The following is a 70,726-nucleotide window of genomic DNA, read 5'->3' on the forward strand; positions in this document are numbered from 1 at the left end:
ATCCCCAAATACCAGAATACTAAAAATACATCAAGGCACATCATAACCAAATTTTTTTTTTTAAAGACAAGAAAATCTTAGACGCATCCAGAGAAAAAAGACATCTCATATATAGACAAAAATAAGGATGACATCAGATCTCTCATTGGGAATAATGCAAGCAATGCTCAATATTATGTGGCAGTCTGGATGGGAGGGGAGTTTGGGGAAGAATGTATAGATGTATATGTATGACTGAGTCCCTTCAATGTCTACCTGAAACTATCAAAACATTGTTAATAAGCTATGTGAGTGCTGCTTGCTTATCATGTCCAATTCTTTGTGACTCCATGGACTGTAGCCTGCCAGGCTCCTCTGTCCATGGGATTCTCCAAGCAAGAATATTGGGGTGGGTTGCCATTTCCTTCTCCAGGGGATCTTCCCAACCCAGGGATCAAACCCACATCTCCTGCAATGGCAGGCAGATTCTTTATCCAATACAAAATAAAAAGGTTTTTTTAAAAAAGAAATAATGCAAGTGAGAATATAGTAGAGCAGTACCTTAAAAATACTGGGGGGAAAAAACTGTCAATGCAGAATTCTATACTCAGCAAAAATTTTTCAAAAGTAACAGCAAAATAAAGACATATTCAAACACATGAAAGCTGAAAGAATTCATTACCCAAGTACCCACTAGAAGACCCCCACACTACACACATAGATACATGGTACAAGAATATAAAGGAAGTACCCAAGCAGAAGCAAATGATACCAGACGGAAATCTGGATCTTCACAAATGAATGAAGAACCCTGGAAATGACATGGGTAAATGAATAAGATTTTTTTCTTACTATTTAAATTCTTTGAAAGACAAATGACTGCCTAAACAAAATAGTAGCAATGTAACGTGAGGGGTTTTAATACTTAAAAAGGTAAAAAGCATGGTAAAAAGAGCATAAATGTCATGAGAGAAGAAACAACACTATTGTAAGGCTCTTACAGTAGGAATGGTCCTGCATCTATCAAAGAAACTGAATGTGTAGTTGAAAACCTCCCACAAAGTAAACTCCATGCCCAGGAGGCTTCACTAGTGAATCATACCCAACATTTTTGAAAAAAAAATGCCAATTCTACACAAGCTCTTCCAGAAAATTGGAAAGGGTAATACTTCCCAACTCATTCATTCTAATATCACATCTAGAAAAAGATACTACAAGAAAACAAGGTTAGTTTTACATTCAAAAATCAATCAGGGTAGACTTCCCTGGTGGTCCAGTAGCTAAGAATCCCCCTGCCAATGCAGAGACACAGGTTCCATCCCTGGATCCCTAGTCTGGGAAGATCTCACATGCTGTGGGGCAACTAAGCCCCCTTGCCACAACTACTGAGGCCTGTGCACTCTAAGGCCTCCACGCTGCAACTGCTGAAGCCCAAGTGCCGAGAGCCTGTGTTCTGCAACAAGAGAAGCCACTGAGATGAGAAACTCGCACATACTACAACAAAGACCCAACGCAGACAAAAATTGATTAATTCACAATAATAAACAAATTTAAAAAGAAAAAACACATGGTCATCTTAATAGATGCAGAAAAAGCATTTGATTAAATCCAACACCCATTCCTAATAAAAACTCAGCACACGAGGAACTTTAGGTAGGATTTCTCCTTATGTTAACAAGCATCTACAACAAACACATAGTTAACATCATCTTTAATGGTTAAAGACTGAATACTTTCCCCCTAAGATCAGCAACAAGACAAGCATATCTGCTTTCATCACTACTATTCAACATTGTAGTGGAAGTCCTAGACAGTGCAATAAAGCCAAAAAAAAAAAGAGAGAGAGAGAGAGAGCTGTCCAGGTAGTAAAAGATGAAGTGAAACTCATATAACATGATCATCTTTGTAAAAAATCTAAGGAATCTATTAAAAACTTACTAGAACTAGTAAGTGAATTTAAAGTTTACAGATATAAAATCAATGTATTAAAAAGTAATTGTATTTCTATATACAAGCAATGAACAATCAGGGATTGAAACTTCAAATGTTCTTAATAGCATCAATATATATAAACTTCCTAAAGATAAATATGACAAAAAATGTATAAAACCTGCACTACAAATTGCAGCTGAGGGAAATTACAGAAGATTTAAATAAATGAAGAAAAATAATTTGTTCATAAGAAAAGTTGTTTAAAGATATAATTTGTTCATAAGAAGACTCAATTTGCTAAGATATCAATTCAAAACCCCAGCAGGTTTTTTGTAGATATTGACAAAATGATTCTAAAATTTATACGGAAATGCAAAATATCTAGAATAGCCAAAACAACACTGACAAAGAACAAAGTTGAAAATAATTTCAAGATTAGTCACAACACTTCAGGAATCAAGATGGTATGATGTTAGTATTAAGAAAGGTAACTAGATCAAAGGTACAGAATAGAGAATCTAGACCAATACACAAAAGTGGATAACCAAAGAATTCCCTGGCAGTCCACTGGTTAGGATTCCATGCGTTTACTGTAGAGGGCAAGGGTACAATCCCTGGTCAGGGAACTAAGATTCCATAAGTCTTCTGGTGTGGCAAAAAAAAAAAAAAGGATAATCAATTTTTGATCCAGGAGCAAGGACAACTGAATTGAGAAAAGAATGCCTTTATTCATATAAAGACTTGTGCTTAGAGCAGTTTTATTTGTAATAGAGAAACACTGGAAACTACCTAAATGGTCATTGACAAGTGAATGGGAAAATTGTGGTACATCCAGACAATGAAATACTAATCAATAAAAAGGAACGAATTATTGATACAAGCAACAACATGGATGAATCTCAAAAAAAAGAGTATATACTATATGATTCTATTTAAAACTTGAGAAAATGCAAACTAAAGTGACAGCAGATCGGTGTTCACTTAGAGGGTAGGAGGAAGAGTTTACAAAGGACATGAGGAGGAAACGTGGGTGCAAGACAGGCTCATTATCTTGATTGTGATGGTTCCATAGGTGTATGTGTTCATACATGTTAAGTCTCTTCAGTCATGTCAGACTCTTGTGTGACCCTATGGACCATAGCCTGCCAGGCTCCTCTGTCCATGGGATTCCCTAGGCAAGAATACTGAAGTGGGTTGCCATACTCTCCTCCAAGGGATCTTCCCAACCAGGGATTGAACCCATGTCTCTTATGTCTCCTGCATCAGCAGGTGGGTTCTTTACCACTAGGGCCACCTGGGAAGCCCTCATAGGTGTGTATATGTATCAAAATTTACCAACCTGTATACTTTAAATACATGGGCTTTATTATATGTCCCCATTTAACCTCAATAAAGCTGTTTACAATATTAAAGGAGAATGGTGAAAATACTATTAAGTTTCATACAGTTGGCTTATTTTGTTATAGTTCTATCAAAAACAAGGAAGAAAATTTATTCTTTATATAAGCCACACAAACACCAAAGAAAAACTTTTCCATATCCACAGGCTACCAATTCTATTGCTAGATTGTCACCTTCCCCATCTCCCTCCAAACTTGGCCAGACATTTTGTATGTGTTGTCAACATGAATACCTCGGGAAAATGGTGGAGGCTCTAGGTCAGAGTGTGGGTGACTGGGCCAAATACACTGCTGCTATCTGATATATGTGGAAGTTATATTGAGTATAACTGACCTAGGAGAGCTGTTGGTACCTTTACAATCTCAGCAGAGCTAGAGTCTATTTAGGGGTTTTGATGGATTCTAGCTACATGTAATTTATATATATATATATATATATACACACACACACTTTTAAGTTATCTGTATAAACTATCTTCTTATTTATTAAGAGAAGTCATCTTGTGCCGGGGACCAGCCCTGGCTGATCCAGGGTATTCGAAGGAGAGACGGCTAGGCGAGGGTCAGGGAATAACTGCTTAATTACACTTTAATTAAGGATACAAAGAGTAATAGAATAAGGGTAGCTCAGTGAGGAAATTCAGTGGAGAAAAGCGGCTGAAATAAGGATAGCTCAGTAGGAAAATTCAGTGGAGAAAAGAAGCTGAGTGGCTTGGTTTACGCGGAAAATCAATATAACCCGTGACACCAGGTTAGCTCTGACCACGGAGGCCGCAGGCGCCCTCTCGAATAGCGGAAGGTGCCCCACCTTAGACACCTTCTCGAGTGGGTCTTAGAAGCCCAGGCAAATAAATGGTCGCAGAGGACATCCGCGCTCCAGATGGACACTCAGCTGGAATTTGGGAGAGAGAGTGACATGGGGAGACCAAGTTTCAGTGAACAAGGCCCGCACTTTATTTTCCAAAGTAGTTTTTATACCTTAAGGTATGCATAGAGGATAATGGGGGAAGGGGTGGAGTCATGCAAGGACAGCAGTTCCTGGTTCTAATCTAAGCCAGGCTTTCAAACTTATCATATGCAAAAGTTCAGGTGATTGACATCATCTTCTGGCCCGGAGGCCTGTTAACATTTTAAGAAACTTATTTTTCTCTAAAGGTGATTATTCCAAAGTCAGGCACCAGCCTCCAAAAAAGCATTGGACAAAGCTGCATTTTACATTTCTATACACCCATTATATCAATCAATACACTGCCAAAGACACAGTAGGTAAGGAGTATGGAGACTTAGCAGCAAACATTGGCCCAACAAGTGAAAAACCCTTCACCAATACATTTTCTAATCAATCTTTTAACTACTCAAAGGAATCTGTGTTTAGGCAGTTTAGAACATCTCCTGCCTCTCACAGTTGGGAGGCTCTGAACAATCACATGTGGCCGGAAAAACCCATTCAGGCAGGCTAGAGGATTTCCAAAGGAGTTTGTAGGTTGAAACACTGTCACATCCAGGAATTATTAACTGGAGCTGTAAGCTAACTCTCTTTTCAGAGAGAGGTAGTGGGGGACAGCCCCCCGTAAAGTCAGAGGTGTAGGTGAAAGCACAAAGCAGAAAGTAGGCAGACTCTGGTTTTGGGGGTAGATGCTCGAGAATTTCCAGGGGGACTCCTGAGGCTCGATCCCGCCTTTGCGTATGCCGAGCCTCCTTCCTCATGACCTTTGTCATGGGCGGAGTGCCTCACGCTGGCTCCGAGCAGTGATAGAATTCCAGTTGAGCTATTCCAGATCCTCACTCAATATGCAATATGCCGGCTCCCAGCAATCTTGATTTATGGATTTGATTTATAATGTGCCACTATCTGCACACACAATGTGGAAAGACAACAGGATACTTTGGGCTCTTGCTGCCAAACAAGTATCAAAGCAATTTGTGTGAGTTAGTAAAAGAAGTACTACAATTAACAGGACAATTTGGCACCATCCATGCCCTCAGGAAACTGGAGTACTGTATTGGAAAGGAGACAACTTAGGCAGTCTGCTAAAATTACAGAACATCAACAGCCACCCCTTATGCCGAATCATCTTCAGTTTGAGTCATTCTTGCATGCTTTATTTCTCAAATTCCGTCTGTCTCAGAATGGTATACCTTACCCCCAGTTAATATTGGGGGTTTAAAATACTGGGCATTCTTTCCTACTGACAAACTGATGGAGAAGTTCACATAATCATGGAAAACTGTTGTTGTTGTTAAGTCACTCCGTCATGTCCGACTCTTTTGTGACCCCATGGACGTAGCTCACCTGGCTCCTCTGACCATGGAATTTCCCAGGCAAGAATACTGGAGTGGGTTGCCATTTCCTTCAGGGGATCTTCACAACCCAGGGGTTGTCTCCTGCATTGACAGGTGGATTCTTTATCACTGAGCCACCTGAGAAGCCCCAGTCAAGCAAAATATCTGATTTTTATATAAAGACATTTTAAATAAAAATACTAATTGCTCACCAAAAAAATAGACTGAGGATCTCTGAACTTAGACCCAAACCCAAAGCCAAGTTTGTTTATCTCTAATAAATCTCTCCTGATGATTCCTCCAGTCCCACCTTTACTGTGTGAGTAGTTACAGAGCTGTGTTGGCAGAAAAACTTTGTGTATGAATGTTCTGGGGGTAAGCAATTCTAGTAACCCTTAAGACTTGAAACTAAGACTATGGTATATTGGTGAATATTTAATAAGGTAAGAAAGGAAAGCCCTCAGTTGCAGTATCTGAATGAATACTCCCAGTCAGTCAGTTTTAAGCTACCACTGTGATGTGACCAAATGCAATGTTTGGAAGGGGTGCCTAGTATTCCCACCATACAAATGTGACAGAGATAAATAACCTCAAGAGCACATACAACAGCAAAATGTAGTAAAAATAATTAAGCAGGATTTTTACATTCTAAAAGAACTAATAATTTATTACAGAGCATAAATCAAACTATTGTTGGTATTTCATTATATTCCTAAAGAAATTTTTTTTTAAAGTTTCGTACACCAGAATTAGAATAGCACTTATAATTGTTTGTGGCTATGAAAAGGCAGTCAACTTCCACTTAAAACTGTAATCAGTGATGAAATATACTTCAAGAACATGAACAGTTTTTAGTATCTAATACTGTCACCATCAGCGAAGCCCACGAACAATTCCCAGAAAATAAAATCTGGGTAGTAAAATAAAATCTAACCTTTTTCTTTTCCTTTGTGCTTAGTCTAGTTTCAGTTGCTCACAGAGTGCCCGTGTGCAGAGATTTTACACCAGGCCCTTCAGACCAGAGTTCCTAGTGCAAAAAGGCTGTGTCCCCACACCTCAGCTCCAAGAACCATATTCAGAAGCACTGCAAGCAATATTGCAATTCAAGATAGCTATCAGGCCCAGGGCAGGTATGCTGCCCCTCCCCACATTGCCTTCTGAAAGCTTGAGCTGCAAAAGTGGGGGGAGGTGCTTACCAAGAAGCCGCCCCCTCCCGCTGACAAGAACCCTATGAAGCAGCCAGGCCAAAGGCCTATGAGGAAGACCCAAGTACTCCAGAGCTGAGCTCACATCTCTTCATTTTTTGATTTCCTTTGATTCAACCAGACTTGATCTCCTACTGGCTCCAAGATACCAGGCAGAAGGACCTTTATTGGGGACTGACTCAGGGGTGTTGTAACAATACCTTCATTTTTAAAATACAACTTTCAGGAGAGGGAGGTGGGAAGGGGGTTCAGGATTGGGAACACGTGTACACCCATGGCAGATTCATATTGATGTATGGAAAAACCAATACAATATTGTAAAGTAAAAAAATAAATAAATAAAATAAAATACAACTTATTAACTGTAAGTTTATATAACTTACATTTTATATAATAGAAGTGTTTAAGAATTGGCTAGCCAAATTCTTACCATTTTAACGAGTCTGTACAAGCCTGTTTCAACGCATTACTAGCCTGGGGTCATTTTCTTTGTGAGCAGGATACAAGGTAACCTCAAATAACTTCTAACTTAAGTGACTCCTACTGAAAGAGAAGGTCCTGGTGACAAGTAAAACTTGATTTTTTTTTTAAGCTTCTCTATTTTTTATTCTTTCTGGTTTCAATTTTTCTTTTTTAAAATTTATATTTATTTATTTTAATTAGAGGCTAATTACTTTACAATATTGTATTGGTTTTGCCATACATCCACATGAATCCGCCACGGGTTTTTTAATACAACAATGAAGAAATAAGAGGACAGGTACAGTTTAAAAGTATACAGTGTTACAGGGCTTCCCCCTTGGCTTAGCAGGTAAAGAATCCACCTGTAATACAGGGGACACAGGAGACCCAGCTGGATCCCTTGGTCAAGAAGATCCCCTGGCGGAGGAAATGGCAACCCACTCTAGTATTCTTGCCTGGAAAATTTCATGGACAGAGGATCCTGGCAGGCTACAGTCTTCAGGGGTCACAAAGAGTCAGATAAGACTGAGTCACTAAGCACAAACCCACCCACATTGTTAGGTGGTGCACTGGACTTTGAGCTCAGTTATGTCTCCAGAGCTAAGAGATGACTGCATCCTTCAGGTGTTGCTACAATTTCTATTTTTGAAAAAGTCAGACTTAAAGACTTTTATAGCTCTACTCCCTTAAAGATGTGTGTGCAGGGGTGTGTGTGTGTGGGCGGGGTGGGGGGGTGGTCTCCAAGAAAAATATTCTATTCCTACAACCTTCTGTGTGCGCTCCTACCCGCCTGAGGGCTTAAGTCAGCTGCCGGCAGTGCAGTGCTAAGTCTCTTCAGTCGTGTCCAACTCTTTTGCGCCCCCATGGACTGTCGCCCACCAGGCTCCTCTGTCAATGGGATTCTTTCTCCAGGCAAGAATACTGGAGTGGGTTGCCCTGCCCTCCTTCAGGGGATCTTCCCAACCCAGGGATGGAACCTGCGTCTCTTACGTTTCCTGCATTGGCAGGCGGGTTCTTTACTACTAGCGCTACCAGCGGCGGGAGGGAGAGCTATTAGGAAACAGCACAGAATTTTCCCTGGTGGCTCAGATGGTAAAGCGTCTGCCTACAATGCGGGCGAGACCTGCGTTCGATTCCTGGGTCAGGAAGATCCTCTGGAGAAGGAAATGGCACCCCACTCCAGTACTCTTGCCTGGAAAATCCCATGGACGGAGGAGCCTGGTTGGCTGCCGTCTATGGGGTCGCACCGAGTCGGACACGACTGAGCGACTTCACTTCACTTCACTTCACTTCCGCAAGAGATGACCCACTCCAGTGCTCTTGCCTGGAGAATCCCAGGGACGGAGGAGCCTGGTTGGCTGCCGTCTATGAGGTCGCACAGAGTCGGACACGACTGAAGCGACTTAGCAGCAGCAGCAGCAAGAGATGGGGAAAAGACCAGCGAATCCTCACCAGCAGCGCTTAGGTGCCGGGGCTGGGGGGCTGAGCCATAGTCGCGGACCCGCACTTCTGGCCTCCTCGCCCTCCACAGGCCGCGCGGCCGCTGTTGCCGCTCTCCCCTCGGTCCAGTGGCCTTCACAAGTCTTAACAGTTTCCCCAGAAAAGGCTCAGGCGCTGGAGGACAGCTAAAGGCTTTACCCGACGCCGCGCCCGCCTTCACGCCCCTCCCTCCCACTGCCCCTCCGAGACACGTGTCCCCTCCCACCGGCACGCCAGGCCCCGCCCTCACTGCGCCTCAGTTAAAGAGGAAGAGCAGGCCTGTGGGTAACTGCGTGTGAGTCAGCTTTTACCTCAGCTGGCGCGAGCCAGCTCCCTTACTTCTGGGAGCCATGCTGAGGAGCTGCACCGCGGGACTTCGCTCGCTCTGGGCCCTGCGCGGCCGGCCTGAAGGCGCGCCCCGGCTATCGACGGATCTGCAACCCGCGCGGGTGAGTCCAGGTAGCCGGGCAGCGAAAATGGGCAGAAGGGCAGGACTTTCTCGTCAGGAACTAGCCTGCGATAAAGGGGTATGCTGCTGCTACTGGTGCTAAGTCGCTTCAGTCGTGTCCGACTCTGTGTGACCCCATAGACGGCAGCCCACTAGGCTCCTCTATCCCTGGGATTCTCCAGGCAAGAGTACTGGAGTGGGTTGCCATTGCCTTCTCCGGATAAGGGGTAATGTTCAGCTGTTTATCCCTTTCCTCAGCCAACTGACCTCAGAATGAAAGCTAACATTAGCTCCAAAAGGTATCAGTATTAACAAGGTCACCGGATCTTTCAGTCTTGAGAGTCAAGCCATAAGAAACTGGACAGGAGGGTGACACGCTTTTGAGGCAGTGTGCAGGATGCTTGAATCGTGTCAGCAAGTCAGAGTATACCACTACTACTAATAAAGAAGGGTTATGACTTAAGCAAGGTCACGTGCTTAAGAAAACACGTGGTAGAGTTGGAATCTGAACCTAAGCGGTCTGGCAAATAACCATTACCTTATACCCTCAGGAGGATCAGTTTGCTCACGTTTAATACTTGTTACAAGATTTACATGAGATAAGGCAAGTATGTAACAGCTGTGTCTCCCGTTAGTATTAAATAAATGTTGTTGTTGTTAAGTCGCTAAGTCCTGTCTGACTCTTGTGACCCCATGGACTGTAGCCCGCCAGGCTTCTCTGGCCATGGGATTTCCCAGGCAAGAATACTGGAGTGAGTTGCCATTTCCTTCTCCAGATCTTCCTGATCCAGGGATGTCGCCTGCATCTCCTGCATTGACTTCTTAACCCCTGGGCCACCAGGGATGCCCTAAATAACTATGGCCTGTTGGAGAACTGTTTCCTCCTTTATGTACCCTTAGTACTCTTCCCATTGTTTTTGTTGTTCAGTCACTGTCGTATCTGACTCTTTGGGACCCCATGGACTGTAGCACACCAGGCTTCCTTGTCCTTCACAATCTCCCTCAGTTTGCTCAGACTCATGTCCATTGAGTTGATGATGCCATCCAACCATCTTATACTCTGTTGCCCCCTCCTCCTCCTGAATCTTTCCCAGGATCAGGGTCTTTTCTAATGACTTGACTCTTGCATCAGGTGGCCAAAGTATTCGAGCTTCAGCTTCAGCATCAGTCCTTCCAATGACTATTCAGGGTTAATTTCCTTTAGTATTGACTGGTTTAATCTCCTTGCTGACCAAGAGACTCTCAATAAATAAATATTGCCTGTTCTTATATCCCTATGTTTTGATTCATTGATATATTCAATTAATATTAATCAAGCACTAACAATATGCCAGACATCAGTTTCTAATACTATAAAGATGAATAAGAAACAACCCTTTCAGAGAGCTCAAGTCTAATTTGGGAGAAAGGAATGAAAGTGCAAAATTTTAAAATAAATGTACTAAGGGAAGTACTAAGGGTCCATAGAGGAGGGAACAACTCTGTTTTGAGCACGAACTAAAAGCTGTTGTACCTTGTTTTTATTTATTTTTTTTTTCCAACTTAGGCATTTAGGCATTAATATCATAAGTCATTCCCATGTTACAATTTAAAAACACCAATACTAAGAGAACAGAGCACTGGATTCAGATAAATTATCTTTTAGTTATCTTTAAGTTATCTTTAAGCACTTGAAAACTTTAAAAACAGGTGCAGGTGGCGGAGAGGAGACTCAGCAGGCTTCCTGAAAGGACAAAGACAAGAACAATATCATTTCACTTTAGTATAGCAATCCAAGATTTCTTTATCTACTAGAAAAAATAAGATTTTCTTTCTTATCATTTTCTACTCTGCAATTAATACAAATATTTGCCACCTCTCGCCAGCTATATCTAAGGAATATCTAAAAATAATAGTTTATAAGGATACTGACTTAATTCTAGATAATTAAATTAAATTGTACTGCTTAAATTGCCCTCTCTGAAGGAGATCAGTTAGGTGAAAATAATCATTTTAGGCCCTTATAGGACACGCACAAATGGATTCCATTCGTGATAGTTAAAACCATTTTAACATCTCTGAAAATGTTAAGTTTAAGAATTTTGAAACAATTGCTATACAGTACTTAGTATTAAGCAGTCTACTTGAATTGAATAATGAAATAATGTTCACCTTGGAAGATTCAAGGTAACTAATAATAATTTACAATAAAATTAGCTTCCCCAATTATTTTAATATTAAAAATAATAAAGACAATTAACTTAATATTAGTTATTGCAGAGCACATGCTTCTCATTGCAGTGGCTTCTTTTGTTGTGAAGCACAGGCTGTAGTGTGTGGAGGCTTCAGTCATCGCAGCACACAGGCTCAGTAGTTGTGGCTCCCAGGCTCTAGCATGGGCTTAGTAGTTGTGATGCACTGGCTTAGTTACGTCGCAGCGTGTGGGATCTTTCTGGACCAGGGATCAAACCCATGTCCCCTGCATTGACAGGCAGATTCCTATCCACTGTACCACCAGGGAAGTCCAAGGCTGATACTTTTAATAGAAATATTAATTAGTATTGTAATGGGATTCTAATGGTATTAGCTGTAGGGAATAAGTAATAATTGATGAAATGAGGATATTTTATTGATATTTATTTCCTTGATTACTTAAATATTTCACTAGAAGTCTAAAAATTTGGGGTTGAGTATACAGAAGAGCATTAAGTATGGGCCATTTATAAGAGCAAAGACATCAAAAGAGTATTTTGAAGTTATAGGCTCATTCCCAGGCTTATGCAGAACATGCTTCTCTTTTCAACGTTGGGTTAAAAAATATCTACAAGACTGTGGTTGGGAGCCTCCAAATAGGGCTATTCAATAGTCATGTTTCCTTCTTCTGGGCCTTTTGCCTTCTGCCAGTTCTTCTCAATTTTCTAGAGACAGGAAATGATACTTCATTCCACTTATCACCATCTTAAGGCATTCAAGATTATCTTGAATAAGTGGTTCAGTTTGTACTGTTTTACTTAAATTCTTTGTTATAAGTGGAAACCTGACTTTGACAAGAAAAAGTGAAAGTCACTCAGTTGTGTCTGACTCTTTGCAACCCCATGGACTGTACAGTCCATGGAAATCTCCAGATCAGAATACTCGAATGGGTAGCCTATCCCTTCTCCAGCAGATCTTCCTGACCCAGGAATCGAACTGGGGTCTCCTGCATTGCAGGCGGATCTTTACCAGCTGAGCTACCAGGGAAGCCCATAACAAGGATGTCAGCCATAAATGGCTAGCGATTAGGTTCACCATATTTTAACCACCAGACTGTGTGCTGTGTGCTTAGTCACTCAGTTGTGTCCGACTATTTGTGACCCCATGGACTGTAACCCGCCAGGCTCCTCTGTCCCTGGAATTCTCTAGGCAAGAATACTGGAGTGGGTTGCCATGCCCTTCCCCAGGGAATCTTCCCAACCCAGGGATCCAACCCAGGCCTCCAGCATTGCAGGTGGATTCTTTACTGTTTGAGCCACCAGGGAAGCCTGATCCTCTGCTCTCACAGTCAGAGTGTCCTGGTTGAGGAGATGTGTAACTTGCTTGGCATCAAGTTGCAGACATTCATCAGTTTTATACAGTTCAATAAAATGCTGATGAATAAAGTCATCTGCTGTTGCTCTCAATTCAGGACAGTCTAGACACTCTGCTAGCACACTTAAACTGAGACAGTTTGAAGCATCAGCTTGTTCTTTCAAAAAATCAACACACAAACTTCCCTGGGGTCCAATGGTTAAGAATCTGCCTGCTAATGCAGGGGACATGGGTTTGATCCCTGCTCAGGGATGATTCCACATGCCGTGGGTGGAATCATGGTAAAATGGTAAAATGCCCATGCTCTGGAGTCTGCAAGCTACAAGTTCTGAACCCACATGCCACAACTATTGAAGCCCAAGCACCCTGGAGCCCATGCTGTGCAACAAGAGAAGCCATCGCAATGAGAAGCCCTGCTTACCTCAACTAAAGAGTATCCCCCACTAGCTGCAACTAGAGAAAGCTCACATGTAGCAACAAAGACCCAGCACAGCCAAGAAAAGAAATCAAATTTTCTTTACAGGTTCAGTCTGGTACTAGTTCGCTGCATCTAACAAAGACTGAACATTGTTGCTATTCACAGAAATTCTCATGATATAAGCAAATTCCACAAGTTATTTGATAATGTCAGGTGCAGCAGCTTTGAGTTCTATTTCAAAGGTCTTTGATTCAAGCATGTGAGTTGTGAGCATAAAGTTTAAAAAAATGACTGGCTGCACCAGGGACAACATGTTGAGGTACCTTTCATTCCTGGACCATAAGAATCACATCACACAATGTTTTCTTTGTATTTATGTAGCTTGTCAACAAGGTTCTGCAGTCAGTTTCTCTCAGCATGATTGCAAGTTGACCGTGGGTATAAATCCCTGGGTAGACTGTAGATTCAACTATAGTTGAGTAGTGAATTTAAATCACTATTTCTGAATGTTATTCATGATACTGATGAAGCCAGCCAATTTGGCAAATTTCTTCTCACTGGGGCCTCTGTTTACCAAATACTGAGGCTGAGAGAGTGCTGCTGCAGTGCCCTGCTCCCCATGGGCAAGCAGGCCAATGTGGTAGGACATGGCCCAACCACCCCCTCAAGCTCTCCAGAGACAACAACACGAGCTTTACGGCATTTCCCTTGGAACCAGAGCCCAGCCAACTTACTTTTAAAGAATAAAGAGTGCAGATCCGTTATTAATCCTGTGTCATCACTAACTCAGTGGACATGAACTTGAGCAAACTCTGGGAGATGGTGGAGGACAGAGGAGCCTGGCATGCTGCAGTCCATGAGGTCATACAGTCAGACATGACTTAGGGACTGAACCATACCACCATCTTACACACTGGAAAAGAAAAATGTCCTGTGCTAATCTCACAACGAAGATAGATTCATTTCTTTATATGTTGGTGTCTGGTAGTCTATGTTGAGAATATTTAACAATATTTATGGGCTTCGTAACAGTAGTATTTACAGGCTTTACAAATCATGCCTCTTTTGGTTCAGTAACTTAATCTTAAAAGGAGATACATCAAAAAGTTGTAACTTAAGCCCCGCTTGAAACACACATAATCAAACATCTAGCAAGACCTTTCCCCTATTCAGGGCAACAAAAAGTAGTGATTATCCCTAACATTTATCCCTCATGCACAGAGTCTGTGCTGTGAATTTATAGGTGCCTTTGCTTCTAAGTATCACTTAGTTCTCATCTCCTTGAACTGAAACTTTCATTATTTTTATTTCTCACAATATCATAGTGCTCATCTGTGGTCCCAAACTCAACATTCCCCAAACTAAAATTAATGGTTCCATTCCTACTTTCCACCTCCTGACATTCACACAAACATTAACAAAAACCTCCTCTTTCTTTTCCTTCTGTCCACTCCAGTCTTCAAACCACAAGTCAGGAATTATCCAATTCTGACCAACCTAGATAGCATATTCAAAAGCAGAGACATTACTTTGCCAACAAAGTTTCGTCTAGTCAAGGCTGTGGTTTTTCCTGTGGTCATGTATGGATGCGAGAGTTGGACTGTGAAGAAGGCTGAGCGCCGAAGAATTGATGCTTTTGAACTGTGGTGTTGGAGAAGACTCTTGAGAGTCCCTTGGACTGCAAGGAGATCCAACCAGTCCATTCTGAAGGAGATCAGCCCTGGGATTTCTTTGGAAGGAATGATGCTAAAGCTGAAACTCCAGTACTTTGGCTACCTGATGCAAAGAGTTGACTCATTGGCAAAGACTCTGATGCTGGGAGGGATTGGGGGCAGGAGGAGAAGGGGACGACAGAGGATGAGATGGCTGGATGGCATCACTGACTCGATGGACCTAAGTTTGAGTGAACTCCGGGAGTTGGTGATGGACAGGGAGGCCTGGCGTGCTGTGATTCATGGGGTCGCAAAGAGTCAGACACGACTGAGCGACTGATCTGACTGACTGATTTCTACTTTCTCTTCTCCCATGATCAGTCAGTCTCTACAACCCTTGGTCCCGATATCCCAGATATCTCTTAAATCTTTTTCATTCCTTTCTACCTAGTTCAGCTTCTGACCATATTTCTTCTGAATCTCTGCAACAGTCTTTTAACTGGTTTCCTTACCATTGCTTCTCACCTTACAATTTATCCTTTACATCAGAGGGAGCTTTCTAAAACCTCAGTTCATGCTACTGCTTTGCTTAAAACTCCCTAAGGCACTCCATAATGGAAAAAAAGTACTTTGCTACTCAATTGGCTTGTATTCTTCATGATTCTTTACAGACTTCTTTTCTTTAAATAGCTTCATCCTAGGCAATAACACTTACGAAATCAGTGTGATGCACTATTTATGTCCTTTTATAATATTCATTTTAAAATACACACGTTATTGTTGTATTGTTGTACCTAAAATCGTCTTTCCTATTGACCTTTTGAAACATTAACCTAGAAGATGAAATCTAAGCTTTCATTAAAGCCAAAGAGCCACTATAGTGTCACCCCTCTTCTGTTTTGCTATCCCCATCTTGCTGCTGTTCTCTTTGTACCTTTCAGCCATAAAGACTGAAATCCTAGCATTTCCCCATATTTCTCTGCCTTTGCTTGGAGCAGCCTGCCTGTTGTTTCTTTAGTGAACTTTTCATCCTTTAGAAACCACCTATATCAGTTCTCATCTTTTTGAAGTTTTACCTAAAAGTCACTTCTTCTGCATCTGTATCTACTTCTGTTGTAGCATTTTTCACACTCAAGGCTACAAGCACTTGAGGACCGGGTCTAAGTCTTCTTTCTTTATGTTACCTGTACCTGGCCCAGAACCAGAACATATAGTAGGACTCAAAAAATTTGTTGCAGGACTTCCCTGGCAGTCCAGTGGCTAAGATTCCACACTTCCACTGCAGGGGACGTAGGTTCCATCCCTGGTTGGGGAACTAAGATCCCACATGCCATACAGTGTGGCCCTAAAAGAGGGGGGAGAAAAGTTTGTTACATTCATCTGAATCCCCTCAGACTTCAAAGTTAAAATCAGACAGGAGAAACTCCTAAACTCATTCTATGAGGCCACTATCACCCTGATACCAAAATCAGACAAAGATGCTACAAAAAAAGAAAATTACAGGCTAATATCACTGATGAACTTTGATACAAAAATTCTAAACAGAATTGAACAACACATTTAAAAGATCATACATCATGGTCAAGTGGGCTTTATTCCAGGGATGCAAGGATTCTTCAGTATATACAAATCAATGTGATATACCATATTAATGAAAGATAAAAACCATATGATCATCTCAACAGATGCAGAGAAAGCTTTTGATAAAATTGAACACCCATTTATCATAAAAAACTATTCTCCAGAAAGTAGGCATGGAAGGAAAATATTTAACATAATAAAAGCCATATACAACAAACCCAGAGCAAACACTTTTCTCAACAGTGAAACCTGAAAACGTTTCCTCTAAAATCAGGAACAAGACAAGGGTGCCCACTCTTGCCACTATTATTCAGTGTAGTTTGGGAAGTTCTGGCTGCTTCTCAATCAGAGAAGAAAAAGAAATAAAAGAAATAAAACTCTTACTGTTTGCCGATGAAATGAGACTATACATAGAAAGCCATAAGGATGCCACCAGAAAATTACTAGAGCTAATCAATGAATATAGTAATATCGCAGGATATAAAATTAACACACAGAACTCCCTTGCATTCCTATACACTAACAATGAAAAATCAGAAAGATAAATTAAGGAAACAATCCTATTCACCATTGCAACTAAAAGAATAAAATACCTAGGAAAGTCTACCTAAAGAGACAAAAGACCAGTATGCAGAAAACTATCAAACAGTGATGAAAAAAAATCAAAGGTGACACAAACAGATGGAGAGATATATCATGTTCTTGGATTGGAAGAGTCAACATTGTGAAAATGACTATGCTACCTGAAGCAATCTATAAATTCAATGCAATTCTATCAAACTACCAATGATATTTTTCACAGAACTAGAACAAATAATTTCACAATTTGTATGGAAACACAAAAGACCCTGAATAGCCAAAGTAATCCTGAGACTGAAGGATGAAACTGGAGGAGTCAACCCTCCTGACTTCAAACTATACAACAAAGCTACAGTCATCAGGACAGTATGGCATTGGAACAAAAACAAATATAGACCAATGGAACAAGATAGAAAGCCCAGAGATGAATCCACTCACCTATAGGTACCTTATCTTTGACAAAGGAGGCAAGAATATACAATTGATATTATACATATTTCAATGCCATTCTCCCAAATCATCCCACCCTCTCCCTCTCCCACAGAGTCCAAAAGACTGTTCTATACATCAGTGTCTCTTTTGCTGTCTTGTATACAAGGTTATTGTTACCATCTTTCTAAATTCATATATATGCGTTAGTATACTGTATTGGTGTTTTTCTTTCTGGCTTACTCCACTCTGTATAATAGGCTCTAGTTTCATCCACCTCATTAGAACTGATTCAAATGTATTCTTTTTAATGGCTGAGTAATACTTAATTGTGTATATGTACCACAGCTTTCTTATCCATTCATCTGCTGATGGACATCTAGGTTGCTTCCATGTCCTGGCTATTATAAACAGTGCTGCGATGAACATTGGGGTACATGTGTCTCTTTCCCTTCTGGTTTCCTCAGTGTGTATGCCCCAGTTCAGTTTCGATGCACGATACTGGATGCTTGGGGCTGATGCACTGGGACGATCCAGAGGGATGGTATGGGGAGGGAGGAGGGAGGAGGGTTCAGGATGGGGAACACATATATACCTGTGACAGATTCATTTTGATATATGGCAAAACCAATACAATATTGTAAAGTTAAATAAAATAAAATTTAAAAAAAAGTCAATAAACAGAATCAAGTCCAAAAAAAAAGAATATACAATTAAGAAAAGACAATATCTTCAATAAGTGGTGCTGGGAAAACTGGACAGCTACATGTAAAACACTGAAATTAAAATACTTCCTAACACCATACACAAAAATAAATTCAAAAGGAATTAAAGACCTATACATAAGACTAAAAACTATAAAACTCTTAGAGGAAAACATAGGCAGAACACTCTCTGACACAAATCACAGTAAGATCCTCTATGACCCACCTCCTAGAGTAATGGAAATAAAAACAAAAATAAATAAATAGGACCTACTTAAAAGCTTTTGCACAGTGAGGGAAACTATTAACAAGGTGAAAAGACAGCCCTCAGAATGGAAGAAAACAATGGCAAATGAAACAACTGACAAAGGATTAATCTCTAAAATATATCAACAGCTTTTGCAGCTCCATACCAGAAAAACAAACAATCCAATCAAAAAGTGGGCAGAAGACGTGAAGAGATATTTTTCCAAAGAAGACATACAGATGGCTAATAAACACGTGAAAAGATGCTCAACATTGCTCATCATTAGAGAAAGGCAAATCAAAATTACAATGAGGTATCACCTTTCACCGGTCAGAATGGCCATCAAAAAAATCTACAAACAGTAAATGCTAGAGGGGGTGTAGAGAAAAGGAACCCTCTTGCACTGTTGATGGAATGTGAATTGATACAGACACTATGGAGAACAGTATGGAGGTTCCCTAAAAACCTAGGAATAAAACTACCATATGACCCAGCAATCAGGCATATACCCTGAAGGAAACCATAACTGAAAAAGACACATGTACCCTAATGTTCACTGCAGCACCATTTACAATATCAGGACATGGAAGCAACCTTGGTGTCCATCAACAGATGAATGGATAAAGAAGCTGTGGTACATGTAACAATGGAATATTACTTAGCTATAAAAAGGAATGTATTTGAGTCAGTTCTAATGAGGTAGATGAACCTAGAGCCTATTTTACAGAGTGAAGTAAGTCAGAAAGAGAAAAACAAATATGTAATAACATATATAGATGGAATCTAGAAAGATGGTACTGATGAACCTACTTGCAGGGCACCCAAGGAGACACAGACATAAAGAACAAACTTGTGAACACAGTAGAGAAAGGAGAGGATGAGACGAATTGAGAATAACATTGCAACATATACATTATCATATGTAAAATAGATAGTGAGACTTTGCTATAAGATTCATGGAGCTCAAATCCATGCTCTGTGACAACCTAGAGGAATGGGATGGGGTGGGAGGTGGAAGGGAGGTTCAAGAGAGAGGGAACATATGTATACCTATGGCTGATTCATGTTGATCTGTGGCAGAAACCAACACAATATTATAAAGTAATTACCCTCCAATTAAAAATAAATATTTTTAAAAGTCAGGTGGGAGAGCCCAGGATCAAGGAAGTCATTCTAATTCCTAGAAGTCTTCTATTATCTCTATCGCATTGGTCCATAAAAGGATGCTAGAACTGATCAAACCTAGAGTTTCTTATTTTTATTTCTTATTTCTTATAAACCCAAATTCACAACTCCAAAGCTTACACATCCTATACTATCTCTCAATTGACAAGTATTGGTCAATATACACTAATTATGATTAATTGTGTCTGTTATGTTAGTTCCAGAATTTACGTACTTTAAAAACTACACAATTGGAACTAAATTCTAAGGAAATAATCCAAAGTAGAGAAAATACCATATTCATAATGTTCCAATGGTCCTTTTCATTTAAAGCAGCAAAAGATTGGAAACAATTTACATGTTCAATTTAAATGGTTGAGTAAAGTATAGTATATCATTTTAAAGGACTATTTTTCTGCTCTTGAAAATGGTGATAACAGATTAAGGACATGAGAAAGTCAACACTAAAGAATTTTAAGTGATGAGGTAAAAGGAAAAATTATATTTCTTACTGAGATTACAAGTATACTAAGAAAAGTTACAAAAATTTGGAGGAAATATATCAAAATTTTACCATTAGTTATATTAATATGAAGAGATAATACATGGGTTAAGGTTTTTTTTGTTTTTCTTTTCTTTCCTTACCAAAATTTTTGAGCTGAAAATCTGAAGAGACAAGCCAATCCAAACCATAGAAAAAAAAAAAACAAAGGTACAAGTATTGGGCTAGGGAGTGGAGTAGTCTCAGTCTTACTCATATTTCCCCTCATGAAGTCAAGACTTTTTTATAGCTAGAAAGTTTTTAGTTCCATAGAGTTCCTAAGACAGGCTCCCTAAATTCTTCCCATTTGATCAGGACCCGACCCTGAGGTCAGCAGAAGCCTATTTGGCTGGTTATTCCATCACAGTAAGTGTACCTCCCTGTATGCTGGGTGTAGTCCGAGTGTTGTAGGTACTTTGAATCTGAATGACTTGATAAGGGTGACTGGAAGTAGAATACTACAGAGGTGATAGCTTCTGCAGTCTTAATGTTCTAGGACTTCTGCACAAGTCACAATAGCTGATTTTCCTTTGTGGTGCCTGTGGACATTTGCTTTGTTCAGCTCCTTTGTAGGCGACACTTTGTCCCTCATCCTGCAGGGCCCCTGCACCTTTCCACCTGCTGCGTGGGCACTGGTGTGGTAGCAGTGCTGAATGCTACAGGGAAATGGCACTGGTGGAAGCTGTGGTTATTGTGACGCCAAGAACTTTTCTCCTCCAGCCTCCTCCTCCTCTTTCTTTGTGTTGTCTTTCTGTTCTCTTTCTGAAAGAACATTTAGCTCTTTCACCGACTTTGTTGCATAGTTCAGAAACCTGGATTAGCTCTGATATTTTTCCTCTTCACTCACCCTCCTTTATCCAAACAGTCACCAGTTCTGCTTCATGCAAACATAATTTTTCAGCTGAGTTACTCCAGTAGCTTCCGGACAAGGCCCTCTAATTCCAATCTTGAAATCACTCTCCCTATCTTTCATATTATGACCAAATCTGATCTTGTCACTCCCTCGTTTAAAATCCCACCAAGAGCACTGCAGATGCAATTCAAACCAGTTAACTTAATGTGGAAGCGTCCCACAGTCAGGCCCTTGCTCCTCCCCTTGTACTGAAACAATGCCAGACTTCCTTGAGGCCTTGTTTCTTTTATTTGTTTATTTACTTATTTGTTGACTGCACTGGTCTTCATTGCAGCACATAGTGCTTCTCTTAGTTCTAGCGCACTATTGCAGGGCTTCTCATTGCAGTCCACTATCATAGTTGCCCCTCAGCATGTGGGTTCTTAGTTCCTCAACCAGGTATCAAACCCAAGTCCCCTGCATTAGAAGGCAGACTCTTAACCACTGGACACCAGGTAAGTCCTGAGCTCTTAGTTTCATCATCTGTAAAATGGGGATATAATTAGTACATACTTCATATGGTTGTTGTAAGGCCCCTCAAAACTGTTTCATGTCTCCTTGCCTTTGCACACAATATTCCTTTGCCTACAATAATCTTTCTGTCTGGCTGATTTCTGCTTGTCTAATTGAATCTAATGAAGATTCAAGTCAAAGGACCCCCTCCCTGATTACGCAATCTGAGATGAATACCTCTCCCCTGTGCTCTGGCTTCCTGTGTGTTTCCCACTGGTAGCACCTTTTATGTATAGAAAAGTTGTCTGACCTTCATCTTTCTTTATCACCAGTTTCTGGCTCACCTGTGCTTCATTAAGATTTGAGAAAAAGAAGGGGCTCTGCAGACCTGGGCTTAATACCAACTCTGCCACTAGCTAGTTGGGTGACTTTGAGCAAATCATTTGTCCTCTCAATCTCCCATTTCTCCTAAGGAGGGAGGACCAGGTGATGCTAGAAATTTGTTTCCACTTCAAAATGACAGGCTTTAGGGAAGAGGAAAAGCATAAGATAGTCTTAGAAAATAGAATATGTTATGAAATAGGACGTACCTTCCCTTACTCTCCTTTTTCTCCTTTTAGAGGTTGTTTTCTGAGAAAGTCATTCATAAGGACTGGGCTCTCCCCAACCCCAGCTGGAGCAAGGACTTCAAACTCCTTTTTGACCAGTTTATGAAGAAATGTGAAGACGGCTCCTGGGAACGTTTGCCTTCATATAAACATACATCTACTCAAGAGAGTGAAGACTCCAAGACCCATTTCTTTGGTAGGAACAGCTACTCTCCCATAATATCAAATATCAAATATAAAACTTAAATATCAAATATAAAATTAAGAACAGATTGAAGCACTAGTTATCACTTGAAAAAGGAAGGAGGAAAGTGCAGGGGGGTTGCTATATTCTCCAGGTTTATAGGCCAGAAATCTCAATAAATTTTGCAGATTGTGGGAGAGCATAAAGTCTATTGCCATTAATAAGACTGCCCCCACCATGGCATCATCATCAGCATTAGCAGGAAGGGCCCCAGAAAGCCTCCAGCCTCCCACATTCTCATCACCTTTCTGTCTTGAGGCTGTCATCACTAACCTTAATTTACTATTTATCCCAATATGTGGCTCTGTCCCCCTAGGAAGCTCAGAACACTCAAGTCACCCCCTCATCTCACAGACTCTAAACTCCAATGGCAGACCACCCCACCTCCAACATACACACATTGCACTTCTTGTCCTCTGTGTGTGTGTGTTTTAATTAATAGATTTTTTTTTTTAGTAGTAGTTTCAGGTCTATAGTGAAAAGAGTGGAAAGTGCAGAGTTCTCAAATATCCCTTACTTCCCTCTGCCAGGTTCCCATTTGTTAATATCTTATGATAGTAAAGTATATTTGTTATGATGATGAGACTGTATTGGTAACATGAACTTAAGTCCATAGTTTACATCAGGGCTCATTCTTTGTGTATACTTTATGAAGTTGGACAAATGTATAATGACATGTATCCTACTGAATAGTTCCACTGCCTTAATAATTCACTGTGTTCCTTCTGTTCATCTCTCCCTCCTCCCTCCAAACCCTTGGTGACCACTGATCTTTTCACTCTCTCCATGATTTTGCTTCTTCCAAAATACATACAGTATGTAGTCTTTTCAGATTGTTTTCTTTCACTTAATAATATGCATTTTTAAGGTATATTTATTTATTTTTTCCATAGTACTTACCTCCATAAGACAATGCTTTGTGTTTTTTTAACGGTTTATCTCTCACCACTAGAGTGTTTGCTTCATAAGGGCAGAGATTTTTGTATGTTTTATTCCCCACTATATCTCCAGTGCTTAGAATAGTACCTGGTACATAGTAAGTGCCTTATACATACTTGTAGGAAGAAGAGAAATAAGAAGGGAGGGAGGAAACACACACCAGGGAACCTGCTTAAGATGCTATACTTGGTTTTTTGTTTCTATTTTTTACCTAAAATCTCTGCCATTCTGGAGTAATGAGAGACAAACCACTAAGTAATGAAAACAAAGTAAGTCAGATGGCAATATATGCTGTGAAAAAAATGGATGCACTGTAATAACAACAAAAGAGAGTCCTCATATAGGAATTGGGAGCAACAATGTACAGCCACCTTTTCTACCCATTGCTTTTTTGTTTTTTTTTTTAAAAGGAGATTTATTAGCACATATAGCTCATGTATACCTGGGAGATACCCAATGGAAAGTAGTGAGTAACTCCCCTAGATGGTCTAAGCCACTGGGTTAAATACCATTTCAACTAAAGACAAAAGAAAAGGGTTGGGGATAGGAGGCAGTATGGGGAGATTACCAGGAAAAGATGTAAGTTGTTGCTTTCTCCCTTGAAAAGATTCTCTTGTGATAGAGTTTTTCGTCTCTTACTGATACAGAGATGGAGATTTCCTTTATATGTAAATTTCTGAGGTTATTGATATTTCTCCCTTGCAAAAAGTTAACATCAGTTTTATAATAGAAAACAGGTTGAGAGCTTCCCTGGTGGCTCAGTTGGTAAAGAATCTGCCTCCAATGCGGGATACCTGGGTTTGATCCCTGGGTTGGAAAGATCCCTTGGAGAAGGGAACATCTACACACTCCAGTACTCTGGCCTGGAGAATATCATGGATTGTATAGTCCAGTTCAGTTCAGTTCAGTTGCTCAGTCATGTCCGACTCTTTGCGACCTCATGGGCTGCAGCATGCCAGGCCTCCCTGTCCACAACCAACTCCCGGAGTTTACCCAAACTCATATCCATTGAGTCGGTGATGCCACCCAACCATCTCATCCTCTGTCGTCTCCTTCTCTTTCTGCCTTCAATCTTTCCCAGCATCAGGGTCATTTCAATGAGTTAGCTCTTTTCATCAGGTGGCCAAAGTACTGGAGTTTCAGCTTCAACATCAGTCCTTCCACTTCAGGACTGATTTCCTTTAGGATGGACTGGTTGGATCTCCTTGCAGTCCAAGGGACACTCAAGAGTCTTCTCCAACACCACAATTCAAAAACATCAATTCTTCAGCGCTCAGCTTTCTTTACAGTCCATCTCTCATATGCATACATGACTAATGGAAAAACCATAAGCTTGACTAGACGGACCTTTGTTGGCAAAGTAATGTCTCTGCTTTTTAATAACGCTGTCTAGGTTGGTCATAACTTTTCTTCCAAGGAGTAAGTGTCTTTTAATTTCATGGCTGCAGTCACCATCTGCAGTGATTTTGGAGCCCCCAAAAATTAAGTCTGCCACTGTTTCCACTGTTTCTCCATCTATTTGCTATGAAGTGATGGGACCAGATGCCATGATCTTAGTTTTCTGAATGTTGAGCTTTAAGCCAACTGTTTTCACTCTCCTCTTTCACTTTCATTAAGAGACTCTTTAGTTCTTCTTCGCTTTCTGCCATAAGTGTGATGTCATCTGCATATCTGAGGTTACTGATATTTCTCCCGGCAGTCTTGATTCCAGCTTGTGCTTCATCCAGCCCAGTCTTCTTCATGATGTACTCTGCATATAAGTTAAATAAGCAGCGTGACAATATACAGCCTTGATATACTCCTTTTCCTATTTGGAACTAGTTTGTTGTTCCATGTCCAGTTCTAACTGTTGCTTCTGGACCTGCATACAGATTTCTCAGGAGGCAGGTCAGGTCTGGTATTCCCATCTCTTTCAGAATTTTCCACAGTTTATTGTGATCCACACAGTCAAAGGCTTTGGCATAGTCAATAAAGCAGAAATAGATGTTTTTCTGTAACTCTCTTGCTTTCTCAATGATCCAACAGATGTTGGCAATTTGATTTCTGGTTCCTCTGCCTTTTCTAAATCCAGCTTGAACATCTGGAAGTTCAGGGTTCACATACTGTTGAAGCCTGGCTTGGAGAATTTTGAGCATTACTTTGCTAGAATGTGAGATAAGTGCAATTGTGTAGTAGTTTGAGCATTCTTTGGCATTGCCTTTCTTTGGGATTGGAATGAAAACTGACCTTTTCCAGTCCTGTGGCCACTGCCGAGTTGTCCAAATTTGCTGGCATATTGAGTGCAGCACTTTCACAGCATCATCTTTTAGGATTTCAAAAAGCTCAGCTGGAATTCCATCACCTCCACTAGCTTTTTTCGTAGTGATACTTCCTAAGGCCCACTTCACTTTCATTCCAGGATGTCTGGCCCTAATTGAGTGATCACACCATCGTGATTATCTGGGTTGTGAAGATCTTTTTTGTATAGTTCTGTGTATTCTTGCCACCTCTTCTTAATATCTTCTGCTTCTGTTAGGTCCATACCATTTATTTCCTTTATTGTGCTCGTTTTTGCATGCAAAGTTCCATTGGTATCTCTAATTTTCTTGAAGAGATCTCTACTCTTTCCCATTCTATTGTTTTCCTCTATTTCTTTGCATTGACCACAGAGGAAGGCTTTCTTATCTCTCCTTGCTATTCTTTGGAACTCTGCATTCAAATGGGTATACCCTTTTCAAAAGGGTATACCTTTTCTCCTTTGCCTTTCACTTCCCTTCTTTTCATAGCTATTTGTAAGGCCTCCTCAGACAACCATTTTGCCTTTTTGCATTTCTTTTCCTTGGGGATGGTCTTGATCACTGCCTCATGTACAATGTCACGAACCTCCGTCCATAGTTCTTCAGGCACTCTATCAGATCTAATCCCTTGAATCTATTTGTCACTTCCAATGACACTTATAATCATAAGGGATTTGATTTAGGTCATACCTGAATGATCTAGTGGTTTTCCCTACTTTCTTCTATTTAAGTCCAAATTTGGCAATAAGGAGCTCATAATCTGAGCCACAGTCAGCTCCTGGTCTTGTTTTTGCTGACCATATAGAGCTTCTTCATCTTTGGCTGCAAAGAATATAATCAGTCTGATTTCAGTATTGACCATCTGGTGATGTCCATGTGTAGAGTCTTCTCTTGTGTTACTGGAAGTACTGGAAGAGGGTGTTTGCTATGACCGGTGTATTCTCTTGGCAAAACTCTATTAGCGTTTGTCCGTATTCCAAGGCCAAATTTGCCTGTTACTCCAAGTGTTTCTTTTCTTTCTACTTTTGCATTCCAGTCCCCTATAATGAAAAGGACATCTTTTTGGGGTGTTAGTTCTAGAAGGTCTTGTAGCTCTTCATAGAACTGTTCAGCTTCAGCTTCTTCAACATTACTGGTCAGGGCATAGACTTGGATTACTGTGATATCGAATGGTTTGCCTTGGAAATGAACAGAGATCATTCTGTTGTTTTTGAGATTGCATCCAAGTACTGCATGTTGGACTCTTTTGTTGACCATGATGGCTACTCCATTTCTTCTAAGGGATTCTTGCCCACAGTAATAGATGTAATGGTCATCTGAGTTAAATTCACCCATTCCAGTCCATTTTAGTTTGCTGATTCCTAAAATGTTGATGTTCACTCTTAGCATCTCCTGTTTGACCACTTCCAATTTGCCTTGATTCATGGACCTAACATTCCAGGTTCCTATGCATTATTGCTGTTTACAGCATCGGACTCTACTTCCATCACAAGTCACATCCACAACTGGGTGTGGTTTTTTTCTTTGGCTCCATCTGTTCTTTCTTTCTGGAGTTATTTCTCCACTGATCTCCAGTAGCATATTGGGTATATATGTATGTGTGTGTGTGTGTGTGTGTGTGTGTGTGTGTGTGTGTGTATACCTAAAATGTATACATTCTTTATTTTTAGAGTTAGCCTTTTTGGTTTCTTATTTGCAACACCCTTTGTATGTTCATTCAGCAACTATCTGTTGAGGATCGGTGCTCTACAAAGCATATTCCTGAAATAAGCCTGAGTACACAGATAGGGTTCCTGACTTCATCAAGTTTTTACAGATATTTCTCATTTTACTCATTACCTTTTAATCATGTAAACATATCTTTAGGGAGGCATTTGGGGATTGTGATGTTTTGGGGTTGTTTTCTTTTTTCTTTTGGCCATGCCGTGCAACTTCCTGTATCTTAGTTTCCCAACCAGGATTAGAACCCATGCCACCTGTGGTGGCCAGGGACTTCCCATGATGCTTGTTTGTTTGTTTAAGGACCCCAAGTAGGCCCTTAATGTTGCCTGGCCATCATATTTCATTTTTCCCTTGTCTCCTCACTCTCCTGCTCTCCTGGATGACCGTTTCCTACCTTCTTTTTCTCAAGCCTTACTCTTAGCTGCTCTTGTCTCCTGTTTCATAGAAAATCAAAGCAATCAGAAGAGAATTTCCAAACAACCCCTGCTTCCTCCCTGTATCTGTGCCTGATGTTCTGCTTTGTCCTGTGGTGAGTGAAGTAACCATACTCTAATGAGAGGTCAAGCTGTCGATGTGTGCACTATACCCCTTTGGCCTACTTAAGGACATCCCTTCTCTGCTACATCTTTCTCATCAGCGTACAGACATGCCACATCTCAGTTTCTTTCTTCCTAGTCTCTCTTAAACCCTCTCCAGGCAGACTGTCACTCACACCACTCCATCAGAACTACTGTCACCGATGGCCTTCATGTTGCTAACCAGTGACCTCACTTAGCTTTTGGCACAGCTGACCACTCCTTTCTCCTTGAACGTGGCTTCCAAGACACCACATTCTTCTACTTCACTGCCTCTTGCCTTTTGGTTTCTTTTGCCAGTTCCTCCTTGTCCTCAAGCTTGGTGTTAGGATGCCCCATGTCTCCAACCTTAGTACTCCTTGCTTCACTATACTCTGTTGGTAATCTCATTCAGTCACAAGGCTTTAGAGGCCATCCAAAAGATAACTTCCTCATCTAATGGTTGAAATTTAGTGAGTGGGTTCAAATTTTGCTTCCACAATTTAAAGCTGTGTTGCCTTGGGCAAGTAACTTTACCTTTCCTTGCCTCAGTTTCTTCATGGCATTTGCTGAGTACTTCAGTATTTGCTGAAGGAATGAAACAAAAATAAAACCACCTTTACCAAAAAAAAAAAATGGTTATTTGTAAGTTTCTTTATAGAACTACCAGTATAGAGAGAAATGAGAATTAACCATTTTACAAATAAGGGGGAAATTTAGCAGTTTGTAGTACTAATTCCATTCTAACTATTGAACACCTCACACAATTAATTAAATATACTTAACCAGTGCAGTTTGGCTTCTATGCTAACAGCTCTACTGAAATTTCTTCACTTAAGCCACTAGCAACCTAATTGTCAAATTTGATGGACATTTTTCAGTCCTTACTGTGCTCGAACTAGCTATTAATTTCATTCTCCTTGAAATGTTTTGTCTGTTGCCTTTCACAAACTTCTCTGAGCAATTTTCCCTTTCTCCTTCTATCCACTCCATAAATATCAGTGGTTTCCAGGGTTCAGTTCCCACCCACATGTTTCTGCTCATCCTTTCATCCAACCTAACTACCCTCTCTTGCCTGAAACTTGACCCTCTCAGACTAGGGAGGAGTTTGAGGTCCTCTCTTCTACCCACACTTGCTTTCAAATCATTACTTCCCCTGCTTCTTAGAAAACCCCATTCCTTTTGAGGTTTATACCTTCTGACTTTATCACCCTCAACTTCCTCTTCTTGTAGCTGTCATCTACCAACCTCTCCCTCATATGTTGAGCATTTCAGCACCTGGTTAACTGTCTTCCTCTCTACCCAGTTCCCTACACTATTCTCGGCAACCCAGCATCCAGATCATGGCTACTGGGTTTATTTACCTCCTCATAAACTTTCTTTTGCACAGCCCCAGCAACATGCTCCTGTAGACATCTTGAGCCTTTTCGTCTTCAGAAAATGCACAACCTCCAAATTCACACATTTAGACATCCTTTCTTTTTTTTTTTTAATAAATTTATTGCATCCGCCATGGGTGTACACGTGTTCCCCATCCTGAACCCCCCTCCCGCCTTCCTCCCCATACCATCCCTCTGGACCATCCCAGTGCACCATCCCCAAGCTTCCTGTATCCTGCATCGAACCTGGACTGGTGATTCAACCTGGACTAGACATCCTTTTTTTGACTATAACCTTTTTCCTACCAGCTTACTTGTGCAAAGACCCCACAGAAAAAATTATTTGGCCTCATTAAGACTCATTGAGTCATCTCATTGAGTCCTCTACTTTCTATCTCCATAGCCCTCTTTTATCTGAACTTCTTTAGCGTACTTGTGCAGGATAACCCCAGCCTTGGATGAATCCAGCCATCTGCCACAACTTATTTGCACAGGCCCTCACATAGCTGGAGAAAATCACCCCTCGACTCCGAAAAGTTTGGTGGTTGTGATTTGATAGTGTTTCAGTGATCTTCTCACTCATCTTTTTTTTTTTAATAGGCTCTCTTTTTTAAAATTTTTATTTATTTATTCAGTTTTGGTTATGCTGGGTCTTCGTTGCTGTGTGTGCTTTTCTGTAGTTGAGGTGTGGGTTTTTCTCTAGTTGCAGCAAGCAGGGGCTACTCTGTTGCAGTATGCAGGCTTCTCTTGTTGCAGAGCACGGGCTCTATGGCCCACAGGGTTCACTAGTTGCAGAGTGTGGGCTCGGTAGTTGTGGTTCCTGGGCTCTAGATCACAGGCTCAATAATTGTGGCACACGGGCTTAGTTGCTCCTTGGCCTGTAGGATCTTCCCCAGCAGGGATCAAACCTGTGTGCCCTGCATTGGCAGGTGGATTCTTTTGCCAGTGAGCCACCAGGAAAACCCCTCACTCATCTTTCTTATCGGCCTCCTTTCATCCGGCTGGCAGAGATTCTGAATGCAAATTTGATCGTGTTACTCCTCTGCTACCTTCAGTGTTATCTCATGTATTAAAAGACCAGTTCTTCTCAGATTTTAACATGAATATGAAGCAGCTGGGAATCTTGTTAAACTGTAGGTTCAGCTTCAGTAGGTCAGGAGTAGAGCCCAAGAGCCTGCATTTCTAACAGACTTTCCCACCATCTTTTTTCCCCCATTTTTATAAGGTAACCTCAATGTTTAGTAATCTAGACCAGAAGTTCTGAAATCCTAAGTAAAAAATTAGAAAGACTTGATGCTTATCTTATCCTGAAGTCCCAGAATGTCAGAGTTGGGACAAACGTTAGGGGTCATTTGGATTTATCTACTCACTGTATGGGTAAAATATGGAGAAAGGAGCAAATTCTAGGCCAAAGCTAAGTCACAAAAAATTTTCCGACTCTCAGGACAAGACTCTTTCTACTGTGCTGGGAGACTGATTCTCAATTTTAAGTTTCTTTGGCTCTTCAAATCCTTCAATTTCTCAACAACTGCTAGAATGAACATAGTGTGTGCCTATGTGCCAGTTGTTGAGCACATGGAGTCCAAAAGACAGGGTGTCTGCCACCAAATGCTCAAGGCATAAAAAACAGGCATCCTTTCTTGTCCTCCCCACTTCTCCCAGATCGTCTCATCTCATATCCTTTTCCAAGTTTGTAAATGTAAATCTTATAGCAATAAAGGAAACAACATTATACATAGCAAATCATGATGAGCTGTAAAAGAAAGCTGAGAGTTTTGGGAATTAAATCTTAAAATGGATATGAAAGAAAAAATATGCCCTTCCCTCAGAGCAGTAGTTTTTAGTCTTTATTTTGTAGTTACCTACATTTTGACTCACAACCCAGAACACACAACTTGTGCACAGTTGTATAACTGAGAAAACACATCTAAATGAGTACACTAGTACTTATCCAGGATATATGTGAAGCGTGAGGATGTTTTTTTTTAAGTTTCTTTTTAAAGTCTTACAACCCACTAACTTGATTTCATGAACCATAATGGTTCTGACCGAGTTTCAGACTCAAGCATCATAATCACATTGAATATTGGGTTGAACTGGCTCAGTTTCTGATTCAGTATGATATCTATCTTCTGCTCAGGTTAAACTCATGCCTGCAAGGAAAATTTCTCTACTATTACATTCCTCACTTTCTTTAAATCCCATTTTAACTGCACTTATTTGAAGAAGGATTTCTGTCTATACTTTATTATATTATTCCATATTCCCTTCACGTTTATGTACTGTATTTCCTGATTGCCATGTGTTAGTACTTTGGTTTGATTTCATTTATTTTTTACTGTGTCCCCACTTAGACCAATTCCACAGGAACAAATATCCTATGTTCTGTTTCTTTGGAACTCTCCCATCCCCTTTGATTTTGCACCTGGCTGGCATTTTAATCAATCATCCATTGACCTGTGATTCTCACAGGGAACAGATATTTGTCTCTGACATGGTGTTTTTCTCATACCTGTTTCTCATGTGCGCATCCATCTGATTGCCCTGCAGACCCAAAGCTTGTGGAAGAAGAACGATTATCACAGGCGCAGCTCTTCACCAGAAGCTTTGAGGATGGCCTGGGCTTTGAATATGTGATATTCAAGAATAATGATGAGAAAAGGACAGTTTGCTTGTTTCAAGGAGGTCCTTATCTTCAAGGAGTACCTGGGTAAGAATGATAGCCTAGAAATGTGGATCTAAGAAGAGTATTGCCTTGTATCAATGGACTACAATAAAGGCATTCAAGTGGTAATATAGATATGTATTTATTGACATGGATATATATATATATAGAGAGAGAGAGAGATGCAAATTATTGAATGACAAAAGCATAGGATGTAGTGCAAGCATATAATTTTAGAGAGTATCATTAACATGTTAATAATGGTTTGTCACTAGATGGCCCTATAGCCTTCCCTGAAGGTGGCTCAGCGGTAATGAATCCACCTGCAATGCAGGAGATGTGGGCTTGATCCCTGGGTCAGGAAGATCCCCTGGAGGAGGGCATGGCAACCCACTCTAGTATTCTTGTCTGGAGAATCCCATGGATAGAGGAGCCTGGTGGGCTACAGTCCATGGAGTCACAAAGAGTCAGACATGACTGAGCGACTTAGCACACTTTCATCTAGATATATGCCCAGAAGTGGGATTGCTGGATCATATGGTAACTCTATTTTTAGTTTTCTGAAGATCCTCCATACTGTTCTCCTTAGTGGCTGTACCAACTTGCATTCCCCCCAACAGTATAGGTGAGTTCCCTTCTCTGACCTAACAACAGCAGCAGATGGCCTTATAATCTTTAGTTTCTTTTTCTTCTGTTTGTCTGCATTTCCTAAATTTTTAAACAATTATTTATATAGTTAGTTTGATAAAAACATAAATTTCCTAAATTGTATTTCAGCTTTTTGCTTACTTGTGACCTGATTATTATTAGGTTCTAGCTTTGTTACAAATACTACAGTATTATGCTATGAACAAAACAAAGGCGAGAAGAACATGAATATAATTTGATATTTACTACCTTGAACATGAACTATTAAATAAGTGGAACTTTCAGAAATAAATAAATTATATGGGATGCTTGGATAATTTTTGTCTCTGAAGGGGCTGTTCTCAGAACTTCTGAATACCTTTCTCATTTCCTCCTGTTGTACCTAGATTGCTTCATGGAGGTGCCATGGCAACAATGATAGATATTGCTCTTGGTTCGTGTACTGGCGAAGCTATCATGACTGCAAATCTCAACATCAATTTTAAAAGGTAAATTCATGGGTATTCTTTACTTCTTAGGTGTCATAAGTTGGATTCCCCAGCAGTAGACCCTGAGAAAAGGATTTCTGTGCAAGAAAGAACGTACTCCGAGAGGAAACTAGCTAGGGCATGGGAGAAGGACAGGGAAGGAAGTCACCCAAGGTTAGGCTCTCAGTCCTGCAAAGGGTAGCTTCATCCTGAACATGCAAAGAATTCCAGAGTGAAATGTGTACCCCAGGATTGTCCCTACCTCAGGCAAGGGAGCTGGAGTCTTCATATTCTCTCACACATTCGTCATAAGAAAAGAACTACCCTGGGACCATAAGTACTTCTCGTACTTATGTACGAGAAGTACTTCCCAAGTACTTCTCGCTCACAGTCTTTGAGCAGAGCAGGCTCTAAGAAAAGTATCCAAAAAGCAAAGGGAAAAAAGGATTGAAAGGAATCTGAGTGAAGCACTAAATACCACTACATAACAAAACATAAGTTTTATATAACATTACACAAAGAAATAAAAGGGCAGCAAGAAAATTTTGGTATCCATTAAAAACAAAGCTCAGCATGATCTTATCTAATTCTTCAATTATGCAGCTATACCTCTACAGTTAATCAAATATTATGGATATTGGCATAAGCATAGAAAAGGAGACCAATAGGGCAGAACAGAGTTTAAAAACAGAGGTTAGTAGAGAAGAGCTCCAAACAAGGTTCTGAGGGTTATTATTTCACACAGTAGGAAGCATGTAGGTAACAAAACATCTCCATATTATATTCCAGAGGGTTGGATGGCTTCTGTTGGATGGCTTCTGTGTCAGTCATCAGGGAGCCATGCTTCATAGATTATGGGTTTATTCACTTTAAGTAATACTTATCCAGGTATGTCCTACTCAGGGCATTCTATAGAAAAAGACTCTTCCCCCCTAGCATGAATCATTAGTTTATTTCAGGGGTCAGCATAACTTTTTCTACAAATCTTTTATGCTTTATGGGCCATACAGTCTCTGCAACTACTCAACTCTGCAGCATAGCACAAAAGCAACCACAGACAATACATAAATAAGTGGATATAGCTGTGTTCCAATAAAATTTTATTTTTAAAACAGGTACCTGGCCAATGAGACATACTTTGCCAACTCCTGGTCTAATTACCTGCAGGCCCAGTGAGAAAAAATTAGTCAGAGTCACTTGCCCCCTGGGAACGTTTCTCTTTGCTCCCCACAAGACACACACACACACCTGCAGGGCCATTTGCCTCCTAGGAGTGTTTCTCTTTGCTTCCCACAACACACACACACACACACACACACCAAAAAGTTGGAGGCCAGCTGCTTTAACTTCCTCCTCCCCAACTGCCAATAATAGTAACTTCAAAATAAAAATAACTTAAACAAGATAGAAACTTATGTGAAAGAAATCTAGTATGGCAGCTCCAGAGATGCAGGCTCTTTCCAGCTCATCTTTTCACAGTTCAGAGTGGCAATAAAACCTGTCATCACATGTCCTGCACAGCAAGATTGAGGAATAAGGATAGATGTCTTCTCTCTTTCAAAAAGACTTCTTGTAAGTACTGCACAACACACCCATTTAATCTCATTAGCATTAAAAGAGATTGGGAAAGTGGTTCCTTAACTGCTATTACTGTCACCCCAATTAAATTCAGTGTCATCAACTAACACAACTACAGACATTTTTTAAAATGTTATTTATTTTTTGTCTTGGTTGCTGCACGAGGGCTTTCTCTTGTTGCGGCAAGCAGCGGGCTACTCTTCAGTTGCCATATGCAGGCCTGTCACTGCAATGGCTTCTCTCGTTGCAGAGCACGGGCTCTGGGACACACAGGCTTCAGTAAGTTGTGGCTTATGAGCTTAGCTGCCCTGGGGGCATGTGGAATCTCCCCAGACCAGTTATCAAACCCATGTCCTTTGCAATGGCAGGTAGATTCTTAACCACTGGACCACCTGAAAGTCTACAACTATAGACATATTAATAAATCCACACATAAATAATACAATATAAATTATTTTAAATACTAAAGCACTCATTAAAAACATAATTGGATTTAACTAAACATCAAATTAGTTTCTTCTAATGATCAAATTATCTCAGTGATTACAAATCTTATTATTTCATCTGCACTTCACCTTGTATTTCCCAGGGGGCACTAGTGGTAAAGAACCTGTCTACCAATGCAGGCGACATAAAAGACATGGGTTTGATCCCTGGATTGGGAAGAACCCCTGGAGGAGGGCATGGCAACTCACTCCAGAATTCACACCTAGAGAATCCCATGGACAGAGGAGCCTGGCAGGCTGCAGTCCATAGGCTTGCAAAGAGTTGGACACAACTGAAGTGACTTAGCACACATGCACATTCCCATTTGCACAGAATTTTTTAAGTTTGATGTATTCCCCTTTTTTTTAATTTTGTTGTCTCTGTCTTTGGTGTCATATCCAAGAAATCATTGGTGAACCAACATCATGAAGCTTTTCCCCAATGTTTTCTTCTAGGAGTTTTATAGTTTTAGGTCTTTCATATAGGTCTTCAGTCCTTTTCACATTATTTTTCTTATATGTGGTTTAAGGCAAGAGTCCAACTTCATTCTTCTACTTGTGGATATCCAGTTTTCCCAGCACCATTTTTTTAAGAGACTGTTGTTTCCACATTGAGTTGTTTTGGTCACTTGTAGAAAATCATTTGACCATATATGTGAGGGTTTATTTCTAGGCTTTCTATTCTATTCCATTGATCTATATAGTCTGTCTTTAGCCAGTACCACACTATCTTGATTATTGTAGTTTTGTAATGTTTTGAAATCAAGAAGTGTGAGATTTCCAACTTTTTCCTTCTTTTTCAAGATTGTTTTGGCTCTTTGGAGTCCCTTGAGATTCACGTAAACTTTAGGTGGATTTTTCTTTTTCTACAAAAAAATGTCATTGAGGAGACAACAAGATGGCAGAGAAGCAGGTGGACATGGAGAACATCTCTCTCACAGATACATCAGGAATACACCTTCAGACACAGAAGTGCATGCAGAACACCAGCTGAGAGTAGATGGAAGTACTTGACCAGCAGAAAAGAATATATAGAACCATGCAAAACTTGGTAGGATAAAGGAACTAGGGGGAAAAACAGGAATGTTAGTGGGACTGGACCTGCCCTCGGCGGGTGGCGGAACTGAGGCAGGGGTCCGATCCCCACATTGGGGCAATTGTCTGAGTCAGAGGAGAAACATTTAAGGCTGAGAGTAAGACAGCTGCTTTGTGGCAGCCTAAATGGAATGAGAATCAGACAGTCTTTGCCACAGCCATACATGCCCCAGACAGGGATGCAGGTCCCCTGGAAGGCGCAGAGGCTGGGAGCTGGAGTTTAGGGGTTGTGGAGCAATCCCAGGGCGAGGGCTGCTGTTGACTGTGGAGAGATGGATCAAGGGGAGGTGAGGAAGGAGACTGTGGTGGGAAATACCTGTGGAGGAAAGCCGGGCAGCCATGGAAGCCAGGCGATACTGCTGAGTCACACGTAGCAGGTGGAGCCTTCCTCATAGCCTCTCTCTCCCCATATGCCAGTGTTGGCAGCTGAACAATAGAGAGGCTGGCCCATCAAACACTTGACGCACTGAACTACAGAGTAGGACCCCACCCAGGGTGCTCCTTTAAGTGACTGGTGTGCCAAACTATAGAGTAGGACCCCAGCCAAGGGGGCCCCTCTGTGTGCCTGACGCTCCGAACAACAGAGAAGGGCCCCAGGCAAGGGAGCAAGCACTCTAAGTGCCTGAATGGGTGGAGCTACAGAGAAAGACTGGCCAAAGAGGCCTTCTGATCACCAGCTCCAAGAGACTTGAAAAAAGACTCTGAGAGTGCCATAACTCCTATGGTGGAGGCAGTTCATGTCCCTGCACACTTGGCGCTGCCAGGGTCCCCACAAGCCAAGCAGCTGCGCCACCTTCATGCTCAACTCTCACTGGGGCAGAGCTGCCACAGACAAAAAAAAAAGTCTTGCCTCTATGCGCACAGGGTTGCTTCGGTCCTGTCCAACTCTGCGCTCCTGTGGACTATGGCCTGCCAGGCTTCTCTGTCAGGGGGGTTCTCCAACCAAGAATACTGGAGTGCATTGGCCAATACTGGTTGCCTTACCCTTCTAGAGCACTATATTTCCTGCTGCCCTAGCCACCAACTCCCCTGAGTACCTGGTGCTGCCAGAACCCCTGTGACCCAAGCAGCTGCACCATCTCCACACCTGGCCCTCACGTGGGCACACCCAAGTCCTCCAGGGCAGCCTCAGGAGCAAACCCCAGTGGACGACCCACATGTAGAGGTGGAAATAAAACCACAGTTGAAACCCAGAGGCAGTGTGGCTACAGAAGAAGACCCAAAACCTTCCCACCAGATGTACAAGCTGCAGATTAAATCTACAGAATCAACTAGGCAGACTCTGTGTCTATGAAATATATAAAAGGCCACTGAGAGCTCCCACAAAAGAAAACGCACTAGCTCTGATAGCTGTGGACATTGGAGGCAAGAATGCACAGGCGTGGGACCAGATTAGAATCTGAGCTGCCCCCACAGCAGGTCCAGAGATCAGCACAGTGTTGGAGGGCATCCTAGGGAGGTGAGGCGCACTGTGACTCCTAGAGGGGGAAAGGACTCTGACACCAGTGACTCAAGAAAAACATTTATTATTCTTATGTTTTGACTTGTTCTGTAGATACTTTTGCATTTTTTTTTCTCCTTCTTGTAGTTGTCAATTTTATTGGCATTATGAAATCTAATTAAGCTTCTGAGCTTTTTTTTTTTTCCTCAGTCACATTTTTTATTGTTGTTTTAAACCTCTGCTTCTATGTTGGGCTTTTGCAGTTCTGGGGAATTTTCCTTTTTTTTTTTTTTTTTTTCTTTTCTCTTTTTTTAATTTCAATTTTTCATTTTTTAAACCGATTACTATCTTTCTACATATATTTCTTTGTTTCCTTTTCCTACTGTTCTTTTCCCCTTGCAGTTCAGTTTAGTTCAGTCACTCAGTCTTGTCCAGCTCTTTGTGACCCCATGGACTGCAGCATGCCAGGCCTCACTGTCCATCACCAACTCCCAGAGTTTACTCAAACTCATGTCCATTGAGTCTTTGATGCCATCCAACCATATCATTCTCTGTCATCCTCTTCGCCTCCTGCCTTCAATCTTTCCAGTATCAGGGTCTTTTCAAATGAGTCAGCTCTTCGCATCACATAGCCAAAGTATTGGAGTTTCAGCTTCAACATCAGTCCTTCCAATGAATATTCAGGACTGATTTCCTTTAGGATGGACTGGTTGGATCTCCTTGCAGTCCAAGGGACTCTCAATAGTCTTTTCCAATACCACAGTTGAAAAGTATCAGTTCTTCGGTGCTCAGCTTTCTTTATAGTCCAACTCTCACATCCATACATGACTACTGGAAAAACCATAGGATTGACTAGATGGACCTTTGTTGTCAAAGTAATGTCTCTGCTTTTTAATATGCTGTCTAGGTTGGTCATAACTTTTCTTCCAAGGAGTAAGCATCTTTTAATTTCATGGCTGCAGTTACCATCTGCAGTGATTTTGAAACCCAAAAATTAAGTCTCACTGTTTCCATTATTTCCCCATCTGTTTGCCATGAGGTGAATGGACCAGATGCCATGATCTTAGTTTTCTGAACATTGAGCTTTGAGCCAACTTCTTCACTCTCCTCTTTCATTTTCATCAATTAGTCTCTTTTGTTCTTCTTCACTTTATGTCATAAGGGTGATGTCATCTGCATATCTGAGGTTGTTGATATTTCTCCCAACATTCTGGATTCCAGCTTGTGCTTCATCCAGCTCAGCGTGTCTCATAATGTACTCTGCATATAAGTTAAATAAGCAGGGTGACAATATATAGCCTTGACGTACTCCTTTCCCGATTTGGAACCAGTCTGTTAGTTCCATGTCCAGTTCTAACTGTTGCTTCTTGACCTGCATACAGATTTCTCAAGAGGCAGGTGAGGTGGTCTGGTATTCCCATCTCTTTCAGAATTTTCCATAGTTTGTGGTGATCCACATAGTCAAAGGCTTTGGCATAGTCAATAAAGCACAAGTAAATGTTTTTCTGGAACTCTCTTGCTTTTTTGATAATCCAACAGATGTTGGCAATTTGATCTCTGGTTCCTCTGCCTTTTTGAAATCTAGCTTGAACATCTGGAAGTTCAGGGTCACATACTGTTGAAGCCTGGCTTGGAGAGTTTTGAGCATTACTTTACTAGCGTGTGAGATGAGTGCAATTGTGCGGTAGTTTGAGCATTCTTTGGCATTGCCTTTCTTTGGGATTGGAATGAAAACTGACCTTTTCCAGTCCTGTGGCCACTGCCGAGTTGTCCAAATTTGCTGGCATATTGAGTGCAGCACTTTCACAGCATCATCTTTTAGGATTTCAAAAAGCTCAACTGGAATTCCATCACCTCCACTAGCTTTGTTCGTAGTGATGCTTCCTAAGACCTACTTGACATCTCATTCCAGGATGTCTGGCCCTAGTTGAGTGATCACACCATTGTGATTATCTGGGTCATAAAGATCTTTTTTGTATAATTCTTCTGTGTATTCTTACCGCCTCTTCTTGATGTCTTCTGCTTCTGTTAGATCCATACCATTTCTGTCCTTTATTGAGCCCATCTTTGCATGAAATGTTCCTTTGGTATCTCTAATTTTCTTGAAGAGACCTCTAGTCTTTCCCATTCTATTGTTTCCCTCTATTTCTTTGCACTGATCACTGAGGAAGACTTTCTTGGCTCTCCTTGCTATTCTTTGGAACTCTGCACTCAAATGGGTATATCTTTCCTTTTCTCCTTTCCTTTTTGCTTCTCTTCTTTTCACAGCTATTTGTAAGGCCTCCTCAGGCAGCCATTTTGCTTTTTTGCATTTCTTTTTCTTGGGAATGGTCTTGATCCCTGTCTTCTGTACAATGTCACAAACCTCCGTCCATAGTTCATCAGGCACTCGATCAGATCTAATCCCTTGAATCTGTCACTTCCACTGTATAATCGTTAAGGGATTTGATTTAGATCATACCTGAATGGTCTAGTGGTCTTCCCTACTTTCTTCAATTTAAGTCTGAATTTGGCAATAAGGAGTTCATAATCTGAGCCACAGTCAGTTCCCAGTCTTGTTTTTGCTGGCTGTATAGAGCTTCTCCATCTTTGGCTGTAAATAATATAATCAATCTGATTTCAGTATTGACCATCTGGTGAAAACAAAACTAACAAATTGACCCAGTGAATAAAGGAAACCAAAAATTATATCTACCAATTAAGAACAAAACTAACTAAAGCACAAACTGGAAAACAAAACTAAAGCAAGGTGCCACATGGGAAATAAAGCAATGAAAATAAAACTAACAAATATGTTGAGAGGAAAGGAAAGAGAGGAAAGAAAGAATAGATATGCAATAGTTTTGTTCTTAACTGGTAGATATAATTTTTGGTTTTCTTTGTTCACTGGGTCAATCTACTGACTTTATTTTTATTGGACTGTTTTTATTTTGCTTATGGGTGTATAAATGTTGGGCTGGAAGAAGCACAAGCTGGAATCAAGATTGCCAGAAAAAATATCAATAACCTCAGATATGCAGATGACACCACCCTTATGACAGAAAGTGAAGAGGAACTAAAAAGCCTCTGATGAAAGTGAAAGAGGAGAGTGAAAAAGTTGGCTTAAAACTCAACATTCAGAAAACTAAGATCATGGCATCTGGTCCCATCACTTCATGGGAAATAGATGGGGAAACAGTGGAAACAGTGTCAGACTTTATTTTTTTGGGCTCCAAAATCACTGCAGATGGTGATTGCAGCCATGAAATTAAAAGACGCTTACTCCTTGGAAGGAAAGTTATGACTAACCTAGATAGCATATTCAAAAGCAGAGACATTACTTTGCCAACAAAGGTCCATCTAGTTAAGGCTATGGTTTTTCCAGTGGTCATGTATGGATGTGAGAGTTGGACTGTGAAGAAAGCTGAGCACCGAAGAATTGATGCTTTTGAACTATGGTGTTGGAGAAGACTCTTGAGAAAGTCCCTTGGACTGCAAGGAGGTCCAACCAGTCCATCCTAAAGGAGATTGGGACTGGATGTTCATTGGAAGGACTGATGCTAAAGCTGAAACTCCAATACTTTGGCCACCTCATGAGAAGAGTTGACTCATTGGAAAAGACCCTGATGCTGGGAGGGATTAGGGGCAGGAGGAGAAGGAGACAAAAGAGGATGAGATGGCTGGATGGCATCACCGACTCGATGGACATGAGTCTGAGTAAACTCCGGGAGTTGGTGATGGACAGGGAGGCCTGGCGTGCTGTGATTCATGGGGTCGCAGAGAGTCGGACACAACTGAGTGACTGAACTGAACCGATGGGTATATATGTATATGTGTATATTCAGTCACACTTTTTATTGTTGTTATAAACCTCTGTGTCTATGTTGGGCTTTTGCAGTTCTGTGGAGTTTTCCTTTTTTTTCTCTCTCTCTTTTATAATTTTAATTTTTTTAGACCTATTATATTTTTTCTATGTTTATTCCTTTGTTTGCCTTTCCTACTATTCTTTTCCCCTTGCAGTTAATCTTTAATGTATATAAATCTTCTTCATCTACCTCTGTTTAACTTTGCATGTCTATTCTTTCTTATTTTTTCTTTCTTTCCTTTCCTCTCAACATATTTGTTAGTTTTGTTTTCATTGCTTTATTCCCTACTTGGCACCTTGCTTTAGTTTTATTTTCCAGTTTGTGCTTTAGTTAGTTTTGTTCTTAACAGGTAAATACAATTTTTTATTTCATTTGTTCTCCAGGTCAGTCTACTGTACTGTATTTTTATGGACTATTTTGACTTTGCTTTTGGGTATATATGTATACTCCATTATTTTAATTATTATTTGCCTGATTTTGTAACTGCCATTTGTCTGGGGTTCATCTTTGCTTCGGAGAAAGCGATGGCACCCCACTCCAGTACTCTTGCCTGGAAAATCCCATGGACGAAGGAGCCTGGTAGGCTGCCGTCCATGGGGTCATGAACAGTCGGACACGACTGAGCAACTTCACTTTCACTTTTCACTTTCATGCATTGGAGAAGGAAATGACAGCCCACTCCAGTGTCCTTGCCTGGAGAATCCCAGGGACGGGGGAGCCTGGTGGGCTGCCGTCTATGAGGTCACACAGAATCGGACACGACTGAAGCGACTTAGCAGCATCTTTGCTTTCTTGTTTTGGGGTATTTGTTTTAATCTTACTTAATGCCATAACAAACCACTTGTGGAATCTTCATTCCTGACCAGAGATCAAACCCTGAGCCTTTGGAGTGGGAGCATTGACTCCAATACCCTAGACTCCCAGAGAACTAACCCTAGGGAGTATCAAATAGTGAAAGCTCACACAAAGGAAACCACTTGAATACAAGACCCAGCATCACCCAACCACCAGTAGCACCCTGTGCAGGATGCCTCATTTAAACAACAAACAAAACAAAAATATAAGCCCAATCATAAGCAGACAGGATTACCACCTCACTCAGCCTTGGCCATCAGAGGAAAAATAAACAAACAAACAAAAAACTCAGCACAAATCTCACCCTGTACAAAGCTTACACAAACCACTGGGCCAACCTTAGAAAGGCAGAAACCAAAAGGAAGGAAGAATTCAGCCCTGAAGCCTGGGAAAAGGAGACCTCAAACACACACACATAAAAATAGTGAAAAGGCAGAGAAATACTATAGAAATGAAGGAAAAAGTAGAAACACAGAAGTCCAAATAAATGAAGAAGAAATAGGCAAACTACCTGAAAAAGAATTCAGAATAATGATAGTAAAGATGTTCAAAAACCTTGAAAACACAATGGAGAAAAATGCCATTGACATTTTAATAGGGATTGCCCTGAATCTGAAAATTGCTTTGGGTAGTAATGACATCTTAAAAATATTGAGTCTTCATTATCAGAGAAATGCAAATCAAAACCACAATGAGGTACCATCTCACACCAGTCAAAATGGCTGCTATCAAAAAGTCTAGAAACAATAAATGCTGGAGAGGGTGTGGGGAAAAAGGAACCCTCTTACACTGATGGTAGGAATGAAAACTAGTACAGCCACTATGGAGAACAGTGTGGAGATTCCTTAGAAAACTGGAAACAGAACTGCCATACAACCCAGCCATCCCACTGCTGGGCATACACACTGAGGAAACCAGAATTGAAAGAGACATGTGTACCCCAATGTTCATCGCAGCACTATTTACAATAGCCAGGACATGGAAGCAACCTAGATGTTCATTGGCAGACAAATGGATAAGAAAGCTGTGATACATATATAAAATGGAATATTACTCAGCTATTAAAAAGAATGCATCTGAATCAGTTCTAATGAGGTGAATGAGACTGAAGCCTATTATACAGAGCAAAGTAAGTCAGAAAGAAAAACACCAATACAGTATATTAATGCATATATATGGAATTTAGAAAGATGGTAATGATGACCCTATATGCGAGACAGCAAAAGAGACACAGATGTAAAGAACAGACTTTTGGACTCTGTGGAAGGAGGCGAGGGTGGGATGATTTGAGAGAATAGCATTGAAATATGTATATTATCATATGTGAAATAGATCGCCAGTCCAGGTTCCATGCATGAGACAGGGTGCTCAGGGCTGGTGCACTGGGTTGACCCTGAAGGATGGGATGGGGAGGGAGGTGGGAGGGAGGGTCAGGATGGGGAACACATGTACACCCATGGCTGATTCATTGAATGTATGTCAAAAACCACTGCAATATTGTAAAGTAATTAGCCTCCAATTAAATAATATATATATATATATATATATAGAGAGAGAGAGAGAGAGAGGGAGTCTTCTAACTAATGAACACAAGATGTCTTTCCATTTATTTGTGTCTTTAATTTCTTAGTCTTTTGTCTCCTTGATTAAGGTTATTCTTAAATATTTTATTCTTATTGATGTTGTTTTTAATGAAAGTGTTTTCTCAGTTTCCTTTTTAGATTGTTCATGGTTCGTGTATAAAAATGCAGTTGATTTTTTATGTTGATTTTATATCCTGCAACTTTGCTGAATTTGTTCATTAGTTCTAACAGTTTTTCTGTGGAATCTTTGGGAGTTTCTGTAGATAAGACCGTTTCACCTGTGAACAGAGATTATGTACTTCTTCCTTTCTGATTTGTCTGCCTTTCCTTTCTTTTTCTTGCCTAACTACTCGGGCTACACTTCTAGTGCTTTGTTGAATAGGAATGGCAAAAGTAGGCATCTTTGCCTTCTTCCAAATCTTAGAGGAAAAGTATCAAGTCTTTAAACCATTGTGTATGGGATTAGCTATAGGCTTTTCATATGTGGCCTTTATGATGTTGAGATAGTTTCTTCTTATTCCTAGTTGTACCTTAGATTTTTAGCCCCTCACCCAGATTGTCACTGTACCTCATTCTCCTGTTTAACCCTGTGTCTCATCAACCAACTCTCTGTCTCACTTGAGTGAGCCAAATTAAAGTTAGAATAAATTTGTCGACTTCTACCCAAAAGCAAATGTGATTTCGATAGCAGTTATGTTGACTTTAAAGATTAATTTGGGAGAAATTGTCACCCTTACATGTAGTCAATATTTTATATCATTTATGACTAAAAATTAGATCCTAGAAATGGCTTTCCTAACATGATAAATAGTATATTTTAAATTAAATTTTTAGTATTTTTCCTTGTTTCACAGTTTTTAAAATATTTTTCTCTGTTTACATAAAGGTGAAGAATACACTACAACCTCAATTGTCAAAAAAGGTGGGGGGTTTCATCTGGAAACAAGTTCAGCAGAGTATTTATCTGGATTACAGTTTAGTGCAACAAGTGTTTGTGTGTTGAGCACACGCAACCTGCCAGGTCTTATATTTAGTCCTTGTCTCATCCAACAAACTATTCACATAAATCAGTTACTTTGTTATTTATTTGTTATCCACAATTGGAAAATGTACTGAAAATAAGTTTTACCTGAAACCACATGGATAGAGAGAATACAGCCAGGGTTAGAACTCAAGTCCTCTAGGTCTGGTACTTGACACTACAATGTACAACCTCCATTCTCTTCTGAGGATTAAAGATCAGAATAATGCATTAGATTATATAAGTAGTCTAGAAGTTAATATTTATCAGACCCTGTATTTTTGTATGAAGTTGTTAGATTCATAATAATAATAGTAACAATAAGAAAGCATGCTTAATCAACTGATGGCCCTCTGGGATGCTAGAGACAACCACCTGGGATTAAAATTTAATTGAAGATAATTTATAGCATCAGTTTCGGGTGTCTTAATCTACCCTTCTGCTTCTAACAAGCAAAACTACTTTCTTTTTATACTGGTTCTGGTCTTCACTGATGTGTGGGCTTTTCTCTAGTTGTGGTGAGCTGGAGCTGCTCTCTAGTTGCAGTGTGCAGTGGCTTCTCTTGTTCTGAGCACAGGTTCTAGGGCACATGGGCTCAGTAGTTGCGGTTTCCAGGCCCTAAAGCACTGGCTGAATAGTTGCGGCACGCAGGCTGAGCTGCTCCACGGCATGGGCATCTTCCCCATATCCAGAATTGAGCCCATGTCTCCTATGTTGGCAGGTGGATTCTTTACCACTGAGACACCAGGGAAACTTGCAAAACTGCTTCTTAATCATCCCAAATACTTTTCAGCCCCCTGATCCAAATGTCACACTTGATTTATTTCCTTGTGCTTAGTACATTAAGATAATTAGACAAAGAAGCTAAGTTGAGTTGTGGTGACTAGGCAGCCAAAAGGATTAAGATCTCAACATTTCTGTAACCCATTCATGGTATATTGGTTGGGAACTTCTAGATTAGGCTTATTCATGCAACATAGCAGACCAGAAATTCTGAAGGACATTGCTCATTGAGAACAACTAGATCCTGTGCCAAAATGTAAAGAAATAAACCACCGTAAGTGAGAATCAGCAGAAACAATAAGCAATGGACTTGGACCCTCAGGGGCTTAAGATAGCATGATAATTAGATATATAGTATAAAATAATTATGTATGAGATGTTTAAAGAAATAAAAGATGAAATCACAAAAAGAGAAAGCAACACAAAGCTATAAAAATTAACAGGATTGCCACAGAACCTAAAACTTATAGAAATGAAAATATCACTGTATAAAAACAGAAGCATCTCAGCATATAGATTAAGATCAGATCAGATCAGTTGCTCAGTCGTGTCGGACTCTTTGCAACCCCATGAATCGCAGCACGCCAGGCCTCCCTGTCCAGCACCAACTCCCGGAGTTCACCCAGACTCATGTCCATCGAGTCAGTGATGCCATCCAGCCATCTCATCCTCTGTCGTCCCCTTCTCCTCTTGCCCCCAATCCCTCCCAGCATCAGAGTCTTTGCCAATGAGTAAACTCTTAAGCATGAGGTGGCCAAAGTACTGGAGTTTCAGCTTTAGCATCATTCCTTCCAAAGAAATCCCAGGGCTGATCTCCTTCAGAATGGACTGGTTGGATCTCCTTGCAGTCCAAGGGACTCTCAAGAGTCTTCTCCAACACCACAGTTCAAAAGCATCAATTCTTCGGCGCTCAGCTTTCTTCACAGTCCAACTCTCACATCCATACATGATCACAGGAAAAACCATAGCCTTGACTAGACGAACCTTTGTTGGCAAAGTAATGTCTCTGCTTTTGAATATGCTATCTAGGTTGGTCATAACTTTCCTTCCAAGGAGTAAGCGTCTTTTAATTTCATGGCTGCAGTCACCATCTGTAGTGATTTTGGAGCCCAGAAAAATTAAGTCTGACACTGTTTCCACTGTTCCCCCATCTATTTCCCATGAAGTGATGGGACCAGATGCCATGATCTTCATTTTCTGAATGTTGAGCTTTAAGCCAACTTTTTCACTCTCCACTTTCACTTTCATCAAGAGGCTTTTTAGTTCCTCTTCACTTTCTGCCATAAGAGTGGTGTTCTGCATATCTGAGGTTATTGATATTTCTCCCGGCAATCTTGATTCCAGCTTGTGTTTCTTCCAGTCCAACGTTTCTCATGATGTACTTTGCATATAAGTTAAATAAACAGGGTGACAATATACAGCCTTGACAAACTCCTTTTCCTATTTGGAACCAGTCTGTTGTTCCATGTCCAGTTCTAACTGTTGCTTCCTAACCTGCATACAGATTTCTCAAGAGGCAGATCAGGTGGTCTGGTATTCCCATCTCTTTCAGAATTTTCCATAGTTCATTGTGATCCACACAGTCAAAGGCTTTGGCATAGTCAAGAAAGCAGAAATAGATGTTTTTCTGGAACTCTCTTGCTTTTTCCATGATACAGCGGACGTTGGCAATTTGATCTCTGGTTCCTCTGCCTTTTCTAAAACCAGCTTGAACATCAGGAAGTTCATGGTTCACATATTGCTGAAGCCTGGCTTGGAGAATTTTGTGCATTACTTTACTAGTGTGTGAGATGAGTGCAATTGTGCAGTAGTTCGAGCATTCTTTGGCATTGCCTTTCTTTGGGATTGGAATGAAAACGGACCTTTTCCAGTCCTGTGGCCACTGCTGAGTTTTCCAAATTTGCTGGCATATTGAGTGCAGCACTTTCACAGCATCATCTTTCAGGATTTGAAATAGCTCAACTGGAATTCCATCACCTCCTCTAGCTTTGTTCATAGTGATGCTTTCTAAGGCCCACTTGACTTCACATTCCAGGATGTCTGGCTCTAGGTCAGTGATCACACCATCATGATTATCTGGGTCGTGAAGATCTTTTTTGTACAGTTCTTCTGTGTATTCTTGCCATCTCTTCTTAATATCTTCTGCTTCTGTTAGGTCCATACCATTTCTGTCCTTTATCGAGCCCATCTTTGCATGAAATGTTCCTTTGGTATCTCTGATTTTCTTGAAGAGATCCCTAGTCTTTCCCATTCTGTTGTTTTCCTCTATTTCTTTGCATTGATCGTTGAAGAAGGCTTTCTTATCTCTTCTTGCTATTCTTTGGAACTCTGCATTCAGATGTTTATATCTTTCCTTCTCTCCTTTGCTTTTTGCTTCTCTTCTTTTCACAGCTATTTGTAAGGCCTCCCCAGACAGCCATTTTGCTTTTTTGCATTTCTTTTCCATGGGGATGGTCTTGATCCGTGTCTCCTGTACGATGTCACGAACCTCATTCCATAGTTCATCAGGCACTCTGTCTATCAGATCTAGGCCCTTAAATCTATTTCTCACTTCCACTGTATAATCATAAGGGATTTGATTTAGGTCATACCTGAATGGTCTAATGGTTTTCCCTACTTTCTTCAATTTCAGTCTGAATTTGGCAATAAGGAGTTCATGATCTGAGCCACAGTCAGCTCCTGGTCTTGTTTTTGCTGGCTGTATAGAGCTTCTCCATCTTTGGCTGCAAAGAATATAATCAGTCTGATTTCAGTGTTGACCATCTGGTGATGTCCATGTGTAGAGTCTTCTCTTGTGTTGTTGGAAGTGCGTTCTCTTGGCAAAACTCTATTAGCCTTTGCCCTGCTTCATTCCGTATTCCAAGGCCAAATTTGCCTGTTACTCCAGGTGTTTCTTGACTTCCTACTTTTGCATTCCAGTCCCCTATAATGAAAAGGACATCTTTTTTGGGTGTTAGTTCTAAAAGGTCTTGTAGGTCTTCATAGAACCATTCAACTTCAGCTTCTTCAGCGTTCCTGGTTGGGGCATAGACTTGGATTACTTAAACACAGCTGAAAGTGAACAGAAATAAAGAGCTGAAAAAATCAAAAAGAAAAAGAATTCAATAGAAAAAGAAGTGAAAAACAAGAGAGGTTACGCTAAGAGGACAAGTGAAAAGTCTTAATGTGCTGTGGTTGGAGTTCCAGAAGACAGCAGAGTGAATGGAAAAGATCTAATATTTGAAGAGATAACGAGTGAGTATATTCTAGAACTAAAGAAAATCATGAGCCATAGATACAGAAAGTACAACTTATATCAAGAAATAAAAATAAATCTGTATCTTCAGAAATTACAGAATACTAAAGGCAAAGTGATCTAAAAGCAGTCAGAGGTAAAAGACAGGATTCTCATAACAGAGTAGTCTTGCCTCTTAGAAGCAGTGTATGTCTTTTCAGCAATAGTGCATGTGAGAAGATAATAAAATATCTTCAGAGTGCTAAAAGAAACATGTAACTTAGAATCATGCTCTTGGCAAAACTAAACTTCAAAAATGAAGTTTTTTATTTTTACTTAAACAAAAATGGGAAACATTTACAAACAGGACAGTCCTAGGGAACTTCTAAGGAATATACTTAAGAAAGAAGAAAAGTAATACCACCAGACAGGAGGATGAAAGAAAGAATAATGAGCAAATATATCAGTAAATATGTTGATAATGTACATCTCCACAAAATCTATATGTAAGTAGTAATAATGGCTATATTCTGGGGATTTCAAAAAAGGACAGCTAAAATACTGAACAAAAATAGTATGGGGACTTCCTTGATGGTCCAGTGGTTAAGACTTTGAGCTCCCAGTGGAGGGGAACTAAGATCCCACATGCTGTGTCCAATAAATAAATAAAATTTAAAAAGCATTTTAAAAAATAATATGTAGTTTGGGGAGGAGGTAAACATAGGTGAACATAATTAATTTTTGTATTTTTCTGTGGCAAAAGTGATTAAAATAATAATGAAAAAATGAGTATATATAGTTAAAGCCTAACCAGTAGAAGAGTCAAAACCAAATAACTATATAAATAAATAGAAATTTTTAATTTTTTGAAATGCAAGAAAGGGAGGGGAAGCATCATTAGAGTCAAATAGAATACCAAAATAAGATGGTAGAAATAGCTCTTAATGAAACACTAAGTACACTAACTATAAATGGACCAAACCATCAGTTCAAACAAAGAAATTATAAAATTGACTTTTACAATACAAAAAGCTATAAACTGTTTATATGAGACATATCTAAAACATGACATAGAAAATGCAAGGGAAAATATGCTAGGCAAAAGAAAGTGGAGTAGCCACGGAAAAAAATAAATTATCAAAATTTAATATTGGGGATAGAGGAGACTACTTCATAATAATGAGATTCAATTCAGTAGTGGATATAAACAATTCTAATCCAGTATGTATATAATAAAATAATTTTAAAGTTAGTAGATTCTAAGGAATAAATTAATCTATTTTCATAGTGGGAGATTCCAGCAAGCTGTTCTCAATTATTAATCAAGCAGACAAAAAAAAAAAAAAATTTGAACACCTCAAGATAAGAAGTATGATTTATTAGACATATGTTGAACCCTATATTCAGTAATTAGAGAAAAATATACTTTCTGCTTAGACATTCTTGGAAAATTTACAAAAACCAATCAGGATTAGTCCATAGATCAAACCTCAATATATTGTAAAGAATCAAGATATTATAGGCCAAGTTCTCTGTACCTTAAACTAGAAGTCAAAAATACGGACTTTTTTTTTTAATGTAGTAAATTAGTTGGGATAGCACTAGGTACATTTATAACGCTTAACGTTTTACCTGATTAAATCAATAGACTTTTTGTTTGCATTGTCTTATGTGTGAAAGTTAGTAAAGGACCCACCCCTGAAATGATTCAAAGACCTGGATCCTTCCTGGGTGTGGCTGCTCTATCCTCTTAGGGCCTCAGTGACTTCTTTATTCAATTATTCAGGATTTCTAACCCTTTTCTTTTTTTTGTCAACTTCAAAAACTTTTTTTTTTTTTGCAACTTTTTCCATTTCATCTGAGTTTTTAAATTTATTAACATGAAGTTATTAATAGTGTTCTCAATTTTTCTTACCTCAGTTAAGTACTTAGTTATGTCCTTTTTGGTCCCAATTCAGTCAGTTGAGTCCAGTCACTCAGTCATGTCTGACTCTTTGCTACCCCATGTACTGCAGCACGCCAGGCCTCCCTGTCCATCACCAACTCCCGGAGCTTGCTCAAACTCATATCCATCGAGTTGGTGATGCCATCCAACCATCTCATCCTCTGTCATCCCCTTCTCCTCGTGCCTTCAATCTTTCCCAGCATCAGGATCTTTTCCCATGAATTGATTCTTCCCATCAGGTGGCTAAAGTATTGGACCTTCAGCTTGAACATCAGTCGTTCCAATGAATATTCAGGACTGATTTCCTTTAGGATGGACTGGTTGAATCTCCTTGCAGTCCAAGGGACTCTCAAGAGTCTTCTCCAACACCACAGTTCAGAAGCATTAGTTCTTCAGCACTCAGCTTTCTTTATAGTCACATCCATATATGACTCCTGGAAAAACCATAGCTTTGACTAGATGGACCTTTGTTCAAAGTAATGTCTCTGCTTTTTAATATGCTGTCTAGGTTGGTCATATCTTTTGTTCCAAGGAGCAAGCGTCTTTTAATTTCATGGCTGCAGTCACCATCTGTAGTGATTTTGGAGCCCAAAAACATAAAGTCTGTCACTGTTTCCATTGTTTCCCCATCTATTTCCCATGAAGTGATGGGACCAGATGCCACGATCTTAGTTCTCTGAATGTTGAGCTGTAAGCCAACTTTTTCACTCTCCTCTTTCACTTTCATCAAGAGGCACTTTACTTCTTTTTTGCTTTCTGCCATAAGGGTGGTGTCATCTGCATATCTGAGGTTTTTGATATTTCTCACAGCTATCTTGATTTCAGCTTGTGCTTCATCCAGCCCAACGTTTCTGATGATGTACTCGGCATATAAGTTAAATAAGAAGGGTGATAATATACAGCCTTGATGTACTCCTTTCCCAATTTGGAACCAGTCTGTTGTTCCATGTCCAGTTCTAACTGTTGCTTCTTGACCTGCATACAGATTTCTCAGGAGGCATCAGGTGGTCTGTCATTCCCATCTCTTTAAGAATTTTCCACAGTTTGTTGTGATCCACACAGTCAAAGGCTTTGGCATAGTCAGTAAAGCAGTAGATGTTTTTCTGCTTTATTTATTTATTTCTCTGTTTTCTTGATCTGTTTGTCAGATTCACCATTTAACTTTTTAAGCCTCTTTGTTGTATATGTATGTTTTGTCTTTTATTTTTAAAATTTGCTTGTGTCTCTATTATCTTTCTTTTTGCTTCTAACACACATCTAAGTAAGTTGTCTAATAAAACTGGATAAATAAAATTATATGAAGCCTGTTTTTTATGCCAATCAAGCTTATCTGTGCCTAAATATTTGTTGCACTAAGAAAATTATAGTCTATAAACAGTTATATTATTTTGTATTTCTCCTTTCTTTACTCTCTCTTATTAAACAAGGAACTTTTCATTCTAAGGGACAGACCTCTTAATTCACAATAGTGCAAGGAAAAAAGGAACGTATTGGTTTGCATGGTGGAGAAGACAGATATGTCTGGGTGCAGACATTCATTGATGCCACTAGGAATCTGTGCCTGTGTCTCAACCACACTTTCCTTTAGACCTTCTCCATCCTTGGGTAGCCTTTCCCAATTTAGTGCCACAGCTAATAGGCAGGCTTGTGTCTTGCAAGCCTAGCAACTCAAGCAGAAAGAAAACCCAGCCCCAAGGGCTCCAGCACAAGTTCCAGGATTGAGAGTCTCAGCTCATGCTCCTATGCACAACCAGTCGGGGGAGGGGGGGGGGGAGGCGGCGGTCAGGGGGTGTGGGGGATAAAAGTCAGTTGTCAACCCTAGTCAACATACATGGGTTAAAAATGGTGCTGATTCCCCAAAGAAAAGGGCGTGTTGGTGTGTGGATGAGTGGTGAGAGGTAGAACAGATGGATAAATGAAAGGAGTGATGTTAGTAGGAAAGGAAGATGCTGAGCAGGCAAGAACACCTAATGTCCCCTAGGTCTTAGTAAATACAGGATTGGCAAAGCTCAGTTTTTTCATCAAGAAGTTCAGGAAAAGCTAATGGGAGCAAAAACTGGACAGAAGGGTAATCAGAATGTTCATTTCCTTTCCTCGTGGAGTAGTTCCTTAATCCACATTATGGTACTACAGGAACACAAAACACATCTCCCTGCCCTACTTTGTGTTTCTACCAACTAAAATTTTACCTTTAAAGGGATAACATTTTTCACTACAGCACTTTCTCTAAGATTCCAAGAGTTGACTATAGACACATATAGCCATATATCCAGTAGACATATATAGCTATATAAATTTAAATATAAATTAATTGAAACTAAAAGATGCTTACTCCTTGGAAGGAAAGTTATGACCAACCTAGAGAGCATATTGAAAAGCAGAGACATTACTTTGTCAACAAAGGTCTATCTAGTCAAGGCTATGTTTTTCCAGTGGTCATGTATGGATGTGAGAGTTGGACTATAAATAAAGCTGAGCACTGAATTACTGATGCTTTTGAACTGTGGTGTAGGAGAAGACTCTTGAGAGTCCCTTGGACTGCAAGGAGATCCTACCAGTCCATCCTAAAGGAAGTCGGTCCTGAATATTCATTGGAAGGACTGGTGCTGAAGCTGAAACTCCAGTACTTTGGCCACCTGATGTGAAGAGTTGACTCATTTGAAAAGACCCTGATGCTGGGAAAGATTGAGGGCAGGAGGAGAAGGGGACGACAGAGGATGAGATGGTTGGATCGCATCACCGACTCAATGGACATGGGTTTGGGTGGATTCCGGGAGTTGGTGATGGACAGGGAGGCCTGGCGTGCTGCAGTTCACAGGGTCACAAAGAGTCGGACACAACTGAGTGACTGAACTGAACCGAACTGAATTGAAACTAAACTAAAGATTTAGTTTCTCATTCACAATAGCCATATTTTGAATGCTCAGTAGACATCTCTGGCAACCATGTTGGACAGCTCAGCTGTGGCCCATCGTTTCTGTCATCACTTACAGTTCTGTTGGACAGCTCTGACTTAGCACATTAAGCTAATACCAGCAATTTGTTATTCAGTGTCTTTCTAGCGACAGTTACTCTAAAGCGGATTGGGTGAGAAATTTTGATTATGACAGAGAAAACGAGAGACGCTGACTAGGATTTCAGCTCCCTTCAGATGGGACAGTCCCTGCCATCACAGAGCTGGAATCCCTGGTGATCTCTTTGCACGTAACCCACAACAGCAGGCTGGGACTGGATTCCCAGAAGCCACCTGAGCGCAGTGTGCTTGGGAGCAAGGGAGTGTGAGCGGCTGGTGATGTCAGCCCCACTTTAGGAGCAGTTTATCTAAGTCAGTCAGTACCCACTGATACCCACGTGTCATAAATTTCCACCCCTGTCATGCACTTGATCATCTCTCAGTGTTACATAAATCTGATAAAAACAGATGATTTTTCCTTTTTTGTTCTGCAGACCTGTCCCTCTTTGTTCTGTTGTTGTGATAAATAGCCAACTTGATAAACTTGAGGGGAGGAAATTGTTTCTTTCCTGTAATGTTCGAAGTGTTGATGAGAAGACACTATACTCAGAGGCAACAGGTAAGAAGCTGCCACTTGCTATTTTAAGTTTGGTTTCAGCTGTTTGGGTTTTTTTTTGTTTGGGGAGGGGTGGGGTTGGTTTGGTTTGGTTTGGTTTTTTAACCCATGCATGCCCAGAAATTCTTAATTCCCTGTCATGCAGAGAACAAGCTATTCTTATTCATTGTTTTCCAGTATCTCTCAAAATTATAGTCATGTGCCTCTTGACCCATTTTCAGGATTTTATTCCAAAGGTGTACTAACATGTGTTCAACATTACAATGTGTGTAGGTTGCTCTGTTGTTTAGTTGCTGAGTCTTATCTGACTCAATTGGGACCCCATGAACCCCCCTGCCAGGCTTCTCTGTCCATGGGATTCTCCAGGCAAGAATACTGGAAAAGGTTGCCGTTTCCTTCTCCAGGGGGTCTTCCTGACCCAGGGATTGAACTCACATCTCCTTCTTGGCAGGCATATCCTTTACCACTGAGCCACCTGGGAAGCCCCTAAGTTTGCTCTAGAGTTCTAGTATTGGTGCCACTCGTGCAGTGTTATTTGACCTAGCCAAAGATTAGCCAAACATAGATATCTATCAATAGGAGACTAGGTGAAGAGACTACAGCTCATCCATATACTATATTGTGTGTGCCATAAAAATTATTGTGGAAGAAAATGGCAACCAACTCCAGCATTCTTGCCTGGGAAATCCCATGGACAGAGAAACCTGGCAGGCTGCAGTCCATGGGGTCACAAAGAGTCGGACACAACTGAGCAATTCAACAACAAATAAGAATAAGGGAACTCTTTGGGTGTGATATGGAGCTATATGTCATTACTATATACTGAACGAAAAATACAAGATACAGGACAGCGACTGTATTTGTGCTATCGTTAGTGCAGAAAAAATAGGTTCTTCCCATTCTCTTCCCTTTTTCTTCTTCCTTCCATTTCACCCCTTCCTGTCTTCTTAAATATTTCTAAAGTTGTTAGGGAGAGTCAGGGTGGGGCGTGGTAGGCTCAGGGGTGAGGGCAGGGCCAGGGGGAGGGATGGCTACATTAGCCTGTCGATGTCTAGGAACCTGAGTGGAGTAAAGGATGTCGGCACAGGGCAGTGGCCCAGCATAGGATGTCAGAGTCCAGGTAGGGAAAGGGACGAGTTCACATGGGGAGCAGCATGGGTGTCGGAGCCCACGGGGAAGGGTGGCATCTGCACAGGCTGGGAACCAGAGTTCCAGATATGGAAAAAGTGCAAATGAGAATGAACCCTATGGTCCTGGATTGGAGTTGGAGATATTGGACATGGATATTTTCTGTCTTTTGCTCTTGCAAATACTGTTGTAATCAGTAACTTTGTATATTGTCAGCTCTCACAGGGCCTTTGCAAGTGATGGGTCCTGGAAGCCTCATCTTCAATAGCTTCAGACTTAGGAAAGTTAATTTAGATATCCAATACTTTTTGTTTGTTTTTTTCTTCTTATTTTAATGGAGCTCAGATTCACATGTTTGGGTTAGTCAGAATCCTTGATGTAGGATATATACAGTCATTATTAGTATTTACATGAAAAGTAATCTTTTACTTACTCGTTCACTAATGTGTTTATTTTTTCTAATTTAATAACAAACATCTTGAAATTTTCAATCAAACAAGAACAGAATCTTAATAATATTATATCCCTACCTAATTACTTTTCTCCATCTCATCCTTCTATTTTTCCTTCGGAAGTAACTCACTGCCTTCAGAAGTGATCTCAAATTTTGTGGTTTTCATTCCTTTATACCTTATTTTTTTAAGTTTTATTAAGAATATATGTGTGCCTAAGTAATATATTGTTTAGGTGTTTGTTTTTGAACTTTGTAGAAAAGAGATTGTACTGTATGTGCTTTTCTGGGATTTGATTTTTTTTTTCCCCACTCAGCTTCATACAACTGAAGTTCACACATGTTGTTGGTTCTGTAGCTTGTTCGTTTACTACAGTATAATATTGCATTGTGTGACTATATCGCAATGAATTTATCTCCTCTTCTAATGGTGGAAGTCTGACTATTATGAATGGGGCTACTATGAACATTCTTATTCATGTCTTCTGCTGGTATATATGGGCAAGAGCTTGGCCTATGCTTAGGAGTGAAATTTCTGGGTTGTGGGGTGTAAGAGTGTTCAGCCTTACAGAGGAATGCCAGATTATTTTCTCAAGCTATAACAAATTACATTCCCCCCAGCAATAGATGAGATTCTCTTGATTCCCTATTTTTTCCAGCAATTGATAAAATCAAACTTCTTGATTTTTGCCAATCAAATGGTTGTAAAATGATATATCAGTATGATCTTAAGTTGCATTTTCCTGATATATTTATTAATCATATTTGTCTCCCATTCTGCAAAATTCCCATTTGTTCAGCCTCTTTTATTGTTTTTTTCTCACTTTTTAAATTGGTTTATAGGAATTCTTTATCTATATTTTTATTAAACTAATCTTTTTGTTGACTATATAAGCTGCATATATCTTCTAGAATATGTAAGTTGCCTTTTATTTGCTATGTTATCTTTTTATGAACAGAAGTTTTTGATGTAAATGTATTCACATTTATTAAATTTTTTCCTTTACAGTTAATGCTTTTGTGTCTTGTTTAAGAAATTCATTTTTCCCTTAAGTGTCAGCTTTTGCAGGAATGATGGATAAAAGAAGCAGGAGGAAGATCATGAATTTGAATCCACAGTTAATTTAAACCCCATCCCAGGCTGTGGTTTGTGCTTCCTGTCTCATTAAACCTTTCAGTATCATAAAGGTACCAGATGGCTCAGTTGTAATTTTACTTCCTTTCACCTTCTTGACTATCTCTAATGGAAGTGGTAAAGAACCATGAAATGACCAAGAGGTAGACGACTTGGTCACCCAGGAGTTGCTAATACAGTATTGTGATAGTCAAAAATTGATTCTTAATTTAACTGAAAAATGAGAGTAGGCAAATATGCTGAGAGTACGAATATGAATCAAAGTGCTTTTCTTTGTGTGTATTTATATATTTCTACTTAGAGAAGTTTCATCAGGTCAAAGTCAGTTGACTTATAACCATCTCCTTCTATTTTGTTTAGGTTTATTTATAAAGCTGAATCCTGAAAAAAGGTCAACATAAAAGAGCTTCTGGTGAATTCCATAGCAGTCTGCATAAGGCTGCCCCTCCTCCAGAAGAAGCAGTGGTCTCCAGTCCTGCTCTTGTCATCCACTGTTAAATCCCCATCAGGCAAAACCCGCTAACACGGACCTTCCTAAATAAGTCTTTTGAATTCAATTCCAGGAGCTCCATTTCCACCTTCCAAACTTTTTTAACACAGAGACACTCCCTGTGACAGTATCAGCAATTCTTTCTGTCTCCTTAGGATGAGTGTCTGGTTCTCCTAAAATCTGAATGGGCTCCTTAAGGTTGCTCAGGTGTGATGTCTGATCCATTGCAGACTAGAGGAAAAACTCATACTGAAACTTTTACCACAAACTTGGAAATGCCAGAAAACTGAAGAAAGGAATGAATATGTGGGTACATGAGTGTGTGTGTGTGTGTGTGTGTGTGTGGTGTGTATGCATTATAAATTACAAAACTAGCTTTGTTGTATCTAAACAAATCTTCTAGGCTACAGTAGGAAACAACCATTTTCTATAGAATCAGACCCTTCACCTCTGTTGTCTTGGAGTCTAGGGATTAAACTACTTTACCATTTTAACATAGACTGTTATTATCTCTTACCAGTAGCATGGTTTATCATCACTGGAAGCAGCCTGTATTCATTTCCTAAGTGTCTTAATCCATTTGGACTTCTATAACAAAATACCACAGGCCAGGTAGCTTGTAAAAAACGATAATTTATTGCTCACAGTTAAAATGAGTTAAAATGGAAAGTCCAAAGATCAGGATGCCAGTGTGTTCACCTTCTGATGTGGGCCCACTTACTAGTTCATATCTGGTACCTTCTCATTGTGTCCTTACATGGTGGAAGGAACTAGAGATCTCTCTGGATCTTTTTATAAGGACACTATTCACATTCTTGAAGGCTTCACCTTAAGCACATCCCAAAAGCCCTGCCTACTGATACCATCATATTGGGCATTAGGACTTCAACATATGAATTGGGCCAGCCCAGGGTGGGGCGACCCAAACATTCAGACCATAACATTAAGGCTGCCATCATGAAGTACCACATACTAGGTGGCTTAGAACAACAGAAATTCATTGTCTCATGGTCTGAAGACTTTAAATCCAAAATCAAGGTATCAGCAAGGCTGTGCTCCCTCTGAAGGTCTAGGGAAGGGACTATTCCATGCTCTCTCCTAGCTTCTGGTTGCCTAATGTGTTCTTTGGCTTGTAGATGCATCACCCCACCTTCAAATGGCATTCTCATGTGTGTCTTTGTATCATTTTCCCTCTGTCCATGTTTCCCCATTTTATAAGGATACCAGTCATATTGGTAGGGTCCACCTTAACAACCTAGTTTTAATTTGATTACCTCTATAATTGATTACCCAAGATGGGAGGGTCATGGTGGAGAGGTCTGACAGAATATGGTCCACTGGAGAAAGGAATGGCAAACCACTTCAGTATTCTTGCCTTGAGAACCCCATGAACAGTATGAAAAGGCAAAATGATAGGATACTGAAAGAGGAACTCCCCAGGTTGGTAGGTGCCCAATATGCTACTGGATATCAGTGGAGAAATAACTCCAGAAAGAATGAAGGGATGGAGCCAAAGCAAAAAGAATACCCAGCTGTGGATGTGATTGGTGATAGATGCAAGGCCCGATGCTGTAAAGAGCAATATTGCATAGGAACCTGGAATGTTAGGTCCATGAATCAAGGCAAATTGGAAGTGGTCAAACAGGAGATGGCAAGAGTAAACATCGACATTCTAGGAATCAGCAAACTAAAATGGACGGGAATGGGTGAATTTAACTCAGATGGCCATTATATCTACTACTGTGGGCAGGAATCCCTTAGAAGAAATGGAGTAGCCATCATGGTCAACAAAAGAGTCTGAAATGCAGTACTTGGACGCAATCTGAAAAATGACAGAATGATCTCTGTTCGTTTCCAAGGCAAATCATTGAATGTCACAGTAATCCAAGTCTACACCCCAACCAGTAACACTGAAGAAGCTGAAGTTGAATGGTTCTATGAAGACCTACAAGACCTTTTAGAACTAACACCCAAAAAAGATGTCCTTTTCATTATAGGGGACTGGAATGCAAAAGTAGGAAGTCAAGAAACACCTGGAGTAACAGGCAAATTTGGCCTTGGAATACGGAATGAAGCAGGGCAAAGGCTAATAGAGTTTTGCCAAGAGAACGCACTGGTCATAGCAAACACCCTCTTCCAACAACACAAGAGAAGACTCTACACATGGACATCACCAGATGGTCAACACCGAAATCAGACTGATTATATTCTTTGCAGCCAAAGATGGAGAAGCTCTATACAGTCAGCAAAAACAAGACCAGGAGCTGACTGTGGCTCAGATCATGAACTCCTTATTGCCAAATTCAGACTTAAATTGAAGAAAGTGGGGGGAAATCACTAGATCATTCAGGTATGACCTAAATCAAATCCCTTATGATTATACAGTGGAAGTGAGAAATAGATTTAAGGGACTGGATCTATAGACTGCCTGATGAACTATGGACAGAGGTTCGTAACATTGTACAGGAGACAGGGATCAAGACCATCCCCATGGAAAAGAAATGCAAAAAAGCAAAATGGCTGTCTGGGGAGCCAGACAAATAGCTGTGAAAAGAAGAGAAGTGAAAAGCAAAGGAGAAAAGGAAAGATATAAGCATCTGAATGCAGAGTCCCAAAGAATAGCAAGGAGAGATAAGAAAGCCTTCCTCAGCAATCAATGCAAAGAAATAGAGGAAAACAACAGAATGGGGAAGAGTAGAGATCTCTTCAAGAAAATTAGAGATACCAAGGGAACATTTCATGCAAAGATGGGCTCAATAAAGGACAGAAATGATATAGACCTAACAGAAGCAGAAAATATTAAGAAGAGGTGGCAAGAATACACAGAAGAACTGTACAAAAAAGATCTTCATGATCAAGATAATCATTATGGTGTGATCACTCACCTAGAGCCAGACATCCTGGAATGTGAAGTGAAATTGGCCTTAGAAAACATCACTATGAACAAAGCTAGTGGAGGTGATGGAATTCCAGTTGAGCTATTTCAAATCCTGAAAGATGATGCTGTGAAAGTGCTGCACTCAATATGCCAGCAAATTTGGACAACTCAGCAGTGGCCAAAGGACTGGAAAAGGTCAGTTTTCATTCCAATCCCAAAGAAAGGCAATGCCAAAGAATGCTCAAACTACCGCACAACTGCACTCATCTCACATGCTAGTAAAGTAATGTTCAAAATTCTCCAAGCCAGGCTTCAGCAATACGTGAACTGTGAACTTCCAGATGTTCAAGCTGGTTTTAGAAAAGGCAGAGGAACCAGAGACCAAATTGCCAACATCTGCTGGATCATCAAAAACGCAAGAGAGTTCCAGAAAAGCATCTATTTCTGCTTTATTGACTATGCCAAAGCCTTTGACTGTGTGGATCACAATAAATTCTGTGGAAAATTCTGAAAGAGATGGGAATACCAGTCCACCTGACCTGCCTCTTGAGAAACCTGTATGCAGGTCAGGAAGCAACAGTTAGAACTGGACATGGAACAACAGACTGGTTCCAAATAGGAAAAGGAGTACATCAAGGCTGTATATTGTCACGTTGCTTATTTAACTTATATGCAGAGTACATCATGAGAAATGCTGGGCTGGAAGAAGCACAAGCTGGAATCAAGATTGCTGGGGGAAATATCAATAACCTCAGATATGCAGATGACACCACTCTTATGGCAGAAAGTGAAGAGGAACTAAAAAGCCTCTTGATGAAAGTGAAGGAGGAGAGTGAAAAAGTTGGCTTACAGCTCAACATTCAGAAAACTAAGATCATGGCATCTGGTCCCATCACTTCATGGGAAATAGATGGGGAACAGTGGAAACAGTGTCAGATTTTATTTTGGGGGGGCTCCAAAATCACTGCAGATGGTGATTGCAGCCATGAAATTAAAAGAAGCTTACTCCTTGGAAGGAAAGTTATGACTAACCTAGACAGCATATTCAAAAGCAAAGACATTACTTTGTCAACAAAAGTCCATGTAGTCAAGGCTATGGTTTTTCCAGTAGTCATGTATGGATGTGAGAGTTGGACTGTGAAGAAGGCTGAGCGCCGAAGAATTGATGCTTTTGAACTGTGGTGTTGGAGAAGACTCTTGAGAGTCCCTTGAACTGCAAGGAGATACAACCAGTCCATTCTAAAGGAGATCAGTCCTGGGTGTTCTTTGGAAGGAATGATGCTAAAGCTGAAACTCCAATACTTTGGCCACCTCATGCGGAGAGTTGACTCATTGGAAAAGACTGATGCTTGGAGGGATTGGGGGCAGGAGGAGAAGGGGACCACAGAGGATAAGATGGCCGGATGGCATCACTGACTCAAAGGACGTGAGTTTGAGTGAACTCCGGGAGTTGGTGATGGACAGGGAAGCCTGGTGTGCTGCAGTTCATGGGGTCGCAAAGAGTCGGACAGGACTGAGTGACTGAACTGAACTGAAAGTGAGTGAAGTCGTGTCCGACTCTTTGCAACCCCATGGACTGTAGCCTAGCAGGCTCCTCCATCCATGGGATTCTCCAGGCAAGAGTACTGGAGTGGGTTGCCATTTCTTTCTCCAGGGGAATCTTCCCGACCCAGGGATCGAACCCAGGTCTCTCTCATTCCAGGCAGATGCTTTAACCGCTGAGCCACCAGGGAAGCCCTGAACCTCTATAAAGACCATATTTCCAAATAAGGTCACATTATAAGATACTCTGAGGGTTAGGACTTCACCATACCTTTTTAGGGGCAGGGGACACAATTCAAACCATAACAGAACTTTAGACAAGAATAAAAGTAAATTGAGAAACTAATGTTGTAGTAAATATATTCTCTTCCAGTAGATTGAGTTGAATCTATTGCAAGCAATGGATTCTTTGGGCTTCAGGTTCTTGCTTGTTTTCTCCTTATTGAAAGTTTAGGCTGAACTGAGATCACCATTTCGAAGGTCAAACTGCTTTAGTATTGACAATTTCCTATGGCTCAACCTAATAACTTAGAAATATCTTTGTGGGGGCTTCCCCAGTGGCTTCCCTGGTGGCTTAGTCATGAAGAATCTGCCTGCCAATGCAGGAGATATGGGTTTGATCCCACATTCCTCACAGCAGTTAAGGCCATGTGCCACAACCATTGAGCCTGTGCTCTAGAGCCCAGGAGCTGCAATTATTGAGTCAACGCACTGCAACTACTGAAGCCCACATGCTCTAGAGCCCATGTTCCACAAGAGAAGCCAGCACATTGAAATGAAAAGTGGCTCCCGCCCACCACAACTAGAGAAAGTCCTCACACCAATGAAGACCCAGCATAACCAAAAATAAATAATACAGTTCTTGAAAAAAGAAATATCCTTGTGGTACCCTAACCAGTCATCCTTCCACAGGCACAAGATCAGCTGGACTCCTACTTCCAGGGCCAACTGATCCTGGGGTGACCAAGTCTCCTGTCCTAGAAGCTCTGTCTGTAGGGCCCACCTGAAGTTCCCAAACTCCAAGAAAAGCCCCAGCAGATGACACTGCAGAGGCGAGGCTGGTAGTTTCATCTCCCTGGAAACTCAGAGCTTGCAAAAGTGTCAGGGAAGTGCCTGGGCTTGCAGCTCTGCAGTTTACATGTGTGGCAACAACCACCCTTTCTTCCCAGTCTTCCTTCCATCTAATCCTAGGACTACAGAGACAGTGGGCTTTTATGACAGCTCTGTGTCACAGCTTGCTTTCAAGGACACTAGGCATGTTAAAAATGTGAAGCTGAAAGAACAAGCCAGCACTGCCATCTATTCTCACTTAATTAGTACAATTTAGACAGTGAAAGTACTTAATCATTTGGTCAGACTTACAAAGCTTTGGTAAAGAACCTGCCTGCCAATGCAGAAAACATAAGAAATGAGAGTTGGATCCCTGGGTCAGGAAGATCCCCTGGAGGAGGGCATGGCAATCCACTCCAGTGTTCTTGCCTGGAGAATCCCGTATACAGAGGAGCCTGGCAGGCTCCAGTCCATAGGGTCGCTAGAGTCAGACACAACTGAAGTAACTTAGCATGCACACACGAAACTGCTACAACACACCAGACCTTCATCCAAGGGAAAAGAAGCTAACAGGAAGAATGCCAAATGACTGGTTTCTCTTCTTTCTATCAAATATGCCCATACCTCCGCTTCTAGCCATTGTGCAGTTTTAGTTCCGACACTGCTTTGTCTACGTCCAAGGTACATGGGAGCATATGAGTGAAACTGCACCAAATAACTAAGGGAAAAGCTCAGTAGCTGTTAACACAGGGTTTCCCCATAGCTAGTGAGGGCAAAATGGGTTCCCTGTTTTGCAACAGACTGTTCCTAGGCTTGACCAAGCCCTGGCATTCTTGCCCTTATCAGATTTTTACTTTGATAAATACATAAGATTAGCAAAAGGTGGCTAAACCGGAAGGAGGTAAGAGCACAATTGTTGCAACCTTCACTCTATTACTAGCTTGCTGTGTAACCCATGCGGTTGTTCCTCACTGCCCATTTCCCCTCTACACTGGATGGAAAATAACATTTTGAATGAAGATTAGGAATAGATGCTGGCCAGTGTTAAAATATCCTTGAAATATGCAAACATAACAAGGCAGTGAGTTTTTGCTCTTAACCCCATGCTTCTAAATGTCTAAGAAGCGCAATAAGAAGATAGTCATGTACAGAAATACATTATTGGAGAAATAAAATATAATGGAAAATAAAGGTAACTTTTTTCCTCTAATTGGAAAGTGAATGGAAACAAAGGGAAGTCCAGAAAAACTTACTCTTTATTAAGCAACTTCCTGTCTCCTGTGTTGCCCACCCCATTACCTTCTCAGGACCCTGACATTCCCTCTACCCTAGGGAGCTGTAAAGTCAAATTGGTGTTCTACTAATAACCAGCCATCATGGAGCCCTAGCAAAACATATTTTTCAGTGCCAACTATAATGGTAGGAACAAGGTAATCTCTTTCAAATTTATATCACTGAAAATAAACCATGGACTTTTCTTCTCAGGAAGGGTTCAAATTTCTTCTGATAGTATTCTTGGTCTTGTACTTCTGTGGTCAACACAGAATTGAAGAATTGGCTCATTCTTCTTAAGTGAAGATTTAAAATTAAGTGGACTGCAGACAAAGGTGCCACAAGAAAAAAGAAAAACACCAAAAGATTAATATCCTTTTTGAATATGGTTACAAACATTCTCAACAACATGGAAGTAAACTGAATTTCAACAGCACATTTAAAAGATTATATACACCATAACCAAGGGGGTTTATCCCAGAAACACAACAATAGTTCAACATAAGAAAATCAGTAACAGAACAAAGGCATAAAACTACATGATCATCTCAATAGATGCAGAAAAGTCATTTGACAAAATTCAGTATATTTTCATGACAAATATACCAAAAAACAGGAATAGAAAATAACTTCATTAACATAGCAAAGGGCACCTATGAAAAATCCACAGCTAGTATCATACTGAATAGTGAAAGACTGAAAGCTTCTTTCCCCTTTAACTCAGAAACAAACAAAAAAGGATTCATACTTTTACTACTGCTATTCTACGTAAAACCAAAGTCTTAGACAGTAATTGAACAAGAAAAATAAAAGGCATCCAAATTGGAAAGGAAGAAGTAAAGCTGTTTTTAGATGATATGGGTTTATACATAGACAATGCCAAAGAATCTACCAAAAAACAAGCTATAGCTAATAAATGAATTCAGCAAAGATACAGTATACAAGACTTCATATAAATTTTAAACTTCTGTGCATCAAAGGACATTATCAAGAAAGTGGAAAGGCAACCTATAGAATGGGAGAAAATATTTACAAATTATGTATCTGATAAGGGTTTAGTACCCAGAATATACAAAGAATTCTTAAAACTCAACCCCAAAGGCCCACAATTTAAAAATCAGCAAAGCACTTGAATTAACATTTCTCCAAAGAAGGAATACAAATTGCCAACAAACACAAGAAAGATGTTCAACATAATTGGTCATGGCTGCTGCTGCTGCTGCTGCTGCTAAGTCGCTTCAGTCGTGTCCGACTCTGTGCGACCCCATAGACGGCGGCCCTAGGGAGTTTCGTATCAAAACCGCACTTCATACTCACTAAGATGACTATAATTTTTAAATGGGAAATGTGTCAACCAGAATGTGAAGAAATGGGAACCCTCCTACATTGTTGGTCAGAATATAAAAGGGTGCTGCTATTATGGAAGTTTGGTGGTTCTTCAAAAACAACTAAAGGAAAACATAGGCAAAACACTCTCCAGCATAAATCACAGCAGGATCCTCTATGACTCACTTCCCAGAATATTGGAAATAAAAGCAAAAATAAACAAATGGGACCTAATTAAAATTAAAAGCTTCTGCACAACAAAGGAAACTATAAACAAGGTGAAAAGACAGCCTTCAGAATGGGAGAAAATAATAGCAAATGAAGCAACCGACAAAGGATTAATCTCAAAAATATACAAGGAACTCCTGCAGCTCACTTCCAGAAAAATAAACGACCCAATCAAAAAAGGGCCAAAGAACTAAACAGACATTTCTCCAAAGAAGACATACAGATGGCTAACAAACACATGAAAAGATGCTCAACATCACTCGTTATCAGAGAAATGCAAATCAAAACCACAATGAGGTACCATTTCACGCCAGTCAGAATGGCTGCGATCCAAAAGTCTGCAAGCAATAAATCCTGGAGAGGGTGTGGAGAAAAGGGAACCCTCTTACACTGTTGGTGGGAATGCAAACTGGTACAGCCATTATGGAGAACAATGGAGATTCCTTAAAAAACTGGAAATAGAACTGCCATACGACCCAGCAATCCCACTGCTGGGCATACACACTGAGGAAACCAGAATTGAAAGAGACATGTGTACCCCAATGTTCATTGCAGCACTGTTTATAATAGCCAGGACATGGAAGCAACCTAGATGTCCATCAGCAGATGAATGGATAAGAAAGCTGTGGTACATATACACAATGGAGTATTACTCAGCCATAAAAAAAAATACATTTGAATCAGTTCTAACGAGGTGGATGAAAATGGAGCCTGTTATACAGAGTGAAGTAAGCCAGAAAGAAAAACACCAATACAGTATACTAACGCATATATATGGAATTTTAAAAGATGGTAACAATAACCCTGTGTGCGAGATAGCAAAAGAGACACAGACGTATAGAACAGTCTTTTGGACTCTGTGGGGAGAGGGCAAGGGTGGGATGATTTGGGAGAATGGCATTGAAACATGTATAATACCATATGTGAAATGAATCACCAGTCCAGGTTCGATGCATGATACAGGAAGCTTGGGGCTGGTGCCCTGGGATGACCCAGAAGGATGGTATGGGGAGGGAGGTGGGAGGGGGGTTCAGGATGGGGAACACGTATACACCTGTGGTGGATTCATGTCGATGTATGGCAAAACCAATACAATATTTTAAAGTAATTAGCCTCCAATTAAAATAAATAAATTTATATTTTAAAAAATATTAAGCACAGAATGACCCAGCAATTCATTCTCAGGTGTATGCTCAAGAAAAATAGAAACATGTCCACACAAACTTATACACAAAAGTTTATAGCCACATTATTCATAATAGCCAAAAGGTGGGAAAAAAAATCCAAATGGAAAATAACAAATATTGGCAAGGACATGGAGAAATTCTAACCCTCATATGATGCTAGTGGGAAAATAAAATAATGCAGCCACTATGGAAAACAGTTTGGCAGTTCATCAAAAAGCTAAACATAAAAATTACCATATGACACAGCATTTCCAAAGGAATTGAAATGAGACACTCTCCAGCCATCAGAGAAGAAAAAGAAATAAAACAAATCCTGATTGGAAAAGAAGTAAAACTCTCACTTTTTGCAGAAGACATGATTCCTTACACAGAAACCTCTAAAGATGCCACCAGAAAATTATTAGTGCTAATCAATGAATTAAAGTTGCAGGACATAAAATTAATACACAGAAATTCCTTGTATTTTTATACACTTAACAATGAAAATTCCCATCTCTTTCAGAATTTTCCACAGTTTATTGTGATCCACACAGTCAAAGGCTTTGGCATAGTCAATAAAGCAGAAATAGATGTTTTTCTTGAACTTTCTTGCTTTTTCGATGATCCAGCACATGTTGGCAATTTAATCTCTGGTTTCTCTGCACTTTCTAAAACCAGTTTGAACATCTGGAAGTTCGCGGTTCATGTATTGCTGAAGCCTAGCCTGGAGAATTTTGAGCATTACTTTACTAGCATGTGAGATTAGTGCAATTGTGCGGTAGTTTGAGCATTCTTTGGCACTGCCTTTCTTTGGAATTGGAATGAAAACTGACCTTTTCCAGTCCTGTGGCCACTGCTGAGTTGTCCAAATTTGCTGGCATATTGAGTGCAGCACTTTCACAGCATCATCTTTCAGGATTTGAAATAGCTCAACTGGAATTCCATCACCTCCACTAGCTTTGCTCACAGTGATGCTTCCTAAGGCCCACTTGACTTCACATTCCAGGATGTCTGGCTCTAGGTGAGTGTGATTCATGGGGTCGCAAAGAGTCGGACACGACTGAGCGACTGAACTGAACTAAACAATGAAAAATCGGAAAGAGAAATTAAGGAAACAATCTCATTCGCCATTGCAACAAAAAGAATAAAATATTTAGAATAAACTTATGAAGAGACAAAATTTCAGTTCAGTTCAGTCGCTCAGTCGTGTCCAACTCTTTGCGACCCCATGAACTGCAGCACGCCGGGCCTCCCTGTCCATCACTAACTCCCGGAGTTTACCCAAACTCATGTCCATTGAGTCGGTGATGCCATCCAACCATCTCATCTTCTGTCATCCCCTTCTCCTCCCACCTTCAATCTTTCCCACCATCAGGGTCTTTTCCCATGAATTGGTTCTTCCCATCAGGTGGCCAAAGTATTGGACCTTCAGCTTCAGCATCACTCCTACCAATGAATATTCAGGACTGATTTCCTTTAGGATGGACTGGTTGGATCTCCTTGCAGTCCAAGGGACTCTCAAGAGTCTTCTCCAACACCACAGTTCAAAAGCATCAATTCTTTGGCGCTCAGCTTTCTTTATTCAACTCTCACATCCATATACAACCACTGGAAAAACCATAGCTTTGACTAGACAGACTTTGTTGGCAAAGTAATGTCTCTGCTTTTTAATATGCTGTCTAGGTTTATCATAGCTTTTCTTCCAAGGAGCAAGTGTCTTTTAATTTTATGGCTGCAGTCACCATCTGCAGTGATTTTGGAGCCCAAGAAAATAAAGTCTGTCATGGTTTCCATTGTTTCCCCATCTATTTGCCATGAAGTGATGAGATTTGATGGCATGATCTTAGTTTTTTGAATGCTGAGTTTTAAGCCAGCTTTTTCACTCTCCTCATTTACTTCTTAATTAGTGAACACTAATAGCTCTGGAACTGCTTAGTCAATTGGTTGTCTTCATTTTGTGCAAAATGTAGCAGTAAAAAAAAAAAAAGAAGTTGTGATACATATTCACAATGGAATATTACTCAGCTATAAAAATGAATGCATTTGAATTGGTTCTAGTGAGGTGGATGAACCTAAAGTCTATTATACAAAGTGATGTAAGTCAGAAAGAGAAAAATAAATATCATACATTAATGCATATATATATATATATATATATAATCTCTTGCTTTTTCGATGATCCAGCAGATGTTGGCAATTTGATCTCTGGTTCCTCTGCTTTTTCTAAAACCAGCTTGAACATCTGGAAGTTCACAGTTCACGTATTGCTGAAGCCTGGCTTGGAGAATTTTGAGCATTACTTTACTAGCATGTGGGATGAGTGCAATTGTGCGGTAGTTTGAGCATTCTTTGGCATTGCCTTTCTTTGGGATTGGAATGAAAACTGACCTTTTCCAGTCCTTTGGCCACTGCTGAGTTGTCCAAATTTGCTGGCATATTGAGTGCAGCACTTTCACAGCATCATCTTTCAGGATTTGAAATAGCTCAACTGGAATTCCATCATCTCCACTAGCTTTGCTCACAGTGATGCTTCCTAAGGCCCACTTGACTTCACATTCCAGGATGTCTGGCTCTAGGTCAGTGATCACACCATCGTGATTATCTGGGTCTTGAAGATTTTTTTGTACAGTTCTTCTGTGTATTCTTGCCACCTCTTCTTAATATCTTCTGCTTCTGTTAGGTCCATACCATTTCTGTCCTTTATCGAGCCCATCTTTACATGAAATGTTCCCTTGGTATCTCTAATTTTCTTGAAGAGATCTCTAGTCTTTCCCATTCTGTTGTTTTCCTCTATTTCTTTGCATTGATCTCTGAGGAAGACTTACTTATGTCTCCTTGCTATTCTTTGGAACTTTGCATTCAAATGGGAATATCTTTCCTTTTCTCCTTTGCCTTTCACTTCTCTTCTTTTCACAGCTATTTGTAAGGCCTCCTCAGACAGCCATTTTGCTTTTTTGCATTTCTTTTCCATGGGGATGGTCTTGATCCCTGTCTCCTGTACAATGTCACGAACCTCCATCCATAGTTCATCAGGTACTCTGTCTATTAGAGCTAGTCCCTTAAATCTAGAGTTCCAGAAAAACATCTATTCCTGCTTCATTGACTATGCCAAAGCCTTTGACTGTGTGGATCACAATAAATTCTGTGGAAAATTCTGAAAGAGATGGGAATACCATACCACCTGACCTGCCTCTTGAGAAACCTATATGCAGGTCAGGAAGCAACAGTTAGAACTGGACATGGAAAAACAGACAGGTTCCAAATAGGAAAAGGAGTATGTCAAGGCTGTATATTGTCACGCTGCTTGTTTAACTTATATGCAGAGTACATCATGAGAAACGCTGGGCTGGAAGAAGCACAAGCTGGAATCAAGATTGCTGGGAGAAATATCAATAACCTCAGATATGCAGATGACACCACCCTTATGGCAGAAAGTGAAGAGGAACTAAAAAGCCTCTTGATGAAAATGAAGGAGGAGAGTGAAAAAGTTGGCTTAAAGTTCAACATTCAGAAAACTAAGATCATGGCATCTGGTCCCACCACTTCATGGGAAATAGATGGGGAAACAGTGGAAACAGTGGCAGATTTTATTTTTCTGGGCTCCAAAATCACTGCAGATGGTGATTGCAGCCATGAAACTAAAAGATGCTTACTCCTTGGAAGAAAAGGTATGACCAACCTAGATAACATGTTAAAAAGCAGAGACATTACTTTGCCAACAAAGATCCGTCTAGTCAAGGCTATGATTTT

At 40.4% G+C, this 70,726-nt stretch overlaps 1 protein-coding gene across 1 annotated transcript; it reads left to right on the forward strand.

Moving 5' to 3' along the window:
* The first annotated feature begins 8,995 nt into the window (after nt 1–8,995).
* On the forward strand, nt 8,996–58,008 carry THEM4 (thioesterase superfamily member 4). The gene is made up of 6 exons (XM_055584266.1): nt 8,996–9,189; nt 22,015–22,198; nt 31,667–31,826; nt 32,816–32,917; nt 54,189–54,313; nt 57,385–58,008. Exons 1-6 carry the CDS (start codon nt 9,091–9,093, stop codon nt 57,423–57,425), a joined length of 711 nt encoding a protein of 236 aa, XP_055440241.1. The 5' UTR covers nt 8,996–9,090; the 3' UTR covers nt 57,426–58,008.
* The last annotated feature ends 12,718 nt before the right edge of the window (nt 58,009–70,726 follow it).

The sequence above is a fragment of the Bubalus kerabau genome, chromosome 6 (assembly GCF_029407905.1).
Source record: "Bubalus kerabau isolate K-KA32 ecotype Philippines breed swamp buffalo chromosome 6, PCC_UOA_SB_1v2, whole genome shotgun sequence".
Classification (NCBI taxonomy): domain Eukaryota; kingdom Metazoa; phylum Chordata; class Mammalia; order Artiodactyla; family Bovidae; genus Bubalus; species Bubalus kerabau.

Bases quoted from the DNA above. Each gene is read 5' to 3' on its own strand.
- THEM4 (XM_055584266.1), top strand. From the start codon at position 9,091: ATGCTGAGGAGCTGCACCGCGGGACTTCGCTCGCTCTGGGCCCTGCGC. The intron at 9,190-22,014 runs GTGAGTCCAGGT...TTCTCCTTTTAG, and splicing joins CGGATCTGCAACCCGCGCGG to AGGTTGTTTTCTGAGAAAGT. The intron at 31,827-32,815 runs GTAAGAATGATA...TGTTGTACCTAG, and splicing joins TATCTTCAAGGAGTACCTGG to ATTGCTTCATGGAGGTGCCA.